Below are 72,089 nucleotides of genomic sequence, written 5' to 3' on the forward strand. Positions count from 1 at the left end.
GGTTAGTTGGGGTTTTAGCCCGGGTGGGAGGGGGTTAGCCCTGGTTGGATTGGTTAAACTGGATTTGGACTAGGCGGTCCGGATTTGGCCTGGCCCAAGGGGATAGTGTTGGGGAGGGGGGCCAGGCTGGGCAGGGCTGGGGGCGGGGCCAAGCTGAGGGAGGGGCGGGGTCAGGTTGGGCAGGGGGCGGGGGCAGGCTGGGCTGGAGGCGGGGGCAGGCTGGGCTGGAGGCGGGGCCAGTCTGGAGGCGGGGCCAGTCTGGGGGCGGGTCTCCATGGTCCTGGCGGGTGAAGGCGGCGACTCGAGTCCCGTATTCGGCTCCAACAGAGTAAAGCCGGCGGCCATGGAGGCGGACGCGGCGGATCAGCTGAAAGTTCGACGCGTTGATGATAAAGGTGAGAGAAATAGATAGAAATATATATATAGAGAGAGAGGGATAGAAATAGAGGAGGAGGAGGAGGTATAGAGAGAGAGGGAAGGAGCAAGAGAGAGAAATAAACAGAGCGGGAGAGGAACAGAGAGTGAGAGGGATGGTGAGGGAGCGCGAGGCTGTGTCCGTGCCCCCCCTCGCTCTCAGGCTGCGGATTTATTCCCGCAGCTTCTCCCTGAATAGAGACAGAGCTGGAGAGAGGGAAGGAGAAAGAGAAAAGCAGAGAGATAGAGGGAGGGGGAGAGAGGGGCCGCCGCCTTCCCGCTCTTCACATCCTGTGATTTATTTCTCCGCAGTCCCGGCGACTGAAGGCGGAGAATCTGCGGCCGAGGCGGCTGCTCCCCCCCCCCCCCAACACTGAGCCCCCAAAAACACTGTACCCCCCCCAAGACACTGGGATCCCCTTCACCCCCCCCCCCAAGACACTGGGATCCCCTTCACCCCCCCCCCCCCCCCCCCAAGACACTGGGATCCCCTTCACCCCCCCCCCCCCAAGACACTGGGATCCCCTTCACCCCCCCCAAGACACTGGGATCCCCTTCACCCCCCCCCCCCCCAAGACACTGGGATCCCCTTCACCCCCCCCAAGACACTGGGATCCCCTTCACCCCCCCCCCCCAAGACACTGGGATCCCCTTCACCCCCCCAAGACACTGGGATCCCCTTCACCCCCCCCCCCCCCAAGACACTGGGATCCCCTTCACCCCCCCCCCCCCAAGACACTGGGATCCCCTTCACCCCCCCCCCCCCCCCAAGACACTGGGATCCCCATCAACCCCCCCCCACCCAGACACTGGGATCCCCACCAACCCCCCCCTCAAGACACTGGGATCCGCTTCACCCCCCCCCCCAAAGACACTGGGATCCCCTTCACCCCCCCCCCCCCCCCCAAGACACTGGGATCCCCTTCACCCCCCCCCCCCAAGACACTGGGATCCCCTTCACCCCCCCCCCCCCAAGACACTGGGATCCCCTTCACCCCCCCCCCCCAAGACACTGGGATCCCCTTCACCCCCCCCCCAAGACACTGGGATCCCCTTCACCCCCCCCCCCCAAGACACTGGGATCCCCTTCAACCCACCCCCCCCCCCCCCCCACAGGACACTGGGATCCCCTTCACCCCCCCCACAGGACACTGGGATCCCCTTCACCACCCCCCCCCCCCCCCCCCCCCAGACACTGGGATCCGCTTCACCACCTGCCCCCCCTCCCCACACAAAATGCACAGTGACCCCCCAACACTGAGCCCCCCAAGACACTGGGATCCCCTTCACCCCCCCCCCCCCCACAAAATACACTGTGACCCCCCAACACTGAGCCCCAAAAAAACACTGTACCCCCCCCCCCCCCAATACTCTGGGATCCCCTTCACCCCCCCCCCCAAGACACTGGGATCCCCTTCAACCCACCCCCCCCCCCCCACAGGACACTGGGATCCCCTTCACCCCCCCCACAGGACACTGGGATCCCCTTCACCACCCCCCCCCCCCCCCCAGACACTGGGATCCGCTTCACCACCTGCCCCCCCTCCCCACACAAAATGCACAGTGACCCCCCAACACTGAGCCCCCCAAGACACTGGGATCCCCTTCACCCCCCCCCCCCACAAAATACACTGTGACCCCCCAACACTGAGCCCCAAAAAAACACTGTACCCCCCCCCCCCCAATACTCTGGGATCCCCTTCACCCCCCCCCCCCCCCCCAGACACTGGGATCCCCTTCACCCCCCCCCCCCCCAATACACTGGGATCCCCTTCACCCCCCCCCTCCAAGGCACTGGAATCCCCTTCATCTCCCCCCCACTCCACCTGCAGAAACTGTCTTATCTCTCTTTAAATTTATTCTCTCCCCCCCCCCCCCCCCACTCCCTCACCAATTCAAAGACTGACTCCCTTTCCAAGGAGTCTCCAGCCGATGAAATCTTACACCAGTTACCATGATCATGCACCCCCTCTGTGACGGGCATTAACATCCTCTATCCTCTGAACCCACCCTCCCCTATCTCTTTTCATGTTTATCCCACAGGAAATGCAGCAGGAGTGGGGAGCCTCTGTAGGGACTGGTGCTTTTAAATGACATATTTTTTTGAAAAAAAAGCGTGTGTATGGGGAAGAGAGAGAGAGAATTAGCCTCCTGAATTTTTGTGAACCTCGAGCTTTAACTGGGCAGAGATATTCCAGGAAGGAAATCTAATATCATGATGATTCCCTCTTTGCTAAATGCAGTAATATAAACAATGTTCCCAACAGAGATGTGAGCAAGATCGAGTCCAGCTTTTGTTTATTGTATGAGGAATTTTTGTGAAAAACATCTTAAAAGTGAGAAGTTTGTTTGGGGTTGTCTTTTTTGATGGGGAGAGTGAACCCTTTGCAGTAAATGTGGCAGTAGTTGGCAGGGGAAATGTAACTTTTAGATAAATAATGTTTCCTTTATCTAATTGACATGTACAGTTTTATTTTGCGTTTCTAATTCACTTGTGGCCTCTTGCCCTGTAATAGTTTACCTTAGAGGGCACAGGGGGCAATGATTATTTCTCCCCTCGATTTCTCGGTGGCAGAGGAGGGTGTAATCGAGGTCCGGCCTTCCTGAATTACTCCAAACTAGTGGCAATAAATCAGATTCCTATTTACGGACGTGCTTCCTGTGGCTTCCTCTTCCTCTTTTGGGAAATTGATTTATTGTAGTGGCGAAGATCGTGAAATTAGAACGTAACTCATGTTATGGGGTTAGCACTGCTGCCTCACACGCCAGGGACCTGGGTTCGATTCCCAGCTTGGGTCGCTATCTGTGCGGAATCTGCATGTTCTCCTCGTGTCTGCGTGGGTTTCCTCCCACAGTCCGAAAGACGTGCTGATTAGGTGCATTGGCTGTTCTAAATTCTCCCGGAATGTAACTGAACAGGCGCCGGAGTGTGGCGACTCGGGGATTTTCACAGTGTTAATGTAAGCCGACTTGTGACACTGATAAATAACTGGGAGTAGGGATGAATCCTACGCTCGCACTGCCTTTGAATGCAATCATTGCAGCTTACTTGCCTCATCCCTTTCCTGCCCACTTCCCATCCCCTCGCTTACCTGAGTTACGCAACCTCTCTATCTCAGGCTTGCATATATTTAACAAAGGGTCATCCGCTTGTGGGCAACGAATTCCAAAGAGTCACAACCCTTTAAGTGAAGGAACTCTTCATCATCTCAGTCCTAAATGATCAGCCTCTTACTCTGAGACTGCGCCCAAGTTCTAGATTCCCCAGCCAGGCAGAAACAACCTCTCAGTTTCTCCCCTATCAAATCAAACTGTACTTCCACATTTTCAGCGACTTAGTCAAATGTGTAATTTTCATTCCATTCTGAAGGTGGAATAAGCATTATATAGTGTACATCACAGAATTGATATGGTGCAGAAGGCGGCCATTTGGCCCATTGGTGTCTGTACTGGCTCTCTGCATTATGACTTAGTGCCATTCCCCTGCATTTTTCACTTGCCCATTGGTTCTCTCTCGAATGCCTCGATTGAACCTGCCTCCTCCACACTTCCAGGCAGCGCATTCCAGACCCCAACCACTCGCTGTGTGAAAAAGATTTTTCTCACGTCACATTTGCTTCTTTTGCAAATCAACTTTAATCTGTGCCCTCTCGTTTTGGACCCTTTTACGAGCAGGAACTGTTTCTCCCGATCTACTCTGTCCAGCCCCCCTCATGATTTTGAACATCTCTGTCAAATCTCCTCTTAGCTTTTTCCTCCCCAAGGAGAACAGTCCCAACCTCTCCAATCTATCCTGAAGTTTCTCATCCCTGGAACCATTCTTGTAAACCTCTTCTGCACTCTCTCCAATGCATTCATATCTTTCCTTTGGGTGGCACCCAGAACTGTACACAATATTCCAGCTGAGGTCTAGCTGGTATCTTGTATAAGTTCAGCAAAACCTCCTTGCTCTTGTACTCTATGCCCCTAATAAAACCCAGAATACTATATGCTTCATTAAATGTTCTCGCTACCCATCCTGCCACCTTCATTGATCTAAACGCTCTTTCCTCTTTTTACATGGGATGCGGGCATCACTGGCATTTGTTGCCCATCCTTAACTGCCCTCGAGTAGTTTGCTTGACCATTTCAGAGGGCAGCTAAGAGTTGATATGCGGATCGCGTGGGAGCCGGTGCGTGGGAAGCTTTAGGCAGGTGCTGGTGACTCATTAAATACCTGTTGAGCAATCGTGATTGGAAATTTCCAGTTATCACAGTGGGCCAAACTAGCTGGAAGGTGCCACCTCTGACCCCAGGCTACGGTGAGGATACTGTCATTAGTATTTGCTCTTGGGCAATTTTTCTGATCCTGATCACGAGCCCGCAGCCCTTCCCTGGCAGCCAGAGCGATCCGGTTGTGATGTTTCTCGCAGTCAAATAGCAGGCCTCGACTTACCACATGACTAGTGGGCCAAATAGCAGAGGATAGCCAGCGCCCATCAAATTCTAATTCAGCAAAGACTAGATGTACGTTGAGGGAAGGTGGCAGTAGTGGAAATGGGGAAGGCAAGAGGAAATCACAGTTAACTTGAATTGTCACCTTATTAATTGCACTGGTACAAATGTGCTACAGGAATAGTTTGTACTTGAGCCAACGTGCTTTAATCTGTGATCTGCTACTTGTTAATTCTCTGCCTCTAATCATTCTCAGTACTGCGACCACAAGTGGTGACCGCAAGTACTTCAGACAGGCGTTATGTTTAAAAGTTAGGAACGTACAGAAAGATAAAATCTCCCGTTGCACTGCAGGGTGTAAATATCTGGGTGGTGTGAATATTTTACCCACTCGCCGCTGGACCTTTATTAACAACACAGAAATCCAGTCTTGAAAGGAAAACTTGCAAGCTATTTCTGAAGTCATAGAAAGTTGGAGTTTGTTTCTTCCATTTTATTTTCTAGCTTTCCCGCATCATCTTCAGATATGTTTTAACTTGATTTTAAACAGGACTGGTGTGGTTCAATATTTAGCCATGACCCGTTAAACCACTCTGGAATATTCATGCTAAGTTGCCAGAATTAGAAATGTTGGGAGCTTGAAAATAGTTTCACCCACTAGGTTTGGACCACTTCCAAAGAATAAAGAAAAGTACAGCGTAGGAACAGGCCCTTCAGCCCTCCAAGCTTGTGCCGATCATGATGCCCTAACTAAATTTTTAAAAAAACCTTCTGCCCTTACTCGGTCCGTCTCCCTCTATTCCCTCCCTATTCATGTACTCATCCAGATGCCTCTTAAATGTTCCTCATGTGCCTGCTTCCACCACCACCTCTGGCAGCGAGTTCCAGGCACCCACCACTCTCTGCATGGAAAAACCGCCCTGCACATCTCCCTTAATCTTTCCCCTTCTCACCTTGAACCTGTGCCCCCTCGTAATTGACACTTCCACCCTGGGAAAAAGCCTCTGACTATCCACCCTGTCTATGCCCCTCACAATTTTGTCGACCTCTATCAAGTCTCCCCTCAGCCTCCATCTTTCCAATGAAAACAATCCTAGTTTATTCAACCTCTCCTCATAGCCAACGCCCTCGAGACCAGGCAGCATCCTGGTGAACCTTCTTTCCACTCTCTCCAAAGCTTCCACATCCTTCTGGTAGTGTGGCAACCAGAACTGCGCACAATACTCCAAAGGCAACCTATAACCAGCATGTCTGCCCAACTTCTCCAGAGTACACGGGGAGAGAAAGAAGCACTTCATCGGAGGTAGATCACAGTGACTTAACCCAGCTACCTGTCTTGAGATTCTGGCCCTATCATCACGAGTGCTGAGGGCAAGGCAGTGATGCTTGTGCTAAAGGAAGATCGTGCTGGACATGAGTGAAATGGGTCCTGCAGTTGGTGAATGGTGTGGAGCGCACACTCTGCTTTTAGCTGATATCTTTCCACTTGTCTAAAACCAGAGGCCGTAAATGTAGCACTGTCAGCGACAAATCCAGTCGAGAATTTAGATTAATGCTTATTAGTGGTTAGAATGTGGGCCCCCTGCCTCCACCTGATGGGGATAAAGCGGGAAAGTAGAGTTGAGGACTATCAGATCAGTCGTGGTCTCATTGAATGACAGAGTAAACTCGATGGGCCAAATGGCTTATTTCTGCTCCCACGTCTTCTGGTCTATTGAGCCTGTTCCGCCATTCAATAAGATTATGGTTGATCTGGTTGTAACCTCAACCCCATATTCCCATCTACTACCCCACCCCTCCATCTCCCCAAAGAATAACCTTTTCAACTCCTTGCTTCCCAAGAATCTACCTTAAAAAAGATGCTGCTTCCATCGTCCTTTGAGTAAGACAGTTCCAAAGACTCCCCGCCCCCTCTGTGAGCAAATCATTCTGCTCATCTCTGTCTTAAATGGGCACCCCTTTATTTAACAGTGAGTTCTAGAAACTGAGCAAGTGCGTGATCAAGAAACAAGCAGACACTTACACTGACAGTGAGATGAAGAAAGATGGGAGATGGTTCAAGAGTTAAGGGAGCAAGGAGCAGTTGCACAGAGTGACCTGTCATGTGATGTAAATTCTATATATTGAAGGTTTAATTGTCCGGAGCTGTTTAAATCCTGAGGTGGAAATTTGACATTAAAATCATTGTAGTTTTTGCAGATTTATATTTGCTGGTACTTTGGTATAGAATTATTGCATCATCATTTTATAGATTGCAAGTCTTTTTGCACCCTGGTTCCTGTACCTTGGATTCCCTTCATAAGGTTCAGGACTAAACAGTTTTTGAATGCTGGGACAGGTTTAAATTTTAGCCATTTGTAGGTAAATCATTGATGAAATTGGACATTACTCATCAGTAATAATCTTTTCTCTTGGCTAAATGTCAATGGAAGTGAAGTCATACTTTCCAGCTTCTGTAATGACCGTTGCAATATTCCTCCTCGGTCTAAGCCTAGTGGGGTACAGGCCTATTAATGAGCTCTGCATCTGTTCATCAACAATATTCTTTACAATCCTGTCATGTTAATCCCTGTGCCACCCCACTGTCCTCTTGAACCTCCGCCAATCTTAGCTCCCCCCACCCTGAAACTCCAGCCTTGTGCATCCCCTCCCACTTTGCTCCACCAATGACAGACATTCCTTCAGCTTTCCCTGAATTTTTGGTCAATGCTTTCTTGACGTCACCCTCACTTTACATTCTCCATTAAGGTTGACAACATGACGCAAGGCATCCCTGGAGGTTTCAACTCATGACTTGTTCCCCTCCCGGACGCCCCAGCCACTCTTTGGCCAACATGTCTGTCCTGGTGACGCACTGCCTTCCTGTGTCAGCTGGAAAGCAAGAAGATTCAAAACCCAATTGGATGATGCTTGACTGTCAGCCAAACAGACCCCCTCCCCCCCCCCCGCCTCCCCACTCCACACCCCTCACTTTCAATATTTATATATCTGGCAAAGAGAAGTGTGAAAAGAAAATGACCACTTTTTTCATGTCCCGATGGTTTCCCTCCAGGTTGTACACAACAGTGTCATGGAGTTTGATCTTCAAGTCCTGGAGGCTCCTGGAGGGTTGGCAACCCCACTTTCCACTTCCCTCAGCCGCTGTTCCTTCAGACACCAAGTCTCTTGTCTTGCCACAGCTCTCTATCTCAGCAACTTGCTTCATCTCTTCAAAGGATTCCTTAAAATTCCTTCCCTTTTGTGTGTGTGTGTCTTTTTTTGTCTCCCAACCCCTCCTGTTTTTTTTACTCTTTTTTGTTATGTTGTTTTATTTGACAATTCTAACAAATAGCTCAATACCCGCAAGAGGGTCCAAAAAAGATTTTAGAAACCAGGTGGGTGAGGCTTGAGGACACTGGTGTGCACCCTCCACTCCCTAGCTCCATCTCTGCCATGCTGCCATCCACATCCTCGGGAAGCAAACCAGTGTCCCTAAGCCAGACTCACGATGTCCAGCTGTGTGGCATCTCTCCCACCCTCAGATGCCAACTTTCATCTTTAGTGCAGCTTTCTTCTGAAGGAACAGCCTTCAGTTAACTTGCCTTTCCCTCTGATGGGCTGACACAGCCCCTCCTGTTAAGACCATGAGATATAGGAGCAGAATTAGGCCATTCGGCCCATCGAGTCTGCTCCACCATTCAATCATGGCTGATATGTTTTTCATCACCATTTTCCTGCTTTTACCCGTAACCTTTGATCCTCTTGTCAATCAAGAACCTATTATCTCTGTCTTAAATACACTCAATGACCTGGCCTCCACAGCCTTCTGTGGCAATGAGTTCCATAGATTCACCACCCTCTCTGGCTGAAGAAATTCCTCCTCACCTCGGTTCTAAAGGGTCGTCCCTTTACTCTGAGGCTGTGCCCTCGGATCCTAGTCTCTCCTACTAATGAAAACATCTTCCCCACTTCCATTCTATCCGGGCCTTTCAGTATTCTGTAATGAGATTCCCCCCATGTTTGTCTAAAGTCCATTGAGTACAGACCCAGAGTCCTCAAACTTCCTCATGTATCAGGCTTCTCATTTCCAGGATCATTCTCATCAAGTGGCCAACCTGTCCCCACCAATTTGACATTCTGTCATGGCTCAGTGAGTCGTGCTCTTGCATCCTAAGTCGGAAGGTCATCAGGTCATCAGGTCAAGGCCTATGGCTCAAAGCTCCAGGGACTTGACTACGGTATCTATATGAACCCTCCTGGGGGGGGCTGAGGGGGGAGAGAAGGAAGGGGGGGGGGAGAAAGAGAGGGGGGGTAGTAGTAGTTGAGGTGCCTGCCTGCCCTCGAGTGGATGTACAGAATTCCATGGCGCACCTTCTGGCGTCCTGGCCAATATTTATCCAGGAACCAAAATCAATAAACCGGATTATCTCGTTTGTCAGAGTGCTGCTTTGAAGGCCCTTGCTGCGTGTAAATTGGTTGCCACCTTTCTAACATTACGACAGTGACTGCATTGTGAAGGAATTGACTGTAAAGCACTTTGCGTTCCTCAGCCAAGGCAGGTGCTTTATAAATGCAAGGCTCTGCCTCTGCCTCCGCCACTTGCAGTTCTATATGTCCAACGAAGTGAAAGCTGTTTGAAGCTAAGACAACGCCAGTTTCCTTCAGTGAGGTTTCGAAAGTACTGTGTTTAATTAAAGACTCTCCAGTAGGTCTTGAAGGATGAGCTCTGCAGGGTTAATTATCAAGTTGAATATGCAGGGGATTACTGTAACTAGTTGACATCATTAGCTGATTACAGCGGAGCAGTTTATTGCGATGTGAGGCTCATTCCAAGTGCGGTGGGGAATCCTTGTCCTAATGATTGCCGTGCTGTCGCTAGAATTTCAGCAAAGAGTGCTCTGTGACGTCTTCGAACTGTCCACTTCGAACTGAGAGAAATATCCAGGCCGACCACCGTAGCTTCACTTGTATTCCGGAGAGAGCGGTTTTGTTTTGCCTAGTTGGGATAAGTTGAGGCGATGGGGTAAATTTTCCAGTTCCACCCACCGCGGGAATCATCACGGGTGGGACAGAAAATTTTGCGGGCTATTTAAGGGCCCCGTTGATCTCAGGCAGGAATTTCCAGCCTTGAGGCGGGCGTGACTGGAAAATCCTGCCCGATTTGAATTAAAATTGGTCTTACTACTTCAAGTTTTTCTTGGGTGGCACAGTGGTTAGCACAGCTGCCTCTCGGCGCCAGGAGCCCGATTTCAGTTCTGGCCTCGGGTGACTGTCTGTGTGGAGTTTACACATTCTCCCCGTGTCCGTGTGGGTTTCCTCCCACAGCCCAAAGATGTGCGGATTAGGTTGACTGACCATGCTAAATTGGCCCTTACTGTCAGGGGGTTTAGCAGGGTAAATACATGGGGTTACGGGGATAGGCCCTAGGTGGGATTGTTGTTGGTGCAGGCTCGATGGGAATGCCCTCCTTCTGCACTGTAGGGATTCTATTCTCTGAAGTGTGGGGTAATGCTTGTTTCAGTGGATCAGTGATCCTGAAGACCAGGCTAGTGTTGTGGGGACACGGGTTCAAATCCCACCACAGCAACTGATAGAACATAAATTCAATTAATAAAAAATCTGGAGTCGAAAGCTAGTCGCAGAAATGGTGACCATTGTCATTAAAAGCTCTTCGGTAATGTCCTTTTAGAGAAGGAAATCTGCCTTCCTCACCCGGTCTGGCCTACATGTGTCTCCAGATTCACAGAGTGGTTGACTCTGAACCGTTCAGCAAGTTCAAGGGCAACAACATCCCCACAACCTGTGAAAAATAAATGTTGTTTTCTCGCACTCTTTTCCCCATAGTGTATTGGTACGAATATACCAAATCTCTCAGCAATTTTGTGTAAAAAACTACGTCTTTATTGTGTTTGCTGAGTTAAGAGTTGCATATCCCCCTTTATTTACAAAGTGAGAAATCCACAACACCAGGTAACCTCCACTCACCTGATGAAGGAGCAGCACTTCGAAAGCTCGTGATTCCAAATAAACCTGTTGGACTTTGACCTGGTGTTGTGAGACTTGTTACTGTGCCCATCCCAGTCCGACGCCGGCATCTCCACATCTTTATTCCCAAAGCCTTGTTGTAATGATAAAAAAAAAGAAGTGCTGGAAATACTCGGGGAGCATCTGTGGAAAGAAAAGCTGAGTTGACGTTTCGGTTCTATGACCTTTCGTCAGCTTGGAAGGTCTGATCGGGTCATTGACCTGGAGGTTAATCCAGCTTCTCTCTCTCCACCAGAGGCTGCCTGATTCACCGAGTATTTACAGCATTTTCTCTTCACTCAGATCTCCAGCGCCTGCCGTGTTGTGCTTTTAGAGTGTTGATCTGGATATTGATATTGATTGGAACCTTTATAGGTTGAATAGTTCGGATGGGGCAGTTTTTGTACAGTGTGTGCAGGAGGGTTTCCTGACGCAATATGTGGATAGGCCGACAAGAGGTGGGACCACATTGGATTTGGTACTGGGTAATGAACCGCGCCAAGTGTTGGATTTGGTTGTGGGAGAGCACTTTGGAGATAGTGACCACAATTTGGTGTCTTTCATTATTGCAATGGAGAGGGATAGGGCCATACGGCAGGGCAAGGTTTGTAATGGGGGAGGGGTAATTATGATGCGATTAGGCAAGAATTAGGGAGCATAAGATGGGAACAGGAACTCTCAGGGAAAGGCACAAATGAAAAGTGGAGCTTGTTCAAGGAACAAATACTGCGTGTCCTTGATAGGTATGTCCCTGTCAGGCAGGGAGGAAATGGCCAAGTGAGGGAACCATGGTTCACAAAAGAGGTGGAATGTCTTGTCAAGAGGAAAAAGGAAGCGCATGTAAGGATGAGAAAACAAGGTTCAGTTGGGTTGCTTGAAGGTTACAAGATAGCAAGGAATGAACTAAAAAAGGGCTTAGGAGAGCTAGGAGGGGGCATGAGAAGTCCTTGGCGGGTCGGATCAAGGAAAACCCCAAGGCTTTTTACTCTTATGTGAGGAATAAAAGAATGACCAGGGTGAGGTTGGGGCCGGTCAAGGACAGTAGCGGGAACTTGTGCATGGAGTCAGAAGAGATAGGAGAGGCGATGAAGAAAAGTATTCATTCAGTGTTCACCAAGGAGAGGGGCCATGTTTTTGAGGATGAGAGTGTGATACAGGCTGATAGCCTGGAGGAGGTAGATGTTCTCAGGGAAGATGTATTAGCAATTTTGAAAAACCTGAAGGTTGATAAGTCCCCTGGGCCAGATGAGATATATCCTAGGATTCTTTGAGAGGCAAGGGATGAGATTGCAGAGCCTTTGGCTTTGATCTTTGGGTCCTCACTGTCCACGGGGATAGTGCCAGAAGACTGGAGAGTGGCGAATGTTGTTCCTCTGTTCAAGAAAGGAAATAGGAATGACCCTAGTAATTATAGGCCGGTTAGTCTTACTTTGGTGGTCGGTAAGTTAATGGAAAAGGTCCTGAGGGATAGGATTTATGACCATTTGGAAAGATGTAGCTTAATCCGGGATAGTCAACACGGATTCGTGAAGGGTAAGTCTTGCCTCACAAATTTGATTGAATTCTTTGAGGAGGTAACTAAGTGTGTAGATGAAGGTAGAGCAGTTGATGTCATATACATGGATTTTAGTAAGGCGTTTAATAAGGTCCCCCATGGTCAGCTCATGAAGAAAGTAAGGAGGTGTGGGATAGAGGGAAATTTGGCCAATTGGATAAGTAACTGGCTATCTCAGAAGTGGAGATGCTGGCGTTGGACTGGGGTGAACACAGTAAGAAGTCTCACAACACCAGGTTAAAGTCCAACAGGTTTATTTGGTAGCAAATACCATAAGCTTTCGGAGCACTGCTCCTGAAGGAGCAGTGCTCCGAAAGCTTATGGTATTTGCTACCAAATAAACCTGAAGGAGCAGTGCTCCGAAAGCTTAAGGTATTTGCTACCAAATAAACCTGTTGGACTTTAACCTGGTGTTGTGAGACTTCTTACTGTATCTCATAGAAGACAGAGGGTGGTGATGGATGGAAAATTTTCAGACTGGAGACCAGTTACCAGCGGTGTACCACAGGGATCAGTGCTGGGTCCTCTGCTTTTTGTGATTTTTATCAATGACTTGGAAGAGGGGGCTGAAGGGTGGATCAGTAAATTTGCTGATGACACCAAGATTGGTGGAGTAGTGGATGAGGTGGAGGGCTGTTGTAGGCTGCAAAGAGACGTTGATAGGATGCAGAGCTGGGCCGAAAAATGGCAGATGGAGTTTAACCTTGATAAGTGTGAGGTGATTCATTTTGGTAGGACAAATTTGAATGCAGATTACAGGGTCAATGGCAGGGTTCTGAGGAATGTGGAGGAACAGAGAGATCTTGGGGTTCATATCCACAGATCTCTGAAAGTTGCCACTCAGGTGGATAGAGCCGTGAAGAAGGCCTATAGTTTGTTAGCGTTTATTAACAGGGGGTTTGAGTTTAAAAGATGATGAGGGGGATACATAGAGTGGACGTTCAGAGACCATTTCCTCGGGTGGATGTAGCTGTTACTAGGGGGCATAACTATAAGGTTCATGGTGGGAGATATAGGAGGGATGTCCAAGGTAGGTTCTTTACTCAGAGAGTGGTTGGGGTGTGGAATGGACTGCCTGCTTTGATAGTGGAGTCGGACACTTCAGGAACTTTCAAGCGGTTATTGGATAGGCACATGGAGCACACCAGAATGATAGGGAGTGGGATAGCTTGATCTTGGTTTCGGACAAAGCTCGACACAACATCGAGGGCCGAAGGGCCTGTATTGTGCTGTACTGTTCTATGATCTTTCCAAGAAGAAACTCACTGGGCCAGTGGACTAAAATGTTTATTGTGCGTGATGGTCAGGACCCTTCCTGTAACTGCGGAAAACAGATTTCGTTCCGCTGTAAACTTGAGAAGTCATCGTAGAATCTACAGTGCAGAAGGAGGCATTTCAGCCCATTGAGCCTGCACCGACAATGTTGATGAATGATTATTGTGTGAGCAGTCCGGAGCTGGGGTGTGAATGCAACGGTGGAGGAGGAAAATGTTGAATTTTCCATATCCATTTCAACCCATTGAGGAATAGGCTCGACCTATGGGGAGAGATTTAGTGAATACGCTATAAACCACAAAATGGACAAACTCAAATCACTTTTCTTTAAGATCAAAGAGCTGAGAGTCTTTATTTTCATTTCATTGGTATTTGCGGTTCACCCAGTAATTTTATTTTATTTCCCATGGGATGACGAGGCCAGCATTTATTGCCCACTCCCAACTGTCCTTGAGAAGGTGGTGGTGAGCTGCCGCTTTGGGGCGTTGCAGTCCCTGTGGTAGGTATCCCCAGGGAGGATTTTGACCCAGCCGCAATGAAGGAACAGCAATTCTAGTTTGAAGTCAGGATGGGGTGCAGCTTAAGAACATAAGAAATAGGAGCAGGAGTAGGCTATCTAGCCCCTCGAGCCTGCTCCACCATTCAATAAGATCATGGCTGATCTGAAGTGGATCAGTTCCACTTACCCGCCTGATCCCTATAACCCCTAATTCCCTTACCGATCAGGAATCCATCTATCTGTGATTTAAACATATTCAACGACGTAGCCTCCACCACTTCAGTGGGCAGAGAATTCCAGAGATTCACCACCCTCTGAGAGAAGAAGTTCCTCCTCAACTCTGTCCTAAACTGACCCCCCTTTATTTTGAGGCTGTGCCCTCTAGTTCTAGCTTCCTTTCTAAGTGGAAAGAATCTCTCCACCTCTACCCTATCCAGCCCCTTCATTATCTTATAGGTCTCTATAAGATCCCCCCTCAGCCTTCTAAATACCAACGAATACAAACCCAATCTGCTCAGTTTCTCCTCATAATCAACACTCCTCATCTCTGGTATCAACCTGGTGAACCTTCTCTGCACTCCCTCCAAGGCCAATATATCCGTCCGCAAATAAGGGGACCAATACTGCACACAGTATTCCAGCTGCGGCCTCACCAATGCCCTGTACAGATGCAGCAAGACATCTCTGCTTTTATATTCTATCCCCCTTGCGATATAGGCCAACATCCCATTTGCCGCCTTGATCACCTGTTGCACCTGCAGACTGGGTTTTTGTGTCTCATGCACAAAGACCCCCAGGTCCCTTTGCACAGTAGCATGTTGTAATTTCTTTCCATTTAGATAATAATCCAATTTGCTATTATTTCTTCCAAAGTGAATAACCTTGGAGGCTTGGAGAGCAACGTACAGGTGGTGAGGTTTTCACGTGGATGTTGGCCTTGTCCTTCTAGATTGGAGCAGTTATGGGTTTGGAAGGTGCTGTCATAGAAACTAGAAGCAGGAGTAGGCCATTCGGCCCTTCGAGCCTGCCCCGCCATTCATTTTGATCATGGCTGATCATCGAATTCAATATCCTGATCTCACCTTTCCCTGCCCCCCAATATCCCTTGATCCCTTTAGCCCCAAGAACTATATTTAATTTCTTCTTGTTGAAGGAGCCTTGGTGAGGTGCAGCCGTGCAGCTTATAGACGATCCGCATTGCTGCTACCGTGCGTCGGTGATGGAGGGGGGTGAATGTTTAATGTAGTGAATGGGGTGCCAATCAAGTGAGCTGCTTTGCCTGGATGGTGTCCAGCTTCTGGAGCTGCACCCATCCAGGCAGGTGGAGAGCATTCTATCAAATTCCTGCCTTTTAAGTTAAAGTTTTTAAGTTAAGTTTATTTATTAGTGTCACAAGTAGGCTTACATTAACACTGCAATGAAGTTACTGTGAAAATCTCCTAGTCGCCACACTCGGGCGCCTGTTCGGGTACACTGAGGGAGAATTTAGCATGGCCAATTCACCTGACCACGTCTTTCGGACTGTGGGAGGAAACCGGAGCACCCGGAGGAAACCCACGCAGACACGGGGCGAATGTACAGACTCCACACAGACAGTGACCCAAACTGGGAATTGAACCCAGATCCTTGGCGCTGCGAGGCTGCAGTGCCAACCACTGTGCCACCAGGCTGCCCACGTGCCTTGTAGACAGCAGACAGGCTTAGGGGAGTCAGGAGGCAAGTTACTTTCTGCAGAATTCTCTTCTCTTGTAGCCAGCGTATTTATATGGCTTGTTCAGTTTCTGGTCAAAGGTAACCCGCAGAATGTTGATAGTGGTAATATTGTTGAATGTCAAAGGGAGATGGTTCTCTCTTGTTGGAGATGGTTTATTGCCTGGCATTTTCTAGCACGCATATTACTTGCCACTAATTGGGCGGCACGGTAACACAGTGGTTAGCACTGCTGCCTCACAGCGCCAGGGACCCGGGTTCAATTCCAGCCTTGGGTCACTGTCTGTGTGGAGTTTGCACATTTCCCCCTGTGTCTGTGTGGGTTTCCCCCGGGTGCTCTGGTCTCCTCCCACAGTCCAAAGTTGTGCAGGTTAGGTGGATTGGCCGTGCTGCGGGGTTATCGGGCCTGGGTGGGATTGTGGTCGGTGCAGACTCGATGGGCTGAATGGCCTCCTCCTGCACTGTAGGGATTCTATGATTCTAATCAGCCCAAGCTGATTTAATTAATATACAGGAGGCGAATAGTTCCTGAAACTAATTGCTGCATACCAATATAGTTTGTGCTTAAAATACTGCATCTGAGCAGCTTTTACACTTGTCAGTTCTTGTGTTAAATAAGGTGAATAATTTATGAGGGATGGAGCAGATGTCAGCACAATAGAAGTAAATATGGGAGGTGCTTCCATTGTTGGACAGCAGTGGTTTTTCATAAAATAACTTTGCATTGAGTTGTCGGCTTCAGGTACTGAATGACCAGGGCTGCCAAGGCAGTTGGGTGTCACGTTGATGCAATTCCCAGCGCTAAGACTCTGAAACACAAGCTCGCTTACAGGAGTTTAACATTTAACATTGTGCAATCGCATATCCAACCATAGTCATCAAATGCAGAAATTTAAACTGTCTACAATAATATTTTTCATAATGAGTTATAACCATAACACCCCCCCCCCCCCCCCCAAACACCAAAGGTTATGGGTTTGAAGGTGTTTAGTTGAAAAATAGTCAGCATTATTACCACTTTTACTATTTTGTTGCATTGACCTGAATATAGTACATGAATAAACAATGTCAAGATATTTAATCTCTTGACTAGCTGCTCGGAACAATTCCTTCTCTGAGAACCAATCAAAATTCTGACTGCTTATTAACGGGCACGGTGTTACACCGATGTTGTCAAGGGCTATCATGTGGTCGGCACCAGAGGGAGATAAGGGTGTGGTCGCAAAGGGCTAGCACAGATGTGCTGAATGGCCTTGTCGGCTTCAAACCGTTATGGATGTAAGTCCAGAAGAGACATTGTAGCTCCCCCATTTGGTGTTTGAAAGCCTCTGCCAAACTAATGCAGATAGATTATTGGTAAAAGCAAAATACTGCGGATGCTGGAATCTGAAACCGAAAATGCAGGAGAATCCCAGCAGGTCTGACAGCATCTGTGGAGAGAAAATCGAGTCTGGATGACCCTGATCACTTGGAATGTTCCCATTGATCTAAACCCTGGTGTTCTTTCCCCTGAAACAATAACCCGAGAAGGACTTTCCATCTTAAATCCACATTTTACCGTTAGGATTTACTTTTGCTGATAATTATTTATTGGTGTATAGCTTCAAGTTCAGTCGCTCACTTTTACAAAGCAGCATTCAAATCTGTTCTCCTTTGTCTTTACAGATCAGTCCGATGTGAGTCTGGGATGTTGTGGCTGGGTCTTGGTTATCCTGTCCTATTTCTTCATGTTAATCAGTTTCCCCCTGTCCATCTGGTTGTGCATAAAGGTAAGGTCATGCACACACGCAAACATGCACGTACACGCATGCACACTCCCGCTATAAAGATAAGACCACACTCTCACCCGCGCACACACTCCTGCTATAAAGGTGAGGCCATGCATATGCGCGCGCATGCGCACTCTCGCTATAAAGGTAAGACCACACTCTCTCATGTGCACACACTCCCGCTATAAAGGTAATGCCACACACTCACATGCACGCACATTGTCGCTATAAACGTACGGTCACAGTCTCTCACGCATACGCGCTCTCACTATAAAGGTAAAGTCTCACGCGCGCGTGCACACTGTCACTGTAAAGGTAAGGCTATGCACACGCGTACACACAAACACACACACGCTCTCGCTATGAAGGTAAGCCACACTCATGCACACACACACTCACTATAAAGATAAGGCCACACTCTCTCTCTCTCTCTCTCTCTCTCTCTCTCTCTCGCGCGCGCACACTCGCTATAACGGTAAGCCCATATGCACACACCTTATAAAAGTAAGGCCACACCTGCAGACACGCAGGCCCACACGCCTTCTAAAGTCAAGGCCGCGCACACATTAAGGAGCCGAACTGACTCAAAAGAGCAAACGTTATTGGGCTCCGCTGCTTGGGAGGTTTGTTGCCTGCCACCCCTGATGATGCAATCCTTGGCACCCGCTGATAAGCCCCTTCCTATAACAGTGGCTTTAATACTGATTTTATTTTTATTTTTCATTGAAGCCAAGGATTGCGTAACTCGAAGTTTCAAATTCTAAAGAGCAAAACAAAGTGGGAGCAGCCCCGCTGGATTCCTATTGTTCCAGTGTTTAGATAATTCTGATGAATGCAGCTCCCTCTATAAAGGTTTAGATAGCTGTGCGTGTGAGCAGGATAATAGTGAGTGTTATCTACCATAACCAGCCGGGACCCAGCATCCAGCAAGAAACCCCACTCACGTCTGATCTCTTCTAAATCATCAAAGAGCCCTTTCCTAATGTGAAGAATATTGCTGTGCTGTGGCCAAAATGCCCTTATCTTAATCTTGCAAACCAAGAGATTGGAATGGATCTCTCCTGATGGGACAGGTTTAATGCTGACCTTTCAGAAATTGCTTTGCATTTTGTCTCGCCGTGAGTGGGTGATCTGGCGGCTGGGGTTGGTGAAAAGGAGATGGTGGAAGGAGATTTTTGTCTAAAATGTACTTTTTTTTTTGGAGATGGCGACTGCCGTCCGAGCTCTGTGCTTTAAAGAAGCAGCTCGGTTGCAGAGCAACAGCCACATTCATGTTGCGAATGAACACTCTGCATGAAGATGAGGACTAGTGTCAACCGCAGAATGAGCAATGACTTGGCTGAAAGTTGGAGAGTGTTTGGGACTGGCAACTCCATCTCTGGCAGAGTTGTTGTAAAATCAGTCATGCTCCGCTCAAAGGTATCTTTTGGAGCTACTTTGAGGCCCATTCATGTGGGGAAGGTTTTCCCGTTTTGGATACCTGGCAGCTTACTTATTCCCAACACTACTATTGTGAAAGAGTGCCTTCTGCCCTCGTGACATTGCCCCACCAGACATCATCATAGCACCACAATGATTCTCTCCCCCGCCCTCCCATTCTAGTGGCCTTCTAATTGAGATTCTTTACAATCCACCGCCTGGCGAAATGGTTGCTGACTCATTCACAACAAGTGGAGAGTGAACTGGACTGAGTTTTGGCTAAAATAGTGACAGTTAGCTGTGACTCACTGACAAGTCAAACCAAGATGTGGAGATGCTGGGCTGGGGTAAACACAGTAAGAAGTTTAACAACTCCAGGTTAAAGTCCAACAGGTTTATTTGGTAGCAAAAGCCACGCAAGCTTTCGGAGCTCCAAGCCCCTTCTTCAGGTGAGTCACCTGAAGAAGGGGCTTGGAGCTCCGAAAGCTTGTGTGGCTTTTGCTACCAAATAAACCTGTTGGACTTTAACCTGGTGTTGTTAAAAGTCAAACCAACCCACGGTGACAGGAAGTTATCCTTTAAAGTGGAGGGTATTTTTTTGTTGTTGAGCAATCGCCATTTAATTAGGACACGGCTTCCTGTAGTATCTGCTTGTGAACCAAATGAGATCTTCTTTCTTTTCCTTCTTTGTCACAGATTGTCAAGGAGTATGAGCGAGCTATCATATTTCGACTTGGTCGCATCCTAGCAGGAGGAGCCAAAGGGCCAGGTAAGGACCAAGGGAAATTAAACACCAGTCCATTTCTCCTAAGCTGCCTGATATAAGTCAGTACTTTTGAGTTCTCGGTCCACTCTTTACAGAATTCTTCTTTTAAAAGCCAGTAGTCATTCCATTTAAATCCTCTTTGTGCATGTCCTTCCTGGTGTCATGAATTTTGGTTCTGTTTCCATATCAACATCTAACCGTCTAGAATGGAGATCCTATAGGCAAATGTTTGCTTATTTATAAATCATTAAAAGATGGTGGGTAGCGCTGCCGACTGAATTCCTGAAGGCTCTTTGCCGGTCGTAGAATGGCTATAGCACAGAAGGAGGCCATTTGGCCCATCGTGTCTGTGCAGCTCTTCTGTCAGAGCATCTCGGATAATTCCCCACTATCGTTGGAAATGGTTTCTGTTCGAGTGCTTATGCAGTTTGCTTTTGAAAGGCCTGATTGAATCTGTCTCCACCACGCAATGTCGGGCAGTGCGTTCCGGATCCGTTTAAAGTTTGTTTATTAGTGTCACAAGTAGGCTTACATTAACTCTGCAATGAAGTTACTGTGAAAATCCCCTAGTTGCCCCACACCGACGCCTGTTTGGGTCAATGTACCTAACCAGCACGTCTTTCGGACTGTGGGAGGAAACCGGAGGAAACCCACGCAGACACGAGGAGAACGTGCAGATTCCGCACAGACGGTGACCCAAGCCACGAATCGAACCCAGGTCCCTGGCGCTGTGAAGCGGAGATGCTGTGAAGCAGCAGTGCTAACCACTGTGCCATCCTAGCCCCTCACTGATTAAAGAAAAAAAAGATTTTCCTCATGTCACCCTTGGTTAAACCGGAGTCCTCTGATTTTTGACCCTTCAGCAGTGAGATCAGTTTCTCTCTATCGATGTTGCCCATTCGCCTCCAAACTGCCCATTGAACTGAACTTCATCCCTGGAACCATTCTCGTAAATATTTTCTCCACCCATTCGAAAGCCTTTGCTTGTATATTTAATAAACTAAACTGCACCCTCCTGTGCTGACCCGTATTGACTCTCCATTAAGCACCTCTACTTTTACCATTTTTAACCTCGCTTTTGAACCCTCCTTAATCGTTATTGATATTTCCGTAGTCTCCTCTGGCTCTACAATCCTCAGATCTCCGTGGTATTCTAACTCTGGCCTCTTGAGCATCGTCGATTTTGATAACTCCACCACTGGCGGCTGTGCCTTCAGCTGCCAAGGACTTAAAAACTCTGGAATTTCTGGAATATACCCCCCCCCCCCAAAAAGAACCTCCTCTATACTTCTCGCTCTCCTCCCTTTTAAAATCCACCCCTTTGACTGAGCTTTTGTTTGCCTGCCCTATTGGGGGTTGTGTAATGTAGCTTGGCAGCAATTGTGGGTTTAATAGTGTTCCTGTGAAGCACTATAGCTGTGGATGATGCCACAGGAGGTTAGTGTGTGGAGCCTGCAAGTTCTTCCCGTGTCCGCATGGGTTTCCTCCGGGTTATGATTGTGAAACAAATTATGATTCCTCAGCGTTATGATTGTGAAACAAATGTAACACTGCTTTTTAAAAAATACACGCCCTCCTCTCCTCTCGAGGCACCGATTCACACTGGGGTTTGGTTCCACGTGCACTGTCAGCCAGGCCTCAGCAGGCCTTAAGTGGCCATTCTTGAATTCCTCACGCTGTTGCTTTCTCTGCTGTGCTGGCACAGCAATCCCGTGATGGCGTGCGGAGGATTCGGGACCAATGTTTTAAAAAACGATATTCACCCCAATCAGTGTTTGTTATCTGGAGGTAGTCGGGTGGGGGAGCTTCTAAACACTTCCGTTCCTTCACCCCCTTCCGGGTCAGGGAGGGCGTTGCTGCTTTCTGCTCCTGCCTTATTAAAATAAAGAGGCAACATGTCTCGAGAGGCGTAGGAGGGGTTTTTGTTTGTGATCCAAAGAATGGTCCGTGTCATTTGACAGTGTTGGTTTGAATGTTGTACTTCTCTCTTTTTCTTTCGGTCTCTGTTATTGCCTCCTCCTCTGAAGGCTGCGTGTTGGCAGTCAACACTTGCTTCATATCGACTGATGGGATTGCCGGATTTTATCCTGTTTTCCAGCACCCTCACTTCATTACACTTCAACTCCCTCCTCCCCCAACATAAGCATGTGAAATGTTACAAGGAACATCAAAGGCGTTGCTGGGATTTGGGAAGGCTATGGGGGCAATGCGGGTGCATGACCCATTATTGTTTTTCCTATCTGCCTCTGGAGATATGTTCCTCTGCTCCCTTTGCCAGTCTCTCTACTCCCTGGTGACTGGCGACCATTGGGATGACTTTGCCCGGCATTCACAATGATGCTGTGCGTTTTGGGGCGGGTTAAAAAAATTGGATCTTCCTCGTGGCAGAACCCCATTTCCAGATTACTTGTCTCTGAAGCGCGGGGGAATTACCAGAAATCTGGGGGAAGTTAGGTCAGGAAGAAAGCTCCACTGTTAATAGTGGAAGAAAGGAACCAATCCTGACTATTGTTTTCACTCCTCCACTGAGTGGGATTCAGATAATATAGCTGATGTACATCTCATAAAGCCTGTGCGCGCACTATCTGAAGCCGGTGTGTGTGTAAGATGTAGCCTTTGTTCTGGCTTTCAGTGTAATTTGATATTTTGGATATCTGTCAGTGGATTTAGTTCAATGCAGAACAAAAAGCTGCTGTTTTAATTCCACACTGTTAAACTGTACACCTGCGACTGCATCTTGGAACCCAGCCAGAGTATTTTATTTTTCTGGCAGTCCTGATTTGTGGCTGTGTTATCTTGTGTCTGGCCTCCCAGCAAGATCCAAAGGGTTACTTTGTAAATATAAGCTCAGGAAATGGATCAGGTGAAAAGGATCCTTCACTTAAATGTCATTGGATTCTAAATGGTGTTAGGGTGGGATTTCCGCCCTCTCCCTGTGACGTGGCCATTGGCCACCGATAGGGTTTTCTGGTCCTGCCCGTTTCTACGGCATTTTGTGTGGCTTGCCTGAGCTGTCCGGGAGAACCCGCCATAGGGGAGGGAGAGAGGGGCCTGAGGGGGGGGGGGAAGAGTGTAAAATCCTGCTTAGTACTATGGAGAAATACATAGAATGGACAGGACAGAAACGGTCACCTGCTCTGTGCGAGTATCTATGCTCCACATGAGTGCCCTCCCATCCTCCATCATCTCTCGCTATCAGCATTTCTTTCTAATCCTTTCTACCCCATGTACTGATCTAGCTTTCCTTTAAATACATCTACACTCTTTGCCTTGGTGACTCTTGTGTGGTAACGAGTTCCTTGATCTCACCACATGAGCAGAGGAGTTTCTCGTGAGCTCCTTTATTGGATGTGTTAGCGACTATCCTGTGATCTTTAGTTGGTATTTTCAGTTCATTTTTTCCCGTTCATTTGTGGGACATGGGCGTCGCTGGCTGGCCAGCATTTATTGCCCATCCCTAGTTGCCCTTGAGAAGGTGGTGGTGAGCCGCCTTCTTGAATCGCTGCAGTCCACGTGCTATGGGTTGACCCACAATGCCGGTAGGGAGGGAATTCCAGGATTTTGACCCAATGATTGAGAAGGAACGGTGATATATTTCCAAGTTCGGTGAGTGGCTTGGAGGGGAACGTGCAGGGAGTGGTGTTCCCATGTATCTGCTGCACTTGTCCTTCTAGATGGAAGTGGTCATGGGTTTGGAAACTAATGTCTAAGGACCTTTAGTGGGTTGCTGCAGTGCATCTTGTAGATAGTACACACTGCTGCTCCTGAGCATCGGTATTGGAGGGATTGAATGTTTGTTGATGTGGTGCCAATCAAGCGGACTGCTTTGTCCTGGATGGTATCAAACTTCTTGAGTGTTGGAGCTGCACCCATCCAGGCACTTGGGGAGTATTCCATCACACTCCTGACTTGTGCCTTGTAGATGGTGAATAGGCTCTGGGGAGTCAGGAGGTGAGTTACTCGCCGCAGTATTCCTAGCCTCTGACCTGCTCTTGTAGCCACTGTGTTGATGTGGTGAGTCCAGTTGAGTTTTTGGTCAGTGATCACCCCAAGGATGTTGACAGTGGGGGATTCAGTGATGGTTACACCATTGAATGTTAAGGGGCGGTGGTTAGAGTGTCTCTTATTGGAGATGGTCAGTGCCTGTCATTTGTGTGGCGCGAATGTTACTTGCCACTTGTCAGCCCAAGCCTGGATATTGTCCAGATTTTGTTGCATTTTCCCCTCTCGTTCCGCTGATGCAATTCAATGCTGTGCTTGGATGACAATTCCATTTACACTGAAACCTTTCTTACCGCTGAGCTAGAATATTGGCGTGTTTTTCTAATGCGGGGCAGACATTTGATGGCATAACTTGTACAAGGTCCGACAAGTAAAGCTTCACTGCAGCGACAGATGGTCGCAGCATTGGCGCAGGCCATTCCACCCATCATGTCAGTGCTGGCTGTTGAGCACGCGTGGCTATAAAATCTAACTAATATTCCTTGTTATGACTGGAAAAGCCCAAGCAGTGGGTTTCGGTGCTAACTCGTCGAAATTAACACCCAGCTGCCTATGTATTTTGTTAAAAGGCAAATGGTAATGGAAAACCCATCGGAAATCTGCGGGATTTGCCAGGTAGCTGAAGGTCCATCCCAGTCTCTGACAACTGCTTTCCTGCTCCTTGCCTGGATGCTGCAGTTGTTTTTAATGTACAATTATCTTCCCTCTGCCTAACTGTTGGGCTGAGACAGTGGCTTCGTGACTTCCCACTTTGTTCTCTCTCTCTCTCTCTTTCCCCCCCCCCCCTGCAGTCTGTGTGGTGTAGGTACACCCACAAGAAGTTATTTTCTGTAGCGGTTTTATACAACTGCACAGCTTGCTCAGCCATTCCAGAGGGCGGTTAGCACTCAACCATGTTGTGTGTTTGGATTCGGGGAGGCGATGGCCTAGTGGTATTATTGCTAGACTATTAATCCAGAAACTCGGCTAATGTTCTGGGGATCCGGGTTCAATTCCCGCCACGGCAGATGATGGAATTTGAATTCAATTTTTTAAAAGAAATCTGGAATTAAGAATCTACTGATGACCATGAAACCATTGTCGGAAAAACCCATCTGGTTCACTGAAGAAGAATCATCCAGACGTGAAACGTTGGCTCTATTCTCTCTCCACAGATGCTGTCAGACCTGCTGAGATTCTCCAGCATTTTCTGTTTTTGTTTCTGATTCGCTAATGTCCTTTCAGGGAAGGAAATCTGCCGTCCTTGCCCGGTCTGGCCTACCTGTGACTCCAGAGCCACAGTAATGTGGTTGACTCTCAACTGCCCTCAGAGCAAAGGCAGCTAGGGATGGGCAATAAATGCTGGCCAGCCAGCAACGCCCATGTCCCACGAATGAATAAAGAAAATCGCATTTAGACCAGACCAGGTTAATATGGCAGATTCCCCCATTCTGTACGGTAGTGAACCAGATGGATTTTTACAATAATTGGTAGTTTCACAACCCTTATTAGTGTTAATAACATTTTATGCTGTATTTATTCATTAATTTAACGATATCTCTGGAACATTAATCTGGGCCCCTGGATTTACTCGTACAGCAATGTGACCAATATGCCCCTGAACCCCTAGTCTGAGGCTGTTCTAAGAAAGATGGTTGCCTGGTTTTGCGATAGTGTAGGCTCCACTTTATTTATAAAATAAATCTTGATGTTTGTGCATGTCTGCACAAGCGGACTCGTGACTGGGTAGAGCTGCCACAGGGTGGTAACTGCGTGGTGTGGAGGAGGGATCCTGGTTTCGTGGCAGGGCTGTGGTGAGTGGTTGGTCTTTGGGTCTCAATGCCAAGCCTGACCCAGGGAGACGTGCTGGAGGGCACCTGCGAGCGGTTCTATCCGCTTGGACGCAGTTGTCATGCCCTCTGTGGTCAAATAGTCAGCTGGCGTTCACTGTGATAACACTCTCATGCAGAGTGGTCACTTCAGTAAAGTGCCTGTGAGTTGCTACCTTGAAATACAGCGAGTGGGAGTGAGGGGGTGGGTAGGCACTTGATAGCAGGAAATAAGTAGCAACTTGGCAATAAATATCAAAGTAGGGGTTGCATATAACATTTATATGTGCACAGTGAGTGTTTCAGCTTACTTGTGAGCTTTATTTTGCAAAATCCGAGTTCACAGAGTCATCGAATCCCCACTGTGCAGAAGGAGGCCCCACCCCTACCCCGTAACCCCACAGATATATCCTGCTAATCCCCCTGACACCAAGGGCAATTTCCCATGGTCAATCAACCTAACCCGCACATCTCTGGAGAGAAACCCACGCAGACACGGGGAGAATGTGCAAACTCCACACAGACCAGAATTCAACCCTGATCCCTGGCACTATGAGGCAGTCGTGCTAATCACTGTACCACCGTGTGACAGGCCTCATTTAACAGGGGGATCCAAAGACTAAATAGCATTGTTAGCAGACCTGATAACTATGGTAAAATAAACGGCATTAAGACTGCATTTAGCCTCTGGCTTCTAATCTGCGATTGATTTAATATTGTGCCAACGTATCTTGACTATGAATCCAGCTCTTGCAACCTGGAGAGAGCTTTGTGAACATTAGTGCAACCTGATCATTTGGCACTATGTTCTCTCTTGGTAAATTGCGTGTGAGTGAGTGTACAAATATTTAAACAAGCTGTGCCTGACATTTCAAGCAAAGCCGTGCATTAGATGCTGTTAAACATCTATTTTAGACACTGCGTTGGAGTTCAGGTTTACGAAGTGAGTCGGCTACACCTGTCCCTGCCCCCTTCCTGGCATCTCACTTCACTGCACCACAGTGTGTCTGGGACCCAACATACTTTAAACAATATATCTGTATCCTAAAAGACTTCAAAACAAACGATGCATTGCTGTGCCTCGAGCCTCAGTGTGCTTTGGATATCAGACTGCGAATGATGGGACTGAGGGACTCCAGTCCCAAGTGATGTTTTGCTTATTCGCAATAACGATCCTCCGACGTGATGTGAGATTGGGGGCATTGCAACACCCACATGTTAACCAACGTGGCCCCATGACGCCAAACGGATATTAAATTCTCAGGCGGGTTTGGGGCCAGTTTGTGTGCGGCTAATGCACATCATCACAGTAAGACAGGAAACGATACATGTCTGTGGCCAAGACTAAGAGGCAGCAGTGATCTCTGGTTGACTGCGACCGCATTGTAGCTGACCTCTGTGTTGGAAACCCCACTTCTGGTGTGTTTGACTCTGGTAACTGCTGAGAGTGAAGTGCAGATCTGGGGTAGATTGTTGCATGCATCATTATCCCTGGTCAGATCAAACGTTGTTGTGTGGGAGGGGAAATTTTTCCGTGACTTACTGTCACTTTGCAAACCAGTTTCTAACCAATTCTCCCACCCTGTGACTGCTGCTGCTGCTATCCATTCGGGGGTGGATTTTGTTTTAATCAAGTCCCCAAAGCGTTTGCAGATTGTCTTGTGGGACTTTCACGTGGACTTTATTCCAAATGATGTTCGGGTTTGCATTTGGGCCAACAGCTGCTGCTAGTCTTTATGCTCCACTCGAGCCTCCCCTCATTTATTTTCCTCATCCAAACCTTCCATCGTAACCATAAGAGATGGGAGCAGAATTAGGCCCATTAACCCTTCCCATTCCTCCATAAGCTTGTCTAGTTGCTGCACAATTCACTCAGATCACTCTCGGTGGTAGGCAGTTCCACATTCTGGTCGCTCCTTCAGTAAGTTCCCTGCTGTTTTTTTTGAGGGAGTTTTTTTTTGGTGCATTAGCTCGCTGAAGCTGCTTGTTTTTTTTGCCTGTGGGCTGTCAGAGATGGTTTAGCACCAGCTGTTGCGGTTATTTTTAACCAGGGTCTTCACTGCTGCCACTTGCTGTGTGATGTTATGCAACCGGTAGACAAGTTCAGACTTGTAACCAAATATGTGAAGAAGCACACACAACCCTTGGCCATTGCAGAGCCCTTTGAACGTGAACTATCGTGTATATCACACGGGGGCCTTGTGTACCTGAACTATCGTGTATGTCACACGGGGACCTTGTGTACCTGAACTATCGTGTATCTCTCAGGAGGGCCTTGTGTACCAGAACTATCGTGTATATCACATGGGGGCCCCCTGTACCTGAACTATCGTGTACATCACACAGGGACCCTGAGTACGGGAGCAGAACGGTGGCACAGTGGTTAGCACTGCTGCATCACAGCACCAGGGACCCGGATTCGATTCCCGGCTTGGGTCACTGTCTGTGCGGAGGCTGCACGTTCTCCCCGTGTCTGCGTGGGTTTCCTCCGGGTGCTCCGGTTTCCTCCCACAGTCCGAAAGCTCGTTAGGTGCATTGGCCATGCTAAATTCTCCCTCAATGTACCCAAACGGGCGTCGAAGTGTGGCGACTAGGGGATTTTCACAGTAACTTCATTACCATGTTAATGTAAGCCTACTTGTGACACTAATAAATAAACTATTTACTTTACCTGAACTATTGTGTATATCACACAGGAGTATGTTGTTGCCTTTTCTTTATCAACTGGGGGGGTTAATGCCCCTCTGCAGTTGGGCACTGGGCACTAAGGGAGCAGAGTGGCTCTTGATCTGGATTCTCCAATTCCCATATTTATTTTGGGTTGGGTCGGATGAGATTGAACCTGAAAGAGGATGGGAGAAACATTGGCTGGAATGTTGCGATCAAAAAGGAGGAGGTATTGGGGTTCTTGAGAAACATCAAGGTAGACAAGTCTCCAGGGCCTGATGGGATATACCCCAGAATACTGAGAGAGGAAATTGCTGGGGCCTTGAGAGAAATCTTTGTATCCTCACTGGCTACAGGGGAGATCCCAGAGGATTGGAGAATAGCCAATGTTGTTCCTTTGTTTAAGAAGGGTAGCAAGAATAATCCAGGTAATTACAGGCCGGTGAGCCTTACATCAGTGGTAGGGAAATTATTGGAGAGGATTCTTCCAGACAGGATTTATTCCCACTTAGAAATAAGTGGACGTATTAGTGAGAGGCAACATGGTTTTGTGAAGGGGAGGTCGTGTCTCACGAACTTGATTGAGTTTTTCGAGGAAGTGACTAAGATGATCGATGAGGGTAGGGCAGTGGATGTTGTCTACATGGACTTCAGTAAGGCCTTTGACAAGGTCCCTCATGGCAAACTGGTGCAGAAGGTGAAGTCGCATGGGATCAGAGGCGAGCTGGCAAGGTGGATACAAAATTGGCTCAGTCAAAGAAGACAGAGGGTAGCAGTGGAAGGGTGTGTTTCTGAATGGAGGGCTGTGACAAGTGGTGTTCCTCGGATCTGTGCTGGGACCTTTGCTGTTTGTAATATATATAAATGATTTGGAAGAAAATGTAACTGGATTGATTAGTAAGTTTGCGGATGACACAATGGTTGCTGGATTTGCGGATAGTGATGAGGACCATCAGAGGACACAGCAGAGTATAGATCAGTTGGAGACTTGGGCGGAGAGATGGCAGGTGGAGTTTAATCTGGGCAAATGTGAGGCAATGCATTTTGGAAGGTCTAATACAGATAGGAAATATACAGTAAATGGCAGAACCCTTAGGAGTATTGATAGGCAAAGGGATCTGGGTGTACAGGTACACAGGTCACTGAAAGTGGCAATGCAGGTGGAGAAGATAGTCAAGAAGGCATACGGTATGCTTGCCTTCATCGGCCGGGGTATTGAATTTAAAAATTGGCAGATCATGTTGACGCTTTATAGAACCTTAGTGCGGCCGCACTTGGATTATAGTGTTCAATTCTGGTCGCCACACTACCAGAAAGATGTGGAGGCTTTGGAGAGGGTACAGAAAAGATTTACCAGGATGTTGCCTGGTATGGAGGGCATTAGCTATGAGGAGAGGTTGGAGAAACTTGGTTTGTTCTCACTGGAGCGACGGAGGTTGAGGGGCGACCTGATAGAAATCTACAAGATTATGAGAGGCATGGACAGAGTGGATAGTCAGAAGCTTTTACCCAGGGTGGAAGAGTCAATTACTAGGGGGCATAGGTTTAAGATGCGAGGGGCACGTTTTAAAAAGAGATGTACGAGACAGATTTTTTACAGAGTAATGGGTGCCTGGAACCCGTTGCCGGGGGAGGTAGTGAAAGCGGATACGGTAGTGACTTTTAAGGGGCATCTTGACAAGTACATGAATGAGATGGGAATAGAGGGATATGGTCCCCGGAAGCGTAGGGGGTTTTAGTTAAGTCAGGCAGCATGGTCGGTGCAGGCTTGGAGGGCCGAAAGGTCTGTTCCTGTGCTGTAATTTTCTTTGTTCTTTGGAATGTTCCCACTGTTTCACAGACGGCAGGACTCCCACCCCCCTCACCTCTGCCATGGATTTTGAGTAAAGAATGGGAAACCCCATTGACAGTGGTGGGACCATAAGATCCCACTTCGCTGCCAGCCAGTGGCCGACCACCTCTGCGGCAAAACACGCCACAAGAGGGGGGGGTGGGGGCGTGAAAATCCCGCTATTTTTTGAACCATAGAATCCCTACAGTGCAGAATGAGGCCATTTGGCCCACCGAGTCTGCACTGACTCTCTGAAAGTGCACCTTGCCCAGGCACTCCCCTGTGTGCCGTAACCCTGTGCGTTTACCATGGTTAATCCATCTAACCCACACACCGCTGGACACTAAGGGGCAATTTAGCATGGCCAGTCCACCAAACCTGCACACCTTTGGACTGTGGGAGGAAACCCACACAGACATGGGGGAGAAGGTGCAAACTCCACACACAGTGAGCCAAGGCTGGAATCGAACCTGGTTCCCTGGCGCGGAGAGGCAGCAGTGCCACCGTGCCGCTCTTATCTTTCTATGTAGCACGGCTGATCCTTCTGGTCTACCGCAGCACTGAAGGCTGTATTCCCAATAAATACCAAGCAGATACGGTGACAGGCTGCTCTGACTTGACCTTGTTTAGCCAGCCATCTGCTCACCAGCCTGTGCCACGCGCCCGCTCTTGCAGAGGAACCTGTTGCTTCGAGCAGGGCTATATAACCCCGAAAGCCAAAATCTGACTTGGAAATATAAACCCCCCTCACCTCTGCCATGGATTTTGAGTAAAGAATGGGAAACCCCGTTGACAGTGGTGGGACCATAAGATCCCACTCCGCTGCCAGTCAGTGGCCGACCACATCTGTGGCAAAACACGCCACATATTCAGCAGCTTGAAGGTTGTAAGAAAAATAGGTTCAAAACTTGGGTGTTGCAGTTTCCAAATTTAAAGCTCGGCACAACATCGAAGGCCGAAGGGCCTGTACTGTGCTGCACTGTTCTATGTTCTATAAACGTTGCAAAATTTCTCTCTTTTTTTCCCTCCCTTTTCCTTACCCTATAAATTTCCGTTTTTTAAGAGATGCTTGGAGGGTTTGACACACGCAATCTTGGCCTTTGCAGAGCCATGTGTACCTGAGCTATCGTGTGTATTGCTTGCAACAGTCTACCCCAGATCTACACTTCACTCTCATGATTACCAGAGTCAAACACACCAGAAGTGGGATTTCCAACACACAGCCTTTGAATACAATAGTTTAGGCTTCAAAAGCGGGCAGCAGGGTGGCACAGTGGTTAGCACTGCTGCCTCACAGCGCCAGGGACCCGGGTTCAATTCCAGCCTCGGGAATTCCCGAGTGGAGTCTGCACATTCTCCCCCGTGTCTGCCTAGCTTTCCTCCGGGTGCTTTGGTTTCCTCCTACGGTCCGTAAAGATGTGCGGGTCAGGTTGATTGGCCATGCTGAATTGACCCCAGTGTCAGGGGGATTAGCAGGGTAAATATGTGAGGTCTAGGGCCTGGGTGGGATTGTGGTCAGTGCAGACTCGATGGGCCGAATGGCCTTGCTGCAGTGTAGAGATTCTATGAATTGGCTGCTGGAACCTGCCACAACTGACTTTCTTGAAGAGAATCAGTGGAGGGAAAATAATTCACTTCTAAAATATATTTAAAAATTGACCCATTTTGTAGATACAACACTGAATTGCTGGTGTGTTAAGTGAAACGTGTCCAAGTGCTTGTTTATTGGGTAACATTTTGACAATAAACAAATGCAAATCATTCCCCCCCCCCCACCCCCCTTTATTAATCTCCCAAAAATATTTTATTGACAAATCACATACGTTACTGTTTGACACACACACTGTCCCTTAAACAGTATCGCGATTCAGTAGCTGTGTTTAGGTGAAAATTCTAAACTCTCTTTCTATTGTTATCTCCTTTGTAATCCAGCATGGGGTTAAAGCTTTAGCTCCAGCATTTGAGAGTTAGAAGAGACAAGATTGTTGGAACGCATTGTCTTATTGTGCCTTCATCTGACACTCAATGCCACAGCTTGTTTTAAATTCGTTGCGTTTACACAAGTTGCAGTGTGTGTGTGTGACTCATGGATTAAAAATGATCTTGCTGTTTCCCTCAAACCTTTCCTCCGCTCCTATCCACTCACTTTAGATGCTCGGGGCATGTAGCAAGCTCGGAGAAAAACTGTATCGAGGAGAGGTCACCTGGTAGCATGCAGGAACGGGCAGCACGGTGGTTAGCACTGCTGCCTCACGGTGCCAGGGACCCGGGTTCGATTCCCGGCTTTGGCCACTGTCTCTGTGGAGTCTACACGTTCTCCCCGTGTCTGTGTGGGTTTTCTCTGGGTGCTCCGGTTTCCTCCCACAGTCCAAAAGACGTGCGGGTGAGGCGCATTAGCCATGCTAAATTCTCCCTCGGTGTACCCGAACAGGCGCCAGAGTGTGGCGACTAGGGGATTTTCACAGTAACTTCATTGCTGTGTTAATGTAAGCCTACTAATAAATAAAACTTTTTAAAAAAACTTTTAAGAACAGATTGAGAATGTTTTGCAAACATACCAATTAGGATGGAGTAGGCCACTCGGCCCCTCGAGCCTGCTGTGCCATTCCATCAGATCATGTGATAATCACAAGAACATTGATTTTCATTAATCAAATCTGCGGTTGGAGTCTAGGCCGAGAGGGATCAGTGCGATGAAAGTAGAAAGTTTACATCTCCAGCCAACTGGGCCACCTGTGCCAGCGGCTGAGAGCCACGCGGGTTCTGGGGTCGGAGAATCTGAGATGCTGGCGCAACTGGGCAGGAAAATGGGATTGACGGCTAGGAGACTGAGATCGAAGGCAGCACGTGCAAGTGGAGCCTGACACAGGGAGAGCGGGCACTGAGGTCTGGACAAGAGGCAGGAATGGGGTGGAGGGAGGGCTGAGAGCAAGCGGAGAGGGCTGAGAGAAAAGCTTGAAGCTGAATTTTGTGTTTTGGGCCCAGTGCAGCATCACTGATACTTGAGCCAGGGGGAGGGGCACGGCCAGCTCCGATTTAACCAGGGTCATCGTGGGGACAGGCGGATCAGCTAATTTCTGAAATGCTGAATCTGATGCTGCTTCAGTTTGGTTTGTAGGAACGTTGCTCACAACTTGGAAAAGTTAAACAAGTCTTTCTAGGAATGCTCCTATTGCCCTCCCATTATTCAGAGGCACCCGACTGTGGCCCCAGTTTGGGAATGGGTTGGAGCCTGTAAATAGTGCAGGGAGGCAGGGGCTGTGGAGTGCCGGGCACCTTCCTGCCACCATGGCAGTGGGGAAGGTGGAGGAATGCCCTTCCTACCCAGAGGCCCCTCAGGTGGCCAATTAAGGGTCCCTCCTGCCACTGCTGAAACGGAAGAGCTGCTGGCCTTCTGATTGGTCAGCAGTTCTTAGGAGCGTTGAGTTGTTGCAGGCCATTCAGCCCATCAAGTCTGTGCCAGCTGTCTGCAAGAGCCATTCAGCTAATTCCATTCCCTTGCCCTTACCGCAAAGCCCTGCAACATTTTTCCTTCATGTGTTTATCGAATTCCAACTGAAATCCATGATTGATGCTGAACTAGTGGCTTATAAAAGTTCACCACCATCTCCTTGGTTTGTGCTCTGACTTATTTATAAAACCCTCGATCAGCTCTGTATTTTTTACCCACTTTCTCAACCTCCCCATCAATGATTTGTGCTCGGGGCTCTCGGTTCCTGCATCCACTTTAGAATTATATGCTTTAGTTCATCATGCCTTTCCTTGTTCTTCCTACTGAATTTCATCAGCTATAGATGTGTGCGCGTCCATCCTACCAGCCTGTCTGTATTCTCCTGGAGTCTATCATTTATCAGGAGAGATGGTGGTAATGTCACTGGAGTAGTATTCCGGAGGCCCTGGCTAATTCAGTGAAAAGAAATGTGGAATTTAAAGCTAGTCTCAGTAATAGTGACCAGGAAACCATCATCCACTGTCATAAAAACCCATCAACTTCACTAGTATTCTTTAGGGGAAGAAAATCTGCCATCCTTACCTTGTCTGGCCTACATGTTGAGTCCAGACCCACCCCCTTAACTGCCCTCCGAAATGGCCCAGTGATCCAGTCAGTTGAAGGACAGTTTTGGGATGGGCAACAAAAATTGGCCTTAACAGTAGCACCCGCATCCCATGAAACATTTTTTTTAAAAAAACTATCCTCCCCACAGTTCACTTCCAAGTTTACTGTTTGCCTAGTGCCCTATGTGTCCAAGTCAGGCCATTAATATAGATCATGGAAAGCGGTTGTTCTTGTACCGACAACTGGGGAACCCCACTGTACACCATCCTCCATTCTGGAAAACAACTATCCACCGCTACTATGTTTCCAGTAACTTGGCCAACCGCCAAATCAATGCTGGCTTAATTCCTTTCACTCCATGGCCTTCAACTCTGTTGGCAAACTGATTATGTGGCACTTCATTGAACAAGTCCATATACACCACATCCATCTTCTGGTCCCGCCGTTGTCAGTGGGGGTTTCCCACTGAGCGTGCCCCTCACCGCTGGGAGACCCACGATGGGGGGTGCGCTGTTGGCTGTGCCGTAAGATTCCACCGGCATAAGCGGCAGCAAGATTTCAGCGAACGTTGCTGGCTAATAGCGCATTGGTCGATCTCTCTCTGCCGCGTGGAGATTAGTAAACGTTTAGTGGTGGGGGAGAGGTGAGTAGTAATGACCTGGAATTCGCTCCCTGTGTGGGCGCAGAGACTATCAATTATTTCGAAAGGAAATTGGATTGGCACCCGAGGGATAGAGTGGGGAATGGAACTGACTGGATTACTCAACAGAGAACTAGTATGAACTCAGTGGACCGCATAAGAACTAGGAGTAGGCCATCTGACCCCTCGAGTTCAATAAGATCATGGCTGATCTTTTCGTGGACTCCGCTCCACTTACTTGCCCACTCACCATAACCCTCTGTGGCGTGTTTTGTGGCAGTGGGAGTCAGCACGCCACTCGCTGGCGCCAGGATCTTCTGATCCCGCTGTTGTCAATGGGGGTTTCCCGTTGGCCCCATTCTGCCATTATAACTGAGTTTTCCCCAGGCTTAATGCTGGTAATTGGTGCCGATTTCAATGGTTAGTTAGGCAAAGATTCACACTCCATATGGAAATGCCCAGTTGGTTCGAAGTGATCTTTGGCTATAAAAATGCATCTTAAACGTTGTTTTCAATTGAAAGCCTATTTTGTAAGTACTGTGAAAACGACATAATATGGCTGACAGAACAGTACATACAAATTAGGAGCCAGAGTAGGCCACTCGGCCCCTCAAGCCTGCTCCACCCTTCAATAAGATCATGGCTGACCTGATTGTAACCTCAACCCACCCCCGATAACCCCTCACCCCCTTGTTAATCATGAATCTATCTAGTTCTGCCTCAAATATTTAATGAATCTGCTTCCACTGCAATTTGAGGAAAAGTGTTCCAGAGAGGCTCAACCCTCAGAGAAAAGATTTCTCCTCATCTCTGTCTTAAAGGAGTGGCACAGTAAGAAGTCTAACAACACCAGGTTAAAGCCCAACAGGTTTATTTGGTAGCAAAAGCCACACAAGCTTTTGCTACCAAATAAACCTGTTGGACTTTAACCTGGTGTTGTTAAACTTCTTACTGTGTTTATCCCAGTCCAACGCCGGCATCTCCACATCATTAAAGGAGCGACCCCTTTTTTAAACAGCGACCCCCTTAGTTCTAGATTCTCCAACAAGAGGAAACTTCTTCTCCACATCCGTCCTGTCAATATCCCTCAGGATCTGAAAAGTACAATTATGCATGGCTGGCCAGAGTTGATTTCAACCACTCTTGGAAGCTTTCTCATCTTTCTTGTGTGGACAAGGACTTACGCAGTGTTCATAATACACGTGTGGTTCAAAACCTGGAGATAGTTTTTAATATCTTTGTTTTAAATGGCATCATGTTGTGCAGTGTACCAAGTCTGATTTGCTGCCAAGTGTGCCTCCTGGTAACTGGTTGACGGTGATGGCCTCTCTGGGGTGCAGCATACGCACCTTTTTTTGTCTATTACTGGTTAGCACTGCATTGAAGGTGAAAGCAGTGGACACATGCATATGAATAGTTGGAACATTGCCCTGTTCGATCCCTGTGGCCCTGTAAATTTATTTCCCTTGAATGCCCATCTAATCTCTTGGGGAGGCGATGGCCTAGTGGTGTTATCACCAGACTATTAATCCAGCAACTCGGCTAATGTTCTGGGGAGCCGGGTTCAGATCCTGCCACAGCGGGTGGTGGAATTTGAATTCAATAAAATAAAATAAGAACCTACTGATGACCATGAAACCATTGTCGGAAAAACCCATCTGGTTCACTAATGTCCTTTAGGGAAGGAAATCTGCCATCCTTGCCCGGTCTGGCCTACATGTGACTCCAGAGCCACAGCAATGTGGTTGACTCTCAACTACTCTCCAAGGGCAACTTGGGATGGGCAATAAATCATGGCCAGCCAGCGACGCCCATGTCCCATGAATTATTTTTTTTAAATCCTGGTTTTGAAATCATAAGAATAGTTGGTTACTCCTCGCATTGTGGAAAAGGATGAAAAATATACAGAGGAGAAACGGAAGTGATTGGATAAGTTTCAGATCCCAGGTGCTTGTTACACCGTTAGGCTAAGCTTGTTGATAAATGTACCCGAATAGGGTTTGATGCTGTGTAGGTGAATGGGATTCCCTTTAGAAAAGTTCCCCAAAAGCAAACAATGTGATTCCAGATTCCATGACCCAAGATGGGTGCTGGCCGGCAGCTCAGTTAGCAGCTGGTGTCAGGATTCCCAAATTCCCTGGCCTTTCTGGCGAACGTTGCGAATCCATTTGCGTCAGAAACTGTACAGTGGTGCTGGAAAACCCTCTGTCCGTCACACACAACATCCACAATGCTGAACGGCTTTTATTCTTAGCAACCTTCATCATTCCGAGCTTTCCTCTCGAGCACCGAGTGATTTCCCGATCCCTGGTGTGGGGATTGTCTGACTTGTCAGTAAATCGAAGGATATAATTACCTTTCAAAATATATAGGTTTCAAAATGGCATTTTAAATTGAGCTGATATTCTGCGGTGCCCAAAGAGTTTGAGTTGGATTTCTATCCAAGCAGCCCCGCCATCCTCCTCCTGTTCCCTCTGTTCACCACATTTCTGTTGACCACAATTCTGGCCTCGGGTCTGTGTGGAGTTTCCATGTTCTCCCCGTGTCTGCGTGTGTTTCCTCCGGGTGCTCCCAAACTCCAAAGACGTGCGGGTTAGATTGATGGGCCATGCTAAATTGCCTTTCAGTGTCAGGGAGACTAGCAGGGTAAATACCTGGGGTTATGGGGATTGTGTCTGGGTGGGATCTTGGTCGGTGCAGATTCGATGGGCCAAATGGCCGCCTTCTGCACTGTAGGGATTCTATGAAGGGAAAAGGCAACGGCAGTTACGAGGAGGAAGGTACACTATAGTGGAATAGGTGCGAACTTCCAGCAAACATAGGCAGTGGCATATATAATTCATATAGCAGGTTTGATGGCACAGTAATGTCTCTGCGTCTGGACCAGAAGCCCTGGGATCAAGTCCAATCAATTTAAATTGAGTTTGTATCTATATATGCCCTGTTTGTGAACAGAACTCCCACTCACCTGATGAAGGGGTACTGCCCCGAAAGCTTGTGGCTTGTGCTACCAAATAAACCTGTTGGACTTTAACCTGGTGTTATCAAGTCCAATGTCAGGACTTGTTCGCCACGGGGGAATGTGTTCATAAGATGGTTCAATGGGCTAATATCCTTCCACTACTTCCCCAAATATTGCCCAAGGGAAAAACAGTGTGGGTATGAAGGTATGCTAAAGAAAAACTCTCACTTCCCCCATATTTGTCTGTTCCACCTGGTCTTGCCTCTTAAGCCTAAAGCAACACTAGGCTTTACAGAGGTTTTTCACAGAGGCTGCCATCAGTTCCATCTTTGGTGTGGTCTTGTGCGGTTTGAGGTAATAAAGAGGCAGTGTTTCCATGTTGTCACAGAATGTTTTATCGAATAGAATCCCGACAGTGCGGAAGGAGGCCATTCAGCCCATCGAGTCTGCACCGACCACAATCCCACCCAGGCCCTATTCCCGTAACCCCACATATTTACTCTGCTAATCCCCCTGACACTCGGCTCAATTTCACATGGCCAATCAACCTAACCTGCACATCTTTGGACTGTGGGAAGAAACCGGAGCACCCGGAGGAAACCCACATAGACACGGGGAGAACGTGCAAACTCCACACACAGTCACCCGAGTCCGGAATTGAACCCGGGTCCCTGGCACGGAGAGGCAGCAGTGCTAGCCACTGTACCGCTATGAGCTGTGCCTTTCTCTCTGGGAACAAGATGTCAAAGATTCTGATCTGATGGGCACCCCACAATTTGAATGACAACTATTCTCTCTCGTTGGAAGGACTTGTACGTTGGAGCACTGCGCTCTCATTGTCGTGGAGGAGGGTGTGTTATATTTGGAAACCTTTCATTCCAACCAACACAGCAACATGATGCCAACAGCCTGGAATGCAAGTGGAACGAAAGATTCCAATCAGATGGACTACCTCCACCCCCTCCGTATAGGGGGCAAATAGGGACGCAGGAGACAGAGTCTAGAAGATCTGTTATCCAAACCATACAGTTGATTTGGAAAGCACTGCTTGTAGCTGGGTGAAAGAACAGGAATATGTGCTTGGAAATTGAGTGAGGCGGAGCATTCTCTTCAGGCCAGCCCAAGTGTCTGCCTGAAGGCACATTGATATTCAAACGTGAGACATGTTTGAACTATCTAAAAATAGGCAATTGGAATGAGATATCCCATAAGAGGTTTGCCTACAAGTTGCAAACAGCCAAGTTATTAGTTGGGGGCAGGGGAGGGAGGGAGAGAAACTTGCAGTTCCATTTGCAAAGCTCGGCAATGACTGGAAGGCTGTGGAAATAGATTCAATAGTAACTTTCAAAAGGGCTGTGGATATAGGAAGGGGAGTGGGCTATTTAAAATGTCCACTCAGACCTAACCTCACATAACCTGTCTCTGCTCCCTAACCTTTAGATAACAAAAATCTGCCAACCTCTGATTTAAAATTGATGGAGCATCAATTGTCCTTTGTGGGAAAAGCGTTCCACCCTCTTGTGTGGGGAAAAGCGTTCCACCCTTTTGTGTGGTGAAACGCTTCTTAATGTTACTCAGTCATCTATGGGACACAAGGAGGCCATTTGGCCCATTGCTCCACAGGAGCTGGCACGGAGTCAGCCATAGACTCCCTACAGTGCAGAAGGAGGCCATTCGGACTATCAAGTCTGCACTGGCAACAATCCCACCCAGGCCCTATCCCCGTAATCCCTACATATTTACCCCACTAATCCCTCAAACCTGTGCATCCCAGGACACTCGAGGGCAATTTAGCATGGCCAATGCACCTAACCCGCACATCTTTGGAGTGTGGGAGGAAACCGGAGCACCCGGAGGAAACCCACGCAGACACGGGGAGAAGATGCGAACTTCACACCCAAGCCGGGAATCGAACCCAGGTCCCTGGAGCTGAGAGGCAGCAATGCTCGACACCGTTGTCACCCCAATAAAAGCAAAATACTCCAGATGCTGAAATCTGAAACAAGAACAGAGAATGTTGGAGAATCTCAGCAGGTCTGGCAGCGTGTTTACAGAAAGAAAACCGAGTTAACGTTTTGAGTCTGTTTGACTCTTCAGAACTAAAGAGAGGGAGAAATGTGTTAGATATTAAACTGTAGCTGTGAGGGATTGCAACCAGATGTAGCAACCTTAAGAACAAAAGATGTGGGAGGGAGGGGAGGAGCGGGGGGGGTTATTGCATTGAGGCAATGTCTGGTGTCAGTCTAGTCAGCATCCCGTTGTCCTGCTCGATCTCTAGCCCTATGAATTTATTTCCCTCGAGTGCCCATCCAATCTGGTTTTGAAATCATAAGAATTTATGTTTACTCCTCACGTGGTGGATGAGGAGGAAAAATATACGGAGGAGAAACAGAAGTGATTGGATAATTTTCAGATCCCGGGTGCTTGTTACGACACCGTTAAGCTAAGCTTGTTGGTAAGTGTACCCTAAGGGGGTTCGACCCTGTGTAGCAAATGGGATTCCCTTCAGAAAAGTTCCCCAAAGCAAACAATGTGATTCCAGATTCCATGACCCAAGCTGGGTGCTGGCCGGCAGCTCAGTTAGCAGCTGGTGTCAGGATTCCCAAATTCCCCGGCCTTTCTGGCGAGAGTTGCGAATCGATTCGCATCAGAAACTGTACAGTGGTGCTGGAAAACCCTCCGTCCGTCACACACAACATCCACAATGCTGAACGGCTTTTATTCTTAGCAACTTTCGTCATTCTGAGCTTTCTTCTGGAGCACGGAGTGATTTCCCGATCGCTGATGTGATCTGACTTGCCAGTTAATCGAAGAATGTAATTACCTTTCAAAATATGTAGGTTTCAAAATGGCATTTATTTTGAGCAAATCATTGGTCATCTGCTTCCAGCTCAGTGAATTTCAGCTCATTACCCCTCGCTGCATTAAAAATAAAAACCTCATTCCTCATTGTCTCCTCTGGCCAAGTCTACGTGTTCTCGAGCGAGCCCCTGGAAACCGACCTTGTCTGCACCTGTCCTAATCCTGTCGACCTCTTATCAAATCTCCCTTCAATCTGCTTTTCTCAATGGAACACAGTAAATATTTGTACTTTTGTAACTTTTCAGTTAAGCACCACGATTGTTGAAGAAGAATGGTTTATTTAAATGCTTCATCTAAAATCTTTGACATTCAGAAATCCTTTGCAGTGGGCTAGCGATATTGGAGGCCTAGAGCGGGATTACGCCATCCCCCCTCTGGGTAGCAGAGATGCTCGCCATTGGCCATCTGTGGCATCTTCCGGTCCCGTTGATGTCCAAGGCGTTCTGCACGTCTCACCTGTTCCGTCGCCATGGGGGGAGGGATGCGTCACCTTCGGCAGGGCTGGAAAATCCCACCGGCGGGAAGGGCTGGAAAATCTCGCCCACAGTCTTCCGTTACCTTGTGCTGCTTAGATTGACCTGTTGAACTATGGAGTGACAGCTGTCGCGGGCTCTTCATTTGTATTCAGTGCCATGTGTCCAAGTTGGGAGGGGGCAGAGGAGAAAATTCTCAGCGGTTTTAACAATAGTTGCGGCCGGTCAGAGAAGGTGGTTTTCCAAGAGAGTTGAGAACTGAAAATGCAAACATCAAGTTGTGTCCAGTTTCTTGTGGCATGTGGTTACCATTAAGCAGTGTGCAGTGTATCGGAATAAAATATGTTTAACCTACGTGAATGCTCAATATGTGAACATCCATAAAACCATTTCGGCGCTTTACAGTGAAGCTGTGTACATGGTTACAGGATACGCCAGGCACAATCTTACCGGCCGATCACACCACGCTCCTGCTGCAACGAAGTCGGTGAATTTGGCACCCAGCCAAATCTCCGTTCATTGCCGCGGGATGCGGAAATCCTGCCGGCGTGAATGGCCATAACATCCCAGCCACGGTGTCCGCTCCGTGTAAATCACCTTTTAATGTGTGGCAGCTCTATGCTGTTTCTGAAACTACCATAATGGTCTCTCGCTCTCTCTTTCCTCTAGGGCTGTTTTTCGTCCTGCCCTGTACTGACTCCTTTGTTAAAGTGGACATGAGGACTATTTCGTTTGACATTCCACCTCAAGAGGTAACGTTGTTTAAACGTTTGTTGTTTATATCTCCGGTACAGTTATCGCATCGGTTTAACCTCTCGGATTCTCCACCCGTCCCAATATCCTTTTTTTTTTCCCTTTTGATCCTGTTCTTTAGATTCTCACCAAGGATTCTGTGACAGTCAGTGTTGATGGAGTCGTTTATTACCGCGTTCAGAATGCGATCCTCGCTGTAGCCAATATCACAAACGCAGACTCGGCTACCCGCCTCTTGGCACAGACCACATTGAGAAACGTTCTCGGAACAAAGAATCTGTCTCAAATTCTGTCCGACAGGGAGGAAATTGCACACAACATGCAGGTGAGTGCCAGCTGACTTTCAGTTTCATGCTTTCTTTCGGAAAAGATAATAGTTGCTTTTGAATACTTTATTCAAAAGAATTTGTAACCGAACATTACATAACAGTCCAACTTCAGCATTGCATGAACAATCCCTTTCTTTCAGTACAGTACATGGCACTCTGAGCACTCTCACTACTACACTTGCAGTTACAGGTTATATTTACAACCTCATGTCAAACATAACAGCCCGAGGGGTTTTAAAAAGGTTCCCAGCGTCTGTACTGCAGAGAGCCTTGGACAGTGGCCTATTCCATTTAATCATAGAATCCCTACAGTGCAGAAGGAGGCCGTTCAGCCCATCGAGTCCGCACCGACCACAATCCCACCCAGATCCTATTCCCGTAACCCCACGTACTTGCCCTGCTAATCTCCCTGACACCAAGAGACAATTCATCATGGCCAATCAACCTAACTCGCACATCTTTGGACTGTGGGAGGAAACCGGAGCACCCGGAGGAAACCCACGCAGACATGGGGAGAATGTGCAAACGCCACACAGTCACCCGAGGCCGGAATTGGACCCGGGACCCTGGCGCTGTGAGGCAGCAGTGCTAACTACTTGTGCCACCGTTCTACCCTGTTCCTATTTAACCTTTGTGGCAGCCTGCCCCATGCTTTAGTGCGTCCCTCAGCGCATTTTGCTGGAAAGGTGACTGTCTGCAATGCTCAAATCACCAACTCTGTGCACGGCAAGACCAACAAGTCTTGGCTTTTTTTTTGCAGCGAGTTCGGGACACCTTTGGTCCAATCATATTTGTGTTCCAGTCGAGTCTCCTGCCCACCTCATTCAATCTAACTCTATCTGCTTCACTCCCAGGCTTTATTCCTATGTTTTTGTAGATTTGGTTTCATTTATGTGCATTTTGTTTGGGGAGGTGGGGGAAGTTTACCCCTGTTCATATTGATTTTTTAAAAATGTGCAATAAAGCAATCTGTGAATCATTTGGTCTTTGATTATCGTGTGAAAGGGCACCTGATCAATCCGATGTGCTAAATAATGCCAAAGTGTAGATGCAGTTATGCCAAACGAGTAAATATTCATCATGTGAGTGGCTGGCTCAAACGTACACACATCCGTGTATTTAAAACCTGTCTCAAGGGTTAGAACCTTGTTGAATTTGTATTTGTTCCCAAGTTTTCAAGACAATTTTATTTTAAAGTGAAGCTTCACTATTTCCTCGTGCCGCCTTGCGCTACATTTCACAATCCCTTCTCCTGCACTCACTCACACCCACCAGCAAAACGCACATTGTCTGTAACTCATTTCCAGAATATGTAACTTTTCACGGGACATCACGACTTTAGAACACAAACTCGTAATGTAAGGACTGGAAGTCTTAAAAACCCCACATGCATCCCAATGTGCGGACAGTTCCAGCGGTACAGGACACAATGATGCATAACTGCATCTGCACTTTGGTTTTATTCAGTACACTGAATTGATCATGTGCTGTTTCACACGATAATCAAAGACTAAATGATTAACAGGATGCTTTCCCGCACATGTAAACAGAGCTAAACTTCCCCCACCCCGCCAAACAAAATGTACACAAATGAAACCAAGCCTCCTGTGGACTTGTGATCTCAGCAGTGTGGTAATTGTTAGCACCCCGGGTGGAATTGGAGGCTTTCAGTAAGGGAGACGTTAATTAGTTGACACGATTGGGAGTGTTCCCATTCGGTTGGATGATCTGTACTCCAATCACCCACCTTTGCTGCAGATTACTTGATACACTCCCCCCACCCCCCCTCCAAACAAAAAATTATGGATCTCTGCCTTAAATTCCATTTGACCCACAACCTGTCAAGGGAGAGAATTCCAGGTTTCTACCATTCTCGGAAGATGCACAAGGGTATAGCTTTAATTTTAAGGTTATGCTGCCTTTGATAGTCTCACGACAGAAGGTATATTTCCTTTATTATTAATCCCAATGAACCCCTTATCGCCGTAAGCATTTCAATTTGACCACTCCCTCAACTTTCTAAATTCAAGGAAACACAAGCCAGCCTGTCCTCGTGATTTAACCCTTTAAGGCCCAGTAATCACGCTGGTGATTTGGTGCTGGACCCTCTCCAAGACCCCCAGTGGATCGTCGTCCTAAGGTTTGGTGCCCTAAGTTGAACACAGCACTCCCAATGGGGCCTGTGCAACTGGAACCTCACTGCCTTGGTTTGAGTTCAACCCCTCATGCTGAAGGCCGGCGTTCCATCAGTCTTTTTTTTAAATGGCCTTTTCCTAGCTGTGGACTAGCTGTTAGTGATTTGAGCACGCGGCCTCCTTTGTTTCCCCGCAGTTCCCAGTTTATGGGAATAATCCAATGTGTCTTTCATCCCGAGTGGATGACCTTGCGCCGACCCAACACTGACATGGTTTGGCCCACTCTCTCCCACTGTGTCTCGTGGTGTTTTCTGTCCCCCATCCTCACAACTTACTGCGCTTCCTAACCTGATGCGGATCTGACTCTGTAGGTTACAACTCTTCCATCGTCCAAGCCAGTCATACATTTGGTGAAAAGCTGCCACGTTGGTGCTGAACAGGTGTTGCCGCATCTGAGACCCTGTGACCTCAACATCTGCACCACGTTTTGGCAGCTACAGGAAGTACTTTTTGCAATAGGATCCCTACAGTGCAAGAAGGAGGCCATTTGGCCCATCGAGTCTGCACCAACAACAATCCCACCCAGGCCCTATCCCCGTAACCTCACGTATTTACCCTGCTGATCTCCCTGACCCCAAGGAGCAATTTAGCATAGCCAATCAACCTAACTCGCACATTTTTTTGCACTGTGGAAGGAAACAGGAGAACCCGGAGGAAACCCATGCAGACATAGGGTGAATGTGCAAACTCCACACAGTCACCTGAAGCAGGAATCAAACCCGGGTCCCTGGTGCTGTGAGGCGGCAGTGCTAACCACTGTGCCAAGATGGAAAAATCATGTCTTGCAAAGCTTTTTGTAATCTACTTTGACCCTGATCGTTGAAGTACTTTTCATGGTCATATGGGTTAAGATTAGAATATTTCAAGATTAGGGCCACTGGGATTGTGCAAAAAACCTTCAGTCTATTATTCCACCAGGTACATTCTTCAGATGAGCTGCTACACACTGGGTTACCCTTTCCTTCCTTTTTCTAATTCTAGCCTGCATGTATCCGCCCTTTATTTTTGTCATCTTTCCCAGTCTTCAGGTTTTTGTTTGCAGAAGATGTAAACTATGCAGCTGGTCATTGGTGTCAGTTCCGATTAATTAACACTTGAGATCCTAGATTCCCTACCGTGCATGGGCCATCCAGCCCATCGGGTCTACACCAACTCTCCGAAAGAACATCTCACCCAGGCCCTCCCCTCTGCCCGATCCCCCTAATCCTGCACCTACCACGGCCAATCCACCTAACCTGCACATCTTTCGGACTGTGGGAGGAAACCGGAGCACCCGGAGGAAACCCACGCAGACACGGGGAGAATGTGCAGACTCCGCACAGACAGTGACCCGAGCCGGGAATCGAACCCGGGCCCCTGGAGCTGAGAGGCAGCAGTGCTAACCATTGTGCCACCATGCATTACTTTGAACTGAGTGTTGGTAAAGGTTCAGCAGAAACATTAACCTTTTCAGATGCAGGCGACCTGCTTATATCTACCATCTTCCACTCTTATCTCCAACGTCAAAGATGTATGTTACACACCCAATGATTTAGGTGATTCCTTTAACTCTGTTGTGGAAGAAATGTAATGTGTGATTTATACTTTGAACGGAATCTCATTATATCAAGTTGTACCTACAATTTTTTTCTTCTCCCTTGATGTGACTGGGTGGAAATTGGCAACTTTGTTTAATATTATTTGCTGCTCTGCATCCTACATATGGGGTTGGAGGAGGAGGAGGGCGATCGTGGAAGCTTTGATCCTTCTGTACCATTAACCTCATGGTTTTAAATGAATTTCCGCAGACAACGCTTGATGTTGCAACGGATGAGTGGGGCATTAAGGTGGAGCGCGTAGAGATCAAGGATGTGAAGCTACCTGTCCAGCTCCAGCGAGCGATGGCTGCTGAAGCAGAGGCATCACGAGAGGCCAGAGCCAAGGTGAGCAAAACGAGAGCTAATGGTTAAGCAGCCGGGAGTGCTGCATGTGGCAAAGTGACCAGATCTTTCTTTAAATTTAGCCCTTCTTTCAAAACGGGCATTCTGCATTTGGCCAGTTAGTTCCCTCGCTGTCGCCAGGTCAAAATCCCTAACAGCACTGTGGGTCTACCTACATATCCCTCTATCCCATCTTGCATGGGTAAGATGGGTATAGAGGGACGTGGGCCCTAGCTTAGTGGTTTTAAAAAAAAAAGGACAAGTTGGGCCGAAGGGCCTGTTTCCATGCTATAAACCTCTACGACTCTATGACACCACATGGATGGCGGCAGCTCGAGGGCAGTCGGGGTTGGGCAATAATACGTCCGGTGAATGAATTTTTAAACATGTTCACCTTCCCTAATCCAGCATGGCTCCTAAACCACAGTTACAGATTATTTCTCCCATTTAAATGAATAAAATGAAAGCAAGAAGAACAAAAATGCTGCTGAGTGTGATTGAACCCCGGAATGAATGGATGTTTTCCATCTTCACTAACTGGTTACGCTGGGAATTGATGCAAAGCAGTCAACCTTCCTCTTAGTAAAAATGCTGCTTTCCAATGCACGCTGTATTTGGAGGTCTAGTCATCTTGTGATCAACAAACCTATTTGGACAGACAAAATCTCCTTAACAGCAAGGTTATTGATAGGACTATCATATTATCTGTATTGACTCGGGCAGTCTTGCATCAGTGTTGTCTGATCTGATGTCCCAGATCATTAGATGGAGTGGAATCAATTCTGATGTTTTGATTTGTTTAACTGGATGCCAATGTTTGAGCTGCTTTCTCTGTCGCCTGGAGTTGGAAGAGGTCTCTTTTGGCCTCTAGTGTGATTGGACTTTGTTCGGTGCGGCTCGGATTAAGGGCTGCTCGGGACTGCTGATGTTTTGCACAGAAAGCTGCCTTGCCTCGCCGGGTTAGATGCCTTGAAGCAATTTATCACCAAAGCGGCTCTCAACTGCGACGCAGTCTCAAAACTATAAACCTTTCTGTTTCAAAAATATTTCCCCAGTGGAGAATTTGTTCTGCTGTGAGATTACGTAGACAGAATGGAACGAGATTGGTGAAGAATTAAGCGTCCGTTGCATGGAAAGATTTAAGTTTAAAAGTTTATTTATTATTGTCACAAGTAGGCTTACATTAGCACTGCAATGAAGCTACTGTGAAAACCCCTGAGGTGCCACACTCTGGCGTTTGTTATTGTTTCATCTCATTCATCCATTTTATCATCCCTCTTTCTCAGTTCCATTTTTCCACTTCTCCATTCCAACTCTCCTCCTTGCCTGCTCCCCTCCCTCCCACCTTTCAGGGCAACTGCTGTAATCCCCTGGCAGTCCCTTCACCATCTGTACCTCTGTCCTGCCATTCATGCATTTTGATCACTTAATGGACACTTTTAACACCACCTCAGCTTTTTGTATCCTCATTTACATTCCCTTTGTCCCATTCGACCCCCAACCCTCATAGTATAAATGCCTGCTGATTCTCTTTGCTCTCAGCTCTGATGAAGGGTCATCCAGACTCAGTGTTGGCTCTATTCTGTCCCCATAGATGCTGTCGTATCTGCTGAGATTTTCCAGTATTTTTTCTTTTGTGTGGCTGTGTGCTTTGGATGAGTGAACTACTAGCTAAGCAAAGCTGCCTCTGTGTGAATTCCTGTTCATCCCCACCCTACAAGGGATTGAGTTATTTTCTTCTTGAGCATTCCCTCAGGATTGAGGATGACTTGCTTCCACTCCAGTTGAACAGGTTCTGAGATGGTTGATAGGACCAGCGCCCAATCTGTAGTCTCTGCCACGTGCAGGGCAGCTGGCTGTTAGCCAGGTTGGGCAGATGATCTGTTTGGAGGTTGTGGTTACTCTGTTTCCACCACGCCCACTCCCCTGCTCTGTCTCTTCCCCTCCCCTTCTCCCCTACTCTCTCCAACATCCCCACTTTTCCTCCATTCCCAACACAGTCTCTCTGTGCTTGGTGCCTTCCTGAGTAAACCTTCTCCATTTTGGTTAGTCACAAGCCCAGGGACTTCCATGACTTGGCTGGGATGTTTGATCTCCTCGGGGAATGCTTTGAAGACCTCCAGGAGGACAGTGGAAATGCTTTAGGGGCAGTCTCCTGCCGCGACAGAGTAGCAAGCAGAACAGTTGCTTCGGGAGTTTGGTGTCGGGCGTACAAACTACATGTCCCACCCACAAAGCTGGTTTTGAGCAATCAGTGCTTGATGTTGGACTTGGGAGAGGACGCTGCTGTTTCTTGCCACCTACTTCTCCAGTACTTTGAGGTGCCTATTGTAAGTCTCCAAAGCAGATTGGAGTGCAGAGATCACTGCTGCCCAGTAAGGCCGTGACATTAGTCTGCGGGCTTGAGCTGCTGGCCCTCAGATACTCTTCCCTAGTTGGCCAAAGGTTGAACAGACACGTTAGGGGGAATGGTGAGTTTTGTTGTTGCCTTTTTGACTAGAGGAGGCTCCCAAGGTGTGAAACATGGACTACATTTTCCAGGCTCATGCTGCTGATCTTCATTGACAGGGAGTGCTGTTTTACTGGCTGGAAGAGCACCCAAAGCCCAGTTTCTCTCATGCTTCAGAGAAGGAGTTGTTGATAACTTGGAGCTCCGTCTGTGCCCTGCCAACAGGCTCACCCATGGTCAATTCTTTGCATTTACCTCAGAATCATAGAATCCCTACATTACAGAAGAAGGCCATTCAGCCCATTGAGCCTGCACTGACAACAATCCCACCCAGGCCTATCCCTATAACCCCATGTATTTACCCCAGCTAGTCCCCCTGACGCTAAGGGGCAATTTTTTTTTAGCACGGCCAATCCGCCTAACCAGCACATCTTTGGACTGTAGGAGGAAACTGGAGCACCCGGAGGAACCCACGCAGACATGGGGAGAATGTGCAGATTCCTAAGTGAGCACCTCCTGCGTTTGTTGGAATGGGAATCCTGGCTGTGATTTTTGCACCCACCCCATTTCTCTGAAGGCGGGGGTCCTGAGGTCATTTGCATCACGGCCAAACCTGTTCAACTGAACCTGAGAGCCAGCTACTGACTAGACGCTCTGAGCCATCCCAAAACAGCTCCAATTCCTGGCCTACTTCTAACCTGCACTTCCCTTTTCTACTTTGATAGTGAGTAAAGCCAGGGGTTCCGGTTGAACTTGAGAAATAATCAACTTGTCTGAAAGTTTGTCTTGAATTAAGTTATTGTTTTAAATGTCATCTGTATTTGTATGAGTTCTATTTTTAGATTCATTTGGAAGTGTTCCTGTATCTAAAACATCTTTGTGGGAGGCAGTTGCTATTGTAAATTGTTGCCAATATACATTCGCAACATCAGATGATGAAGCGTTCGATGCAAGCTGCATAAACAATGGCGGTCACTTGAGAAACATTCCAATCTCCCAAATTGAATTGGGTGATTAAGCCTTGCTCACGGACTGCAACCCGACAGAGTTTAATGACTTAGCAGTATGAATGTGTTGTTACAACACCATGCACAATATAATAGAATTAATCCAACCCAGCATCGATAGCCAGGGAGAGTGCATTTGAGTAGAAACCTTTATACTAGATGTTGGCTATCAGTTCAGCAGTATCCTCTTTCTTTTTGGCACAAGTGACTTAAAAACCAGTTCACCTAGAAAAAGGGACAGCTCAATGTGCCCGCGCCCCTCCCTGCCTCAAATAAGATAGTTATGAAAGGAAACAAAGATGGCACAGTGGTTAGCGCTGCTGCCTCACAGCGCCAGGGGCCCAGGTTCAATTCCGGCCTCGAGTCACTGTCTGTGTGGAGTTTGCATGTTCTCCCCGTGTCTGCGTGGGTTTCCTCCGGGTGCTCCGGTTTCCTCCCGTAATCCAAAGATGTGCAGGTTAGATGGATTGGCCATGCTAAATTGCCCTTTAGAGTCAGGGGGATTAGCAGGGTAAATATGAGGGGTTGCAGGAATAGGGCCTGGATGGGATTGTGGTCGGTGCAGACTCGATGGGCCGGTTGACCACCTCCTGCACTGTAGGATTCTATGTCCTGGCTTGTTACAGAATTTATGTAACTTTGTTTATGTGAAGTTACCAAGAGTTAGACTTGCCGTCCTTTCTCGATCCTGAGTGCGCACTCTGATCTTTTCAGTGTTAAAGCCTGTCATGAGTTGAGCCGTCCCAGATATTTCCGCCAGGGCACAGGTGTGTGGCAGGAAACTGCTCCAAGTTTGGCACTGAGTTGGCAGGCTATCTGACGCTATGAATAGTCCTGTTGGGAATGGAAATGCTGTATTCAAGCAGCCGGGGTCACACTTCTGAAGTTGAGGATTAAGAACAGTTGACAGGGTTTGGGTCTGACCTGGAAGCGGACAGGGGATGTGAAGAGTACAAAACAGTTGAATATGTTTTATAGATTTATTTTATTTTTGTCTTTTCTGTGGCTTTTAATGTTCTGTGGATTTTGAAATCCTCTTGCAGCAACCCTGGTTTAAATTAACTTTCACTTGACAGAACTGCCTGTATTTATTTATTTAATTTATTACTGTCACAAGTAGACTTACATTAACACTGCAATGAAGCTACTGTGAAAATCCTCTTGTTGCCACACTCCGGCGCCTGTTCGGGTACACTGAGGGAAAATTTAGCATGGCCAATGCACCTAACCAGCACGTCTTTCGGACTGTGGGAGGAAACCAGAGCACCTGGAGGAAACCCACGCAGACACGGGGAGAAGGTGCAGACTCCTCACAGACAGTGATCCAAGCTGGGAATCGAACCCGGGTCCCTGGTGCTAACCACTGTGCCACCATGCTACCCCAAAAACGAATGAAGATGTTTCAAACCAGAGACCTTTCGTGTGTTGGGTGAATGTGATAAACACTACACTACAGAAACTTCCCCCTTTCAAAGACAGCTATTCCTCATTTTAGTTTTGCATTTGGCCTCTGTGCTCTCGGTCTGTATGGGAATGAATTACTCTTGGTGTTGCCAAGGTTAAGAGAAAACACTTTGCATTTTTGATGCAGTAACCTGTGGCCCAGTGTATCAGAACAGAGCTTTCTGAACTATTGTTAGTATTAAAGGCTCAGAACGGGGGCATTTACCCAACAGGTCCATGTCGGTGTTTCTGCTCTACACAAGCCTCCCATCCTTCCCCCTCTTTTCCCCCTTCACTTGTTTATCGAGCTTCCTCTTAAACGTGTTTGGGGGTTTGTGAGATTTCACCAACGTCTGGACTTTGCCTCTGATGTGCTTGGTGCATTCTGGAATGAACCTTCTGCATTTTGGGCAGAGGTGGCCAGTGTTTCCCATGAGTCAGTGGGGCGGTTTGACCTCTTCAGCAACACTTTAGAGGAGACACCCCCAAAACCATTCCACTGTCAGGAGAGGGGGGGTCTTCTGTGCATCTGAATTCTGAGTAAAACAGTCGCTTCGGGGCTGGGGGGGGAGGCGGTGGGTGTCTGGTGTCTCTCATACGAACAACATGTCCTGCCCACTGGAGCAGGTTTTGAGTGTCGTAGAGGTTTACAGCATGGAAACAGGCCCTTCGGCCCAACTTGTCCATGCTGCCCTTTTTTAAAACCCCTAAACTAATCCCAATTGCCTCCATTTGGCCCATAGCCCTCTATACCCATCGTACCCATGTAACTATCTAAATTCTTTTTAAAAGACAAAATTGTACCCATCTCTACTACTACCTCTGGCAGCTTGTTCCAGGCACTCACCACCCTCTGTGTGAAAAAATTGCCCCTCTGGACACTTTTGTATCTCTCCCCTCTCACCTTAAACTTATGCCCTCTAGTTTTAGACTCCTCTACCTTTGGGAAAATATATTGACTATCTAGCTGATCTGTGCCCCTCATTATTTTATAGACCTCTATAAGATCACCCCTCGGCCTCCTACGCTCCAGAGAAAAAAGTCCCAGTCTATCCAGCTCCTCCTTATTAGCTTCTTTGCAGTTTACTGATTACACTTGTCTAGAATTTCCCAGACGCATCCTGAACTCTTGTACTTTTCCACGGAGCACCCGAATAATTTTAAAAAGGATCCTTTCTCGGAAGGAACATCGGGAGTCATGGGAAGGTCAGGATCAAGCTTGGGAAGGGAGAAAGGGGAGGGGCTGCTTAACTGCTGGCACTTTAACATATTTCAAAGGGTCACGGCCAGCGGATCAGGCACTTTGCAACAGCTGATCTGTTAGCTGTGACCCTTCAAAAGTACGTCACTGAAAGTGAAGCACTTTGAAATATGTTAAAGGTGCCAGTAAAACAACCCCTCCCCTTTCTCCCTTCCCAAACTTGATCCTGACCTTCCCTTGACTGATGTGGAGATGCCGGCGTTGGACTGGGGTAAACACAGTAAGAAGTTTAACAACACCAGGTTAAAGTCCAACAGGTTTATTTGGTAGCAAAAGCCACACAAGCTTTCGAGGCTCTGAGCCCCTTCTTCAGGTGAGTGGGAATTCTGTTCACAAACAGAACTTATAAAGACACAGACTCAATTTACATGAATAATGGTTGGAATGCGAATACTTACAACTAATCCAGTCTTTAAGAAACAAAACAATGGGAGTGGAGAGAGCATCAAGACAGGCTAAAAAGATGTGTATTGTCTCCAGACAAGACAGCCAGTGAAACTCTGCAGGTCCACGCAACTGTGGGAGTTACAAATAGTGTGACATAAACCCAATATCCCGGTTGAGGCCGTCCTTGTGTGTGCGGAACTTGGCTATCAGTTTCTGCTCAGCGACTCTGCGCTGTCGTGTGTCGCGAAGGCCGCCTTGGAGAATGCTTACCCGAATATCAGAGGCCGAATGCCCGTGACCGTTGAAGTGCTCCCCAACAGGAAGAGAACAGTCTTGCCTGGTGATTGTCGAGCGGTGTTCATTCATCCGTTGTCGCAGCGTCTGGACGGATGAATGAACACCGCTCGACAATCACCAGGCAAGACTGTTCTCTTCCTGTTGGGGAGCACTTCAGCGGTCACGGGCATTCGGCCTCTGATATTCGGGTAAGCGTTCTCCAAGGCGGCCTTCGCGACAGCGCAGAGTCGCTGAGCAGAAACTGATAGCCAAGTTCCGCACACACAAGGACGGCCTCAACCGGGATATTGGGTTTATGTCACACTATTTGTAACTCCCACAGTTGCGTGGACCTGCAGAGTTTCACTGGCTGTCTTGTTTGGAGACAATACACATCTTTTTAGCCTGTCTTGATGCTCTCTCCACTCCCATTGTTTTGTTTCTTAAAGACTGGATTAGTTGTAAGTATTCGCATTCCAACCATTATTCATGTAAATTGAGTCTGTGTCTTTATAAGTTCTGTTTGTGAACAGAATTCCCACTCACCTGAAGAAGGGGCTCAGAGCCTCGAAAGCTTGTGTGGCTTTTGCTACCAAATAAACCTGTTGGACTTTAACCTGGTGTTGTTAAACTTCTTACTGTGCTTCCCTTGACTCCCAGTTTCCTTCTGGGGAAGGATCCGTTCTGGTGCTCTGTGGGAAAAGTACAGGAGTTCAGGCTGCGAGTGGGAAAGTGTAAGCAGTGGGGGTGGGAGGGCGGGGAGTGGGTTGATGCTTTTATCAGAACTGTCTGTATATTTAAAAAAATCCCACCGCTCCCTTTTGCTACCCCAGCCAAACGTTTCCCAGTCGTACCTTTTTTCTCCGAGGCCACCTAGGGCCCAGTTGTGGATAAATTTGCCTTTCTCATATCTGGACTGCCGGACTTTCCTCCAGACCGCGCTGACTCTGTTTGTCCCGACAGGTGATTGCGGCCGAAGGGGAGATGAATGCGTCCAGAGCCTTAAAAGAAGCGGCGATAGTGATCTCCGAGTCTCCGGCAGCACTGCAGCTTCGCTATCTGCAAACCCTCACCACCATCGCTGCAGAGAAGAACTCCACCATTGTATTCCCTCTGCCAATGGACCTGGTGCAGAACATTATGGGGGCAAAAAAGTGAAGTAACTGAAGATGAACCTTGACCACAGTTTTGATGTATGTTTTCCAATGACAGACAATTTTGGTTAGGATTACTTTTAATTTTTTTTTCCATGTTGTAATAACAGCACGCGGGGGGTACTGGTTTACATTGGTGATGGATTAACAGCTAGACCTTTTTAAAGGGGGCTGCATCTACTAATATTTCACTTACATGTAACTGCTTCCACTTTTTGAACAATTTGATTGTATTTGCTAAAGCAACGAGTCACAGTGGAATGTACACAAGTGATGGGCAGATTTACAGCATGCAGATGTCCTACCAGGCCTGTGCAAACTGTGGCTTTTCTACTGCACTCTTCACATTTCTGTAGTTGTAGCGTCAGCCTGAATGTTTTCTAGCCAAACAAGAGTTGCCTGCGAGCCATTCATTGGTGAAGCCAATAATATTCTCTGCACATTTACTGGTTTAATTTTAGCGCAGTGACGTACAGATGCCTTTGTCCCACCTTCATCACACAACGCCGCCACGACCCTAAACCCTATCCAGTTTAAATAAAGCCAATGCTACTTAACTCTGCGGTTAAGAATCCTCGTAAGGAGTGCTGCTTTGGCAGATGATTTAATTGTGATGCCATTGATTTTTTTTTTCTTAGGAGTTTAGTGTTCCCCACACTACCTGCGCCCCATTAATTTTAAACAATACTTTAATCTGTACAATATATGTAATTAGAAGACTTGTATCACAGCATATATAGTGTATTTGTAAATGTTTTAATTTCTGTATATTCTATAGAAACTACATGTTTTGAACTTGAGGTGTTAAAATCTTGTGCCTGTACCGAAGGTCTGGATGGAAACTAGTTAAATTTAAGCTATCGTCAGCACTCTAGAAGTGATCAACCGCACAGATTTGCAACTTAAAGAGCATGCATGTTTGGTGCCTTTGATGTTAAGTATTTCCAGTTACTTTTTTTCCATAAATGAATTGTGGAGCAAAAATGCTTAAATCTCCTTCCTCCCTATCAAGTTCCTCCTACCACCCCCACCCGTGATGTTAACATGAGATAGAGCATTGTCCCTTAAAGCTCTTTGATAAAAATCAGTCCCGGCTGGTTCCCACCTTGGGACTGGACCAACATCGAGTATTGGTGTGTGTCTCTTTAAGACTGGCCAACTGGGACTGCAACTTGGCGATGCACAATGAAACCCTCCCCTTCCCCCTCTCTGTGTGAAAATTCCAAATTTATATCCCCCTCCACGTAAAAAGACTCTCTCTCTCCCTCCTTTTTAAACTGAGTCTATATCATCAGGAAAATGCTCTTACCAACTTTTGCCAAAATCCTCTGTTCACGTGACTGGCAGATGTTTCGATTTTCCCGATTCCTCTCCTACAAGGAAAGTAAATCCTTGAAGCGCATTCAGCCGCCTAACCCAGGTATAGCATTGGAGTTGAACTTGATGAATAGGTCAAGTATGCTTAGACCCCATTGCCTGTTTAAAACCCATTTGCCTGCGATGAGTAAGTAAGCATCACGGACGTTAACAATTCCTATGCTGTTCCTTTGTGCTGAAGTGTTTTAATTTTTGTTGCTGAATGATTGCATTGTCGGTTTAGCTTCGTGCTGTAATTGGAAATAAATGTCACTCCAAGTGACCTCACCATTTTGCCTGTGAGTTTTAGTAGGGGAATGCTGTTGGTCTTAATGCAAACAAATCCCCAATGTAGCACTGGGTCTGCCAATGGGGCTGTGTGTGTAACAGCACCAAGCCCTGTCTTGGGTTGGTGGGATGGGGCTGCATTCTGGGCAACCTGCAGTAATGTAAACACTGCAGAGCGTTCTAACCAGACGCCAGTCGGAGACCTTGCTATCATTCCATGATTCCAAATGTGGTACCTGTGCCCAGGTAAATGTGCTGCCCAGGACTTTGCAAACCGCACAATGACCAACCATCCAAACCCGGTTTTTGGGAGGGGGGGGGGATGTGGTGTGTGTTGATGGTGCGATGGAATTCAGGCAGTTAGTCATGTTTGAGAGGTGAGAAACCTGGGCAGTGACCTGATTGGGAAAGAAGAAAGAAATAGTTCTTTAGGGAACTCGGACTTTCTTTCGAGAAGTGGAACCGGTTTGAACAGTTTGTTGATTCTAGTGTGTACTGTTGCTGTAGGAACTCTGTGGTTATTATAACTTACTGATAGTAAACAGAGCTTCACTTTGACACTGTTGTACTGTAATTTATTACTTCATGTTAAAAGCACTGTTTCAATCCTTGCAGTCATATTAATGTGCCTGTCACTGGAGCAATGCTACCATTGTCCCAAGTACCAGCAGTGAGGGAGCTTCTTTGCCTACAGTCTAACATGAGTGATAAAGGTCAGCTCGCCGTGGAACAGTGACATTTCAGTGTGCTCGTTTCACCTGGAAAATTTGTCAATTTGCATTAACTCGATCTGAGTCAGTGTTCCCCAGGTTCATCCCTAACCATCTCGACACACACGCGTTGCTTAAAGGTCTAAAGTGTCAGATCTGCACTTGATTGTTTTATGCCAATGAAGTTCAGTTAGTGGCGACAAGTCACCAGCTTGTCGATGGGCATGTAAACACATTTTGAACATGGGTGAGGTGTAGTGCATTGTCACTGCTGGCTGAGAGTTTAGCCCTGTTCTTTGCGATTAAAGTACTCTCTGCTGGTTGCATGTCAGATGAGGGTTTGGACCACTTAGCAGGAAAGTGGTAACTTTGCTCTGTCCCAGTGTCCACGGTGACCACCTCTTGTGGACTAAGTCACACTGGTTTAGTAGGTGATGCTGTGTTGCAGATGGGGATTGCAGCAGAGTGGAGGAAGCTTGGCCCTGGATCCAGCCGTGCTGTATGTCTGGGAGCACCTGATATACGGCCGAGATAATTGACTTCAGCATGGGAGAGTACCAAAAAAAACCCCTCGGGCAGACATCATTTGGGTAAATGTTTTACCTACTTGCCTTATCAGCGTTTGTGATCAATTTATTGCTGAGTCAGAACCAGCCCAGCGCTGCACCAGATGAGTTTTTCTTCACTTAAAAGTGACTATTCCCTGCCCCCTTTTTGTCTGTCCTTTAAATCCAAACCTGTAGCCAATCTGGATTGGAATCTGCATAGCCCGAGTGTGAATGGAGCACGACTAACAAGCTCACTATTCAAGTACCGAGAGAGCTAGGTCTGTTTAGACGTGCACTAGTTTGACACATTATTGACCAAGGCTGGGTTTTGGCAGCCTTACAACTCCATGCTGTCTAACTCTCCTGCTCCTGAAGTTCATGAATGTAACGTTTTGGAATGTACACCATGTAATAACCAAGGTAATCGCTTTCCTTCCAGAAACAAAATCTGCTTTTATTTTATCACTTGTATGTCTTTGAAAGCATGTTCAATAATTGGTGTAGTGAACTTTTATAATTAAGCCTGCAATGCATTTAATAAATGTTATTAAACCAAACCCGGTTTCTGTATTTGTAACTTTGACCCTCGCTTCCTGTAGACTTTTCAAATGTGCGCCTCGTTTCTCGTTGAGTGAACAAACACTGAAAGAAGGCCACGCTCATCAAAGGCATTTAGTCACCATCTCCTCAAACTGTCATTCTTTTCAGTAAGCTGCTTGCAATGTTGTACCTGAAAAAAATCATTTGTGACTATAGTATGAACAAGCTGCCTTTACATAGCAGCTTCTGTGACTGTGGGACATCACAAGACACTTTGTCCATTCATACTTTGGAAGGTCAACCACTGTTGTTGGCCAACGTCTGCTCAGCAGAACTCTGTAAACAGCAGTGACATGAGGGCGGCACAGTGATTAGCACAGCTGCCTCACCGCGCCAGGGATCTGGGTTCAATTCCAGCCTCGGGGTAACGTGTGTGTGGAGTTTGCACGTTCTCCCCGTGTCTGCGTGGGTTTCCTCCCACATACCAAACACGTGCAGGTTAGGTGGATTGGCCATGCTAAATTGTTCCTTAGTGTCCCAAGGTGTCTAGGTTAAGGGAGTTAGTGGGGTAAATATGTGGGGTTATAGGGATAGGGCCTGTTGCAGAGTTGGTGCAGACTAGATGGGCAGAATGGCCTCCTTCTGCACTGTAAGGATTCTATGAATGGACAGGTATAATGGATGAGAGATTTTGGATGGCCAGGGTAAATCCCCTACACTACTTGTTAGAGTTGTGGGTTCCTTATAAGCTAGGCACTAAGAAATAAAGCTATATCTATATTGGTAGTAAAATAGGGGTTCCATTTTAAAACTGCACTGTAACTCTCCCTCAATATTGTGCTGAAATATCAGCCTAGCTATGTGCAGAAGTCCTTTTGTTTTGATTTATTATTGCCACATGTATTAGTATGCAGTGAAAAGTATTGTTTCTTGTGCGCTTTACAGACAAAACATACCGTTCATAGAGAAGGAAAGGAGAGTGCAGAATGTAGTTTTACATAGAAACATAGCAGATAGGAGCAGGAGGAGGCCATTTGGCCCTTCAAACCTGCTCTGCCATTCATTATGATCATGGCTGATTATCCAACTCAATAGCCAAATCCTGCTTTCTCCCCATAACCTTTGATCCCATTCGCCCCAAGTGCTATATCCAGCTGCCTCTTGAATACATTCAATGTTTTGGCATCAACTGCTTCCTGTGGTAATGAATTCCACAGGCTCACCACTCTTTGGGGTGAAGAAATGTCTCCTCACCTCCATCCTAAATGGTCTACCCCGAATCCTCAGATTGTGACTGGACTCCCTGCATCTACCCTGTCTACTCCTGTTTAAATTTTATAAGTCTGAGATCCCCTCTCATTCGTCTGAACTCCAGCAAAAACAATCCTAACCTAGTCGATCTCTCCTCGTACGTCAATCCCGCCATCCCTGGAATCAGCCAGGTAAACTTTGGCTGCACTCCCTTGAGAGCAAGAACATCCTTCCTCAGAAAAGGAGACCAAAACTGCACGCAATACTCTAGGTGTGGCCTCACAAGGCCCTGCAGAGTTGCAACAACACATCCCTGCTCCTTACAGACATAGCTAGGGTATAAAGAAAGATCAACTGGAGTGAGGCTGGAACTTGTGACCTCCTTATTTGAACAGGAGTGCTGTCACTGGGTTGAGGCTGACTTACCAGGTCATTGTGAGGGGTGTTTGCTGAAAGGAGGAGCATCGGGGCAAAGCCTTGTTTTTTTTTTATATTATGCTAAACTGGGTTTTGGAGATTTGCTGAGACCTATTTGGCCACAACAAGGAGTGTAAATAATTTAACAAAGATCACTAAGGGACATTGGTGTTCCTGGTTAGAATTATCTTACTGTCAGGAATAAATACTGTCAAGTGACATTTCCATTTCATACGCTGGCCAATCTTGCTGTCTGTCTGCGCCTGCCAATTTGTAGCACTCCATATCGAAGGCAATGGGTTTAGTTGAGATCTCCAGGCTTTGAGAAGTATCTGTTGAATTCCTGTCAGTCACTATTACATGTGAGCCTGTTTGTCACTACACAAGGGCCCTATTGGATAGAAAGACGCACTTCAAAGGATAACATATGTGGTGTCAAAAATATGGGCATTGCTTTGGGGAAAACCAAAAAAACCAACTGCGCTGAAAGATTGTTCCTGCAATCCATTTGAAATGGGATCGGGAAACATGTGGAGAGCAAAGTGGTCAGAGCTCAGTTGGGTTTATTACAGTCAGAGGGGAATTGTAATGATGCTTCAACTGATCATCGTGCCACTCTGAATTCTCTTTGTAACAGCTCCTTCCACCAGGATCATTGTGACCTCCTCATACAAAGGCAATCTGTCCTTTTCTCCAACTTTGGCGGATTCTTCCGGTGGTGGAACTGCCCTTCCTGTTTTGTTTTCTTTTTATTCATTCGTGGGACATGGGCGTCGCTGGCTGCCCAGCACTTATTGCCCATCCTTAGTTACCCTTGGAGGGCAGTTGAGAGCCAACCACATTGCTGTGGCTCTGGAGTCACATGAAGGCCAGACCGGGTAAGGATGGCAGATTTCCTTCCCTAAAGGGCATTAGTGAACCGGATGGGTTTTTCTGACAATGGTTTCGCGGTCATCAGTAGATTCTTAATTCCAGATTTTTAAAAAATTGAATTCAAGTTCCACCATCTGTCGTAGCGGGATTCGAGCCCAGGGCCCCAGAACATTAGCTGAGTCTCTGGATTAATAGTCTAGCAATAATTGAATTCCAGTGAATTGAAATTGATCACTAGGCTATAAGCAAAGTGTCCCTTATGTTCGGACCTGCTCTATCGGAACTTGACTGAAGAATCGGGGAAGAAATGTTTCCTTGGTGCGTTTTGTCGTCCGCATATCAACCAAGAACCACCTCACACGCTTGAAGTGGAGATGTTAGAAAATTAGAAGCTTGGTTGGGTTCCTTGGTATTAAAGCTCTCGAGTGTGCTGGTTTTCAGCACCCCTGTGAATTTTGGATTAGTTAATCCGCAAGTTAAAAAAAACAGTGGGAATCCTGAACAATGCCCAGAATTCTAACATTGGTGTTAGTTTGATGCTGCGCTGAGCTGATTACGTACATTGTGGGAGGTTTAAATATTTGAGTTGTACCTTCCCTGATACCAGGTGGAGCTAGAACCAAACCACATTGGGTTCTGAAAGCTGTTATTGGAAAAACTCTCTTTATGTCCTTAAAGAATGTCTTCAATCCTTTCTTTGTCTTCTTCTTGCTTTGTCTTTTTTGTCTTTCACACTCTGCTTAATAATAGCTCGCCAGGAATCATAGAATCCTGACAGTGGAGGAGGAGGCCATTTGGCCCATCGAGTCTGCACCGACCACAATCCCACCCAGGCACCGTGACCCCACACATTTACCCTACTAATCTCCCTGATACTAGGGTTAATTTAGCATAGCCAATCAACCTGACGCTCACATCTTTGGACTGTGGGGGGAAACTGGAGCACCAGAAGGAAACGCACGCAGACTGGGGGGAAAGCGTACAAACTCCACACAGACAGTGACTTGAGGCCGGAATTGAACCCGAGTCCCTGGTGCTGTGAGACAGCAGTGCTAACCACTGCGCCACCGTGCCACCCCAGGATGCAAGAATAATGCTGGCTCAGTATTGAATGAATGATTTGCTTCTAGACTGAGTAATAATGACAACTCTAATGTCGGAGATGTCATTAGAGATTTCATTACTAGAGATGTCATTATTACTCAATCTAGAAGCAAATCATTCATAATTCACTGACTTTGCAACAAATGGTCATAGGTAATAGAGTAAAACAATGTTGCAGATTTGAGCTTAATACTTCCCCATGTCAATGTAAAGATTCTGGTAGCTTTGGTAATACTGATAGGAACTGGGCCAGTAACTGATCCACACCAGCCTCCTCCCCCTGGTGGACTTTACTTAAGATGTGGAGATGCCGGTGTTGGACTGGGGTAAACACAGTAAGAGTTTTAACAACACCAGGTTAACGTCCAACAGGTCTTAAAGATACAGACAATGTGAGTGGAGGGAGCATTAAGCACAGGTTTAACAGGGATTCGAATTCTAATCAGTATTCTGTAACTTGATTTTGTGTCTCTGTGCCCTGTTTGAGAGCACATTTCAACTCCATCTGACAAAGGAGCAGCGCTCCAAAAGCTAATGGTATTTGCTACCAAATAAACCTGTTGGACTTTAACCTGGTGTTGTTAAAACTCTTACGGACTTTACTTAACTCAGTGATGGCCAATCTAGGCGAGTGAATGAGCCGCATGAGTGGCCCTCCTTCATCTCAGTGGGCCACAAGATTGAAATCAGGCTTGTTCACCAACCGTGACTCCATGAATAAGATTAAATACATTTAATACACGCCGAATATTTCATAACGAGTTGTAGGAAATGATTAACCATTCATCTATTAATAGAAGTGTCAACTTCAAATGATAAAAACTAAAGAAATATTAGCTTTGATTGGACGCAGAGGGAGCGCATGGCTCTCACAGTCAATGTTGTGAGCAATCAGCACGCACCTCACTTCATTAACCCTTGCTTTGCGTGCGTATCACTTTAGTCGCACTGATAGGAAGAAGTCGACACGGATGGAAACCAGCGGAATCTGGCATCGGCAATGATCAAACAACGTCCCACGGGCCACACCCAGAACCCCGATGAGCCACATGAGGCCCACGGGTGGCAGGTTGTCCATCACTGACTTAACACTACCACTATAATCCTTCCATTCCTCTCTCCCTCATGTGCTTACCTAACTCCCCCTGCTGCTCACCTCAAGGGCTCTATATTGTAGTGGGTTCCACATTCTAAGCACTTTCTGGGTACAAAATGTTTCTCCTGAATGTGCATTTTGGTACTGTAGGCAACACCAGAAATGTACTTTTAAAATTGGCAAGGATACACTGTACCATTTAGTTCAGAGAGACGGGCAGAGCTGTTCCTGAGTGAGTGAACAGACAGCTGGAATAGGTGTTTATCCATCTGTCCAGCCTGCTCCAATTTTTACCTATATTCCTGAGAAACAGCATGGATGCTCCTTATTTCAAACAGAACATAAAGTTAAAGTTTATTCATTAGTGTCACAAGTAGGCTTACATTAACACTGCAATGAAGTCACTGTGAAAATCCCCCTAGTCGCCACACTTCGGCACCTGTTCAGGTACACTGAGAGAGAATTTAGCACAGCCAATGCACCTAACCAGCATGTCTTTGGACTGTGGGAGGAAACCAGAGCACCCGGAGGAAACCCACACAGACACAGGGAGAGCATGCAGACTCCACACAGACAGCGACCCAAGCCAGGATTCGAACCCGCGTACCTGGTGCTGTGAGGTAGCAGTGCTAACCATTGTGCCACTGTACAGTAAACATGGTTCTTCCAGTTTTCACTGATGACACTGGATATTATTTGACTCTTGAAGAGTCACACTGGACTCGAAGTGTTAACTGGGGGTGCATGGCCATTCACACCTTCTATTCTGTCTATGGGCTGCCATTAGCAGCCTTTCCCCTTGTTTTTGTGACTATGACTCATCTTTCATTCCCTCACCCTACAATATAAATATGTCCCACTTTCTAGAGAGAGAAAATGTCAAAGCTTTGACAAAGGGTCATCTAGACTCAAAACGTCAGCTCTTTTCTCTCCTTACGGATGCTGCCAGACCTGCTGAGATTTTCCAGCATTTCCTCTTTTGGGTTCGAAATGTTTCTTTCTCCACAGATAGAGTCATAGAGATATACAGCACGGATACAGGCCCTTCGGCCCAACTCGTCTATGCCGACCAGGTTTCCTAAACTGAACTGGTCTCATTTGCCTGTGTTTGACCTGTATCCCGCTGAACCTTCCCTATCCATGTCTCTGTCCAAATGTCTTTTAAATGTCGTTACTGTCAGAGTTGTTGAGTTTTTTTTCCCATCACTTCCTGTTTATATTTCAGATCTCCAGCATCCGCAGTGCTCTGCTTCAGTTTTAATGTTCTACACCCTGCCACTTACTTCATTGCACGTATCACCAGCAGTTCCTACGGTATTTACATTCTAATTATGTTAACCACAGGGACTGCATTGTAAACTCATACCGGGCACAACAGTCTAGCCACAAGCTAAGCCGCGACTTGCTGCTGATCCTCATTACATGAGGTTTTTTTTTCTCTCTCTCAATCTGATTTTGTATGCAGTATGGCGTTTGAATATGACTCAGTGTGGGATGACAGAACTGTGACTATTTTTATTTCGCAGGCCTGTTCCCTCAGCTCTTCATTAGTGAAGTTGCGACATGCCAGTAGCTGGATCGCAGGAAGCCATGGGGGTTTTTTTTATTCACTATTGTTCAGCAGGTGCCTTTTGTCCTTCGAGTTTTCAGAGTTCCCGTCATGAAAGAGCAGCGCCAACTTGCAGGGAAGCTTGAAAACTTCTCATTTTAACCATTTTCTGCCACCCGCCCCCCCTCCCCTCCAACACAAGCAGTGTGATAATTACTCAGTCTGCCTTCCTGTAATTAATCTAATCCGATAATACGCTCCCCCCTCCCCTCAAATTTTGTTGTGTGTTTTTTTAACCCTATCCTCCAAGCTCCTCCCTTTACCACGAACTACTTCCAGGCCGTGAGCGACCTGGAAGATTTCACGACGTGATTTGTCAAGTTGGAACTTTCAAGAACAGTTCCGTGTAACAAAGTGTTTCGGATTCCTTGACCCTATTTTTAGTGCCCACTATTTAATATATTCATGCCACGTTCATGTGTCCGATATTTTAGCAGTGTTTTCAAGTTGTTTAAAAATAACTGTGCTCAAAGGAAGAATTTAAACTTGCTGACCTCCCGACTTCCCTGCCTCCCCTCCCTAATAAGTCGCCTCCGTCTCTCAGCTCCTGCGCTGGGTCTGGTTGGGATAATGGATTCTCCATGTGGGGGACTGAAACACAGGCTCAAGCTGCAGTGTTTCCATAGAGCAGCCCCACACTGTGGCAAAGGGTGGATGTGGAGTGGGTGTTTCCTCCTTTCCGGAGAATCTAGAACTAGGGGGGGCGTCACTGTTTAAAGACAAGGGTTCACTCATTTAAGGCCACTCGCTTGAGGAAGGAGCAACGCTCCGAAAGTTCGAGATTTCGAATAAACCTGTTGGACTTGGTGGGGGAAGAGTTTATCAACGGACCTCCTCGCTCATTTATTACACAATTTCCCATTCCTAAAAGAAGCTATCCCTAAATCAGAGAAACAATTGCCGCTACTGTCAGTCAGGGTGTCGCAAGGCAAGGCACGTTTGCAACAATTTCACCCATTTGGACTGTGAAGAATCCTGATGGTGGTCAGAGGGCAACTATCGATGATCAGCAATTGAACTCTGAATCCCCACCCTGCCTTTCCGGTGTGCGAAGAATGCCCACACATCTCTCACAAATTCCAGCCGGTTCCAAGTATTTCTCTACCATAAATGTTTCTAATGGATGTTGGAGCATTCTCATTAAAAAGCAAAATCAATACAAATTTGCTTTGACATTTGTAGACCAGAGTAACAGTCTACCGTGGGGATCTCACAATGCCCCTATAATGTTTCACAATATTTCTGGTCACTCTATCATAGAAAGGATATTATTAAACTGGAAAGAGCGCAGAAAAGATTTACTAGGATGCAAGCGGCTCTTGATGGTTTGAGTTATACGGCGAGGCTGGACAGACTGGGACGTTTTTTCTCTGGAGCTTAGAAGGCTGAGGGGTGATCTTATAGAGGTCTATAAAATAATGAGGGGCATAGATAAGATAGAAAGTCAACATCTTTTCCCAAAGGTAGGGAAGTCTAAAACTGGAGGGCATAGGTTTAAGGTGAGAGGGGAGAGATACAAAAAGGTCCAGAGGGACAACTTTTTCACACAGAGGGTGGTGAGTGTCTGGAACAAGCTGCCAGAGGTAGTAGTAAAGGCGGGTACAATTTTGTCTTTTAAAAAGCATTTAGACAGTTACATTAGTAAGATAGAGGGATATGGGCCAAATGCGGGCAATTGGGACTAACTTAGTGGTAAAAACTGAGCGGTATGGACAAGTTGGGCCGAAGGGCCTGTTTCCCTGCTGTCAACCTCTATGACTCTACAACAAGCAGATAGCAACAGTTTGAAAATACATCTCTAAATCTTTGCGATGGGTAGATGAGATCATTTTAGCAACCAAAGTGGAGAAGGAATATTTATTCCTATTGGATGAACTGGTAACGATCCTTACACAAGCAGGTTTAAAGATTAATCCATGAAAGGCTCAATTTATGACAATAGGTTGGGTAGGCTTGGGTTGTTTTCGTTGGAGCAGAGAAGACTGAGAGGGCGACCTGATCATGATATACAAGATTATGAGGGACATGGACAGAATGGATAAAGAAAAGCTGTTCCCCTTAGTTGAAGGGTCAGTCACGAAGGGACATAGGTTCAAGGTGAGGGGCAAAAAATTTAGGGAAGATGTGAGGATAAACCGTTTTATCCAAAGGGTGGTGAGGGTCTGGAATGCGCTGCCTGGGAGGATGGTGGAGGCGGGATGCCTCACATCCTTTAAAAAGTACCTGGATGAACACTTGGCACGTCATAACATTCAGGGCTATGGGCCAAGTGCTGGCAAGTGGGATTAGGTGGGAGGTCAGGTGTTTCTAATGTGTCGGGGGTGTAGACTCGATGGGTTGAAGGGCCTCTTCTGTAGTGTATGATTCTATGATTCTATGCTTAAAGAACGAGTGAGCTACCTGGTAGTTGTAATCACTTCACAATGAATAAGTTCTGGCCCTCATAAAGTAGAGGACATTCAGAGACTGCCTCTTAGAAAAATAGGAGCTGGAGTGGGCCATTGGGTCCTTCCAACCATACTCCAGCACTCTCCCCAAACCCCTTGATACCTTTAGAGTCTGGAAATGATCTATTTCCTTCTTAAATATATTCAGTGATTATAACTTCCACAGCCTTCTGTGGTAGAGAATCTCACAAGTTCACCACCCTCTGAGTGAAGAAATTCCTCCTTTATCTCAGTCCTAAATGGCCTACCCCATATCCTGAGACTGTGACCTCTTGTTCTAGACTCCCAGCCAGAGGAAACATCATCCCTCCACTCAGTCAGTCCAGCCCTGCCAGAATTTTATAAGTTCAATGAGATCCCCTCTCATTCTTCTAAACTCCAGTGAATAAAGGCCTAGTCGACCCAACCTCTCCTCATGTGACAATCCTGCCCTCCCAGACTGGTGAACCTTTTCTGCATTCCCTACATGGCAAGTCTATCCTTTCTTAGATGTAGAGACCAAAACTGCACACAATACTCCAGGTGTGGTCTCACCAAGGCCCTGTACTGCTGCAGTGAGACATCCTCGCTCCTGTACTCAGGTCCTCTTGCATTGAAGGCTGACATACCATTTGCCTTCCTAAGTCCTTGCTGTACCTGCGTGTTTGCTTTCAGGGACTGGTGTACGAGGACACATCCAGGCCCATTTGTCCATCAACATCATCCCTGAACTAAAACTGCTGTTTGAATATTTTAGGATCTGGTGAGTTACCAGAGAAACTTTATTCCAAATATTGTGAAGATGGCAAAGCTTTTAAAAATCCCAAGTGAGAGTATTCGGCCTGATTGGAGAGAATGTCGCACTGAAGCTGTGAGAAACTTTCATGCGACAGTTTTACCAGTTGATTTTGCTTTATCTTTTCATTTAGAGCTTTGCTTCAATAGAACAACGTCTAACTGCTTTGCCAGGAACTCAGAGAACACAGCAATGTTTAGCAGGCATCTTGACAGATGCATGAAAGGCAGGGAATAGAGGGATACGAACTGTGCAGAGGTCTTTAGTTTAGAAAGGCATCATGTTTCGGTGCTGGGCTGAAGGGCCTGTTCCTGTGCTGTACTGTTCCTCATTCTTTACCTATTCCACAGGTAAGTGATCTACTGGCTACATTTTGGATGTACAACATTTTACATACATAACAGGCCTATGTGTCCTCTTACACTCAACACACACACACACACACACACGGACGTGCACTCACACACACACACACACACACACACACAATGTGCGCACACACATGTGCACACACATGTATATGCACACACACACGCATGCACACACACATGTGCATACACACATGCATGTACACACACAAACACGCACACGCATGCAAACATGCACGCATGCACACACACACACACACTTGGACGCAGACACACACACATGGACACACACATGCAAACACGCACACATGCACACTTGGACGTACACACACACACACACATGCACATGGGCACACACACCTGCACACACAGACATGCACACACGCACACCACTGAATTTACTAATAATACCTGGAGATTCTGTAATCTCATCACAATGGTTAAGCAAGTGGACTTCAGAATTATTACACAGAGACTTAATATTACAGCACAAAAGACAACATTACTGCCTAATTTTCTGGGTTATGAGGGAATCGCTTACGACGGAACGTAGCAAGGACACGCCAGATATGTTTGTCGATATTTCCTGTTATTAAATCCAAAGAAAGGACAATTTCCTCTCATAGACAAATTCAATCGAGCTGTTTACTTTGTGCAGATTGCAAAGGTAAAGACAGGAAATGGTAGCACATTAATCAGTTTAAAACTGTAAATGAGTAAATACTGCACTGTGCTTTTTACAGATGTACATCATGATACTCTGCCTGAACTTCTCCCCAAGGGTCAACATCTTACAAACAAGGATGAAAATCCCGCAATGGGAAATGTCAATAAAAACTGGGAAACCAGAGTACTGATCCGAACTGGGCTTGTTTACCTTCAATTGGAACAGCAGTTCAGACTGGTAACTCGTGTTTCCCAATTTTTATTCTTATTTCCCATTTGTTACTCTCCAAGGGACAATGTGACCAGAGCAATTTTGATATATTTCGCTGGCCGTTCGTGTAACTGCTGATACATGGCTGTCTTTTGTAACAAGTGGAATTGGGTCACAGATGGTGTCGACAGAATAGTTACAGTCAAAATAGATGAAGCACTGAGAATCGAATGCGATTGCAAGTGTTTCGGAGATTGGTTTCACCCACAGTCACACTGGGTGACGGAAAATGGGAATCCCTTATGACATAAATCACTAAACTGGCCCAAGCTAAATAAAATACACCAAGGAACAGTACAATCCTGCCCAAACATCATGGAAGCATAACATCTACACTTAAGGTTTATAATCCTTTCTTTTATGAATAAGAACCGTGCTCAGAGTGGATGGGGAGAATGGTCAGATAAAGAAAGATTTGAGCATGACAAGAGAAGCTTTGAACATAGGCAGCACCTTCCAAATCCACAACCTTTACCATCTAGAAGGACAAGGGCAACAGATACCTGGGAACACCAACACCTGGAGGTTCCCCTCCAAGCCACTCACCATCCTGATTTAAGTTTTAAGTTGAAGTTTATTTATTAGTCACAAGTAAGGCTTACATTAACACTGCAATGAAGTGACTGTGAAATTCCCCTAGTCGCCACAGTCTGGCGTTCGGGTCAATGCACCTAACCGACACGTCTTTCAGAATGTGGAAGGAAACCGGAGCACCCGGAGGGAACCCACGCAGACACGGGGAGAATGTGCAAACTCCACACAGACAACGACCCAAGCTGGGAATCGGACCCGGGTCCCTGGCGCTGTGAAGCAGCAGTGCTAACCACTGTGCTACCGTGCCGCCCATGGATTTGGATCTATATCGCCGTTCCTTCACTGTCACTGGGTCAAAATCCTTCCTAACAGCACTATGGGTGTACCTGTACCTCAGGGAGTGCAGGGGTTCAAGGAGGTAGCTCACCACCCCATTCTCAAGGGCAACCAGGGATGGGCACCAAATGCTTGCCAGCGACACTCACATCCCATTAATGATTTTTTAAAAAACTTAATAATTTTGGGAAAAATCAGTATTTGGCAATGATTCAGAATTGGTGGCACGGTAATTTCATAGAATCATTACAGTGCAGAAGGAGGCCATTCGGCCCATCGAGTCTGCACTGACAACAATCCTGCCCAAGTCCAATCCCTGTTACCCCATGTGTTTACCACGCTATTCTGCCTGACACTAAACGGCAAGTTAGCATGGCCAATCAACCCAACCCGCACATCCTTGGACTGTGGGAGGAAACCAGAGCACCCGGAGGAAACCCACGCAGACACAGGGAGAACATGCAAACTCCGCACAGCCACCCAAGGCTGGAATTGAAACCGGGTCCCCGGTGCTGTGAGGCAGCAGTGCTAACAACTGTGCCACCGTGCCGCCACAGGGTAGATGTAGAAAGTATAATGGAACAAAGCCATCAGAAGACAGTTACAGGCAATGTTATTGGATGACAATTATAGAGGGAAAGATACATTGCAAAAAAAAACTCAAAGCCTTTTAACCATTGAAGATGAAATAATCCTTTACCAACTATGATATGTGGCACAGTGGTTAGCACTGCTGTCTCACAGCACCAGAGTCCTAAGTTTGATTCCAGCTTCGGGTGACTGTCTGTGTGGAGTTTGCACATTCTCCCCGTGTCTGCGTGGGTTTCCCCCCGGTGCTTCGGTTTCCTCCCACACTCCAAGGATATGCGGGTCAGGTTGATTGGCCATGATAAATTGCCTCTTAGTGTCGGGGGGACTAGGTGGGTAAATATGTAGGTTTATTGTTGGGGGATTATTGTTGATGCAGACTTGATGGGCCAAATGGCCACCTCCTGCACTGTATGGATTCTATAATTTTATGACCTCCATCTCATTTGGATGCATTCCAAAAATGTGCTAGTTTGGATCCCCCCCCCTGCCCACCGAGCATTAGGCTGGCTCTCTGGATTACAAGACCAGTAACATGACCACAACACCACCATCTCACTACAGGTCACGCTGAAACCGTTTTGGCCGCTTTGAACATTGGACCAGGGGGAGTTAGTAAAGTGAAGTCATCACAGTGCCAGGGACCCGGGTTCGATTCCTGGCTTGGGTCACTGTCTGTGCAGAGTCTGCACGTTCTCCCCATGTCTGCGTGGGTTTCCTCCGGGTGTTCCGGTTTCCTCCCACAGTCTGAAAGACATGCTGGTTAGGTGCATTGGCCATGCTAAATTCTCCCTTAGAGTACCTGAACAGGCGCCGGAGTGTGGCGACTGGGGGATTTCCACAGTAAACTCATTACAGTGTGAATGTAAACCTTCTTGTGACACTAATAAATCAACTTTAAACTTTGTTCAAAACAAAATCTGGTACAGGAGGGTTGCACCTCTGGGCTGCCCTGGAGCAGAGTCCCAGTCTTTACATGCTTACAACATTGCTGCTGGATGATTCTGTCTAAGAGAGGACTCCACCCCCTGGGGTGATCGCTCACTCTCAGTTTCCATTGGTCCCTCAAGTCACTTCTGCTGTACTATCTTAAAGAGATAGATACCACATACCCAGCATCATGTCAGTGAGAGGGGAGAGATACAAAAGGGTCCAGAGGGGCAATTGTTTCACACAGAGGATGGTGATGTCTGGAATGAGCTTCCAGAGGCAGTAGTAGAGGCGGATACAAAGCATTTAGACATTTACATGTGTGAGATGGGTATAGAGGGATATGGGCTAAACACGGGCAATTGGGACTAGCTTAGTGGTTAAAAAAAAGGGCAGCATGGACAAGTTGGGCCGAAGGGCCTATTTCCATGCTGTAAACCTCTATGATTCTATGACGGTATTTAATGGTCCTGTGGTGATTGTCCCTTTAAGGATCAATTTGCAGAGTAAAGGTCACATGACTCAGGGAACCAAGCAGGGTTGGGAGGGGACTCACCCCGGGATGTATGTGCATCTGGACTCTGAGTCACCTCAGGGGCAGATTTCAGCAATGAGGCTGCAAGCCTCTGCGTAGTTTTAACCTGTTAGTAAACGAGTCGTGTTTTCCCTAAACTGGTGAACGAGGACAGATGCTAAGTATAAAAGAAAAGGTTTTGTTGTCCTGGTCTGTTTAATCACCCAGATGCAGTAACTATTTCCCGTTGCCTGGGCTTTAAACAGCTCTGACTCTATCCCACTATAACTGAAAGAATTAATTATGAAATTGTGCAACAGTCTTTCTCCTGCCTTTCTTAAGAGGGAAAGTGTTTCTCATATCAGAGGCCAAGTTCCCGCTATTTGCTTTTTTCCATAATGATAATTTATCTTGTGACAGTGACTACCGAAGAAAGTGCGAAATATAATTTTAAAAGGAACATGCGTTTGCATAATGTTTTTTATGAACTTACTTTGATCCCAAGGTATTTCACAACGATTGAAGTATTTTTGAAATGTGGTCACTGTT

At 47.0% G+C, this 72,089-nt stretch overlaps 1 protein-coding gene across 1 annotated transcript; it reads left to right on the top strand.

The window, feature by feature from the left end:
* Positions 1–261: 261 nt before the first annotated feature.
* On the top strand, positions 262–57,778 carry stom (stomatin). The gene is made up of 7 exons (XM_078226377.1): positions 262–395; positions 17,556–17,659; positions 19,775–19,847; positions 41,816–41,898; positions 42,021–42,224; positions 46,211–46,345; positions 54,129–57,778. Exons 1-7 carry the CDS (start codon positions 275–277, stop codon positions 54,321–54,323), a joined length of 915 nt encoding a protein of 304 aa, XP_078082503.1. The 5' UTR covers positions 262–274; the 3' UTR covers positions 54,324–57,778.
* Positions 57,779–72,089: the final 14,311 nt, after the last annotated feature.

This window comes from Mustelus asterias, chromosome 13 (genome assembly GCF_964213995.1).
Source record: "Mustelus asterias chromosome 13, sMusAst1.hap1.1, whole genome shotgun sequence".
Lineage (NCBI taxonomy): Eukaryota > Metazoa > Chordata > Chondrichthyes > Carcharhiniformes > Triakidae > Mustelus > Mustelus asterias.

Excerpts from the sequence above, each read along its gene's own strand:
- stom (XM_078226377.1), top strand. The coding sequence starts at position 275 with ATGGTCCTGGCGGGTGAAGGCGGCGACTCGAGTCCCGTATTCGGCTCC. Across the intron at positions 19,848-41,815 it reads AGGAGGAGCCAAAGGGCCAG|GGCTGTTTTTCGTCCTGCCC; the intron begins GTAAGGACCAAG and ends TCTTTCCTCTAG. Across the intron at positions 46,346-54,128 it reads CACGAGAGGCCAGAGCCAAG|GTGATTGCGGCCGAAGGGGA; the intron begins GTGAGCAAAACG and ends TTGTCCCGACAG.